The sequence below is a fragment of the Panicum virgatum genome, chromosome 6N (assembly GCF_016808335.1).
Source record: "Panicum virgatum strain AP13 chromosome 6N, P.virgatum_v5, whole genome shotgun sequence".
NCBI lineage: Eukaryota > Viridiplantae > Streptophyta > Magnoliopsida > Poales > Poaceae > Panicum > Panicum virgatum.
The window spans coordinates 47,217,436-47,288,911 of record NC_053150.1 but is presented as its reverse complement, the minus strand read 5'-3'; the positions used below and the strand labels follow the sequence as shown (position 1 = coordinate 47,288,911).

General features: G+C 49.8%; 1 protein-coding gene, 1 long non-coding RNA gene and 2 pseudogenes across 3 annotated transcripts; 3 read left to right on the top strand and 1 right to left on the bottom strand.

The window, feature by feature from the left end:
* Positions 1-31,809: 31,809 nt before the first annotated feature.
* On the bottom strand, positions 31,810-42,207 carry LOC120679875. The gene is made up of 3 exons (XR_005677370.1): positions 42,061-42,207; positions 33,732-33,733; positions 31,810-31,827 (listed from the first exon to the last, which is right to left on the bottom strand). It is a non-coding gene; the product is annotated as an uncharacterized LOC120679875 (long non-coding RNA).
* A 1,851-nt stretch (positions 42,208-44,058) lies between these two features.
* LOC120677372 lies at positions 44,059-50,773 on the top strand (annotated as a pseudogene).
* A 1,811-nt stretch (positions 50,774-52,584) lies between these two features.
* Positions 52,585-57,384, top strand: LOC120678246 (annotated as a pseudogene).
* A 9,491-nt stretch (positions 57,385-66,875) lies between these two features.
* On the top strand, positions 66,876-70,224 carry LOC120679538 (IRK-interacting protein-like). 2 transcript variants are annotated; one of them, XM_039961148.1, is made up of 2 exons: positions 66,876-67,464; positions 68,408-70,224. In XM_039961148.1, exons 1-2 carry the CDS (start codon positions 67,186-67,188, stop codon positions 69,920-69,922), a joined length of 1,794 nt encoding a protein of 597 aa, XP_039817082.1. In that variant the 5' UTR covers positions 66,876-67,185; the 3' UTR covers positions 69,923-70,224. The 2 variants fall into 2 exon arrangements, with proteins under 2 accessions (XP_039817082.1, XP_039817083.1); XM_039961149.1 differs by lacking the exon at positions 66,876-67,464 and adding an exon at positions 67,714-67,880 and having other exon boundaries at positions 68,408-70,201.
* The last annotated feature ends 1,252 nt before the right edge of the window (positions 70,225-71,476 follow it).

Here is a 71,476-nt window from a genome sequence, read left to right as displayed (position 1 = left end):
TTTATCAATCCACGAAACAAGTGTATTACTATGCTTAACTAAGCACTAATGATGTTGGTAAAAGATCTATATTGAGTGTTTGAGTGTGAAATAGATCTAATCTAACCAATCTAATCTAATCTAGACTAGTGAGCAATGATAGATGTGTGCACAAGATATGAAGAGCATTTGTCCATAGGGTCTAGGATCACTAGAGATGTAATCGCCAAGCAACGAAGAACAGATCTAATCTACCAAAGATGTGTTCCAAGATCAAAACCTTTCCCTCCCGCATACTGTCACTACACGAGGATAATCGGTAACGAATCAACAAGAACACGATAGTTGATGTAATCTAAGTAAACCATGCAAGAGCAAAGCAAACCCAAAGCCAAGCCACGAACTATTAGGCATCAAAGCATCATCAACAAGAATCGTGATAGATCAATCTCATAAAGGATTCGGCAATTACAACTCAAGATCTCCTTACAACCCCATGAACAAACAAGGACTTTACCCCATGAAGCTAAGCGAAGCGTAGTCGATCATGGTGGTGAAATCTCCGGCAAGGGATGGATCCCTTGCTGCCCTCCAACTTGCAGCGGCGCCGAGGGACGATGAGGCCTCCGGTGTCGCCTTTCTCTTGTATCTAACTCGAATGGATCTCTGAAACTCGTCTCTGGATGCCCCCTGCGATGATCCTCTCTTTGACGGCGGCTTCGGGGTATTTATAGGCAGATATGGTCGGTGGTTTTGGTAAAACATAGATTAGGGTTGACGCATACTTCGTGCTGAAGAAAACCGAGACCGATTGGACTCCGAAAAGGGCTAGGCCGGCCGGCCCAAGGACTCCAGGCCGGCCGGCCTGGGCCTTTTCTGGCCCCTTTCGGTCCCATCTTTTGTGTGTTGAATCTTCCTCTTATTCCTCATCATAGCCCAGTTGTAACCATGCGTCAAAACATCTCCGAAATTGTCCAATTTCCTGTCAAAATGCAACATGCTCCAAAATCCAGGACAAAATCGAAAACGGTCAAGTTCGGGTGCCAAGTGGCGGGTTAGTACATGAATCATCCCGAAGAATTTACCAAAACAACTCCTAATCATATAGTAAAATGGGTACTTAAGGAGTGCCAACATTCCCCCCATGCTTAGCTTTTGCTCGTCCTCAAGCAAATCAAATCATCAAATCCTTCCATGGGTTGCTCAAGAGTTCTCGAACTGCAAAATTTACTTATGCAAACAAGTCTAACAATATTTCTTCAAACAAAGGTCAGAGGAGCAGCGAGGATAATCATATCATGGGCGTTTAACAACTCATCCAATATTACTCCACAACTCTTACCTTTAACCGGCAACTCGAATGTCGACAACACTTGCTTTTCTTGCCATCCTTGCAGGTTTTTCTCTCTTTTTTTTAAGAAACAAAATACCCTGCAACAAAGGTTAGACCAAAAATTCTTGCACAAGTCCTTTCATGTCTCGATATAAGTGGCTATCCTATTTTATTTACAAACTCTCATCTCCCAAAAGTCTCTCAAGTATAAAGTGGGGCTATAGGTGAGGCTTAGCAAAGTATATACATATATTGTCAAATTAAGAAAACCTTCTAATGATTGCTTATCTTCCGAGCCAATGATCATGAGAGTTTCTCCATAGTATAAAGGGTTCAAGGGTAAGAAGATTTAGAATGGTGGACATGTGCAAAGGCATACAAAAAGATTGACTTCAAGGCACAAGCATCGTCCTCGTTGTCGGATTGCACATGGTTGGAATTGAGGATATTGTTCTCAAACAACAAGGTGATATCTCTTTGCACTTCTCTAACCATAGAATCCCTTCATTTATTTATTTTTTTTCTTCTCTTCTCATACATTTTTTTCTTTTCTCTTTCTTCTTCTCTTTTTTTTCTCTCCCGAATTTTCTCTCTCTGTTCCGACCCTTTTCATAAGACACTTTCTATAAAACATAGATAGGCAAATCTCCAAAGTGGCTCCCTGAATTTTTAGAGCCCGAACCGAGACCAGAGAGGCCTAGGCCGGCCAGCTCAAGAGGTGTAGGCCGGCCAGCCTGGGGCTTTCCCATGTCGGATTCGGTCCGTCTTTCCAGTACTCCTTCCTTTCTTCATCACAAAGTTATGTTTTATACAAATCATGCGCAGAAACAGAATGTATCCTCATAATTGGGTTGTGGTCAAGGAAGACGATAATAAACAAGAAAATCTCAGGTTCGGGTTTTGGAATCCGGTAGATCTCATGAGTTGTTCCAATGAGGAATTCTCATTACTGAATATTGACGGGGCTAGCAATTCCGAGATGAAAAATACGGACATGATCATTGCTCGAAATTAAAACTCCCAAGAGAAAGAAATCCTAACTCAACTCAATGTACATCCAATACTTATGGTGGAACGGATAAAGCTTTTGGATGATAGGATTTTTACTCTCAACTTGTCAAGAACTTGATCAACCTTATGCTAGTAGGGGTTTTATTATTTTTATGAAATTAAAGTCCTCCAAATCATGCCTTACTCGCAAGCGTAATCAAAACCAAGTGCTAGATCAAAGCTCAAGTGTGGGTATTAACATGGACGAATAATCTACTAAGCTCCACAAATACGAAATAATTTTCATGACAACGCTCGTGAACAATTGCTTTTAAAGAAAATAAAGTAAAACTGAATGCATAAATAAAATTGCACGATCCAACAAAAACAGAGACTCTTTTTATTTTGTTTTCATGACTCAACACTAATTTAAGACTCACTCTCACACATGCGAAAAATAAAGCACACAACGCTAGACTATGACTCTCACACATGCGGAATTAAAGACACGCACACGACGAACTTTCGAGTAAACAAAGACTAACAAAATTGAATCTATGAGTCGTCACACCTTCCCCCCATGCTTAGATTATGCGGCGTCCTCGTCGCAATGATATAAAAGACGGGTGTGACGCTTGTCGGTGTTCTCAACGGCACCTCGGGCAATTGCATCTGGGGCGCCCTCCTCCTTGCTTTTGTAGATCTCCGACCATCCCGAATAACTTCCTTATGTTGCGAAGAAGGAAGTTGTAATCTCTTTCGGCCAAGCTCTCGATGTCGTCCATCCTTCGATCCATTGCCACGATTCGATCGTGGCACCTATCAATGGTGGCATGGAGGTCCGTGATTTCATTGCGGCACTTGTCACAGCACCCGGAGTGATGCCCGCCGCGGTTGGGGCTGTCATCTTCGGGCTCGTCGTCGTCCTTCTTCTTCTTCTTGCTGCTATCACCTCTGGAGGGGTCGTCTTCTTCCCTTCTCTCCTCTTCGGGCCACCCCGGCCAATCATCATCGTAGTCACGACCGGTGGCGCCCCATGAACCAGGGCTCATGATGCTCTCCCAATCGCTATCTCCAGCATAGTCCTTCGGCTCCGGGGTGTGCTCGATGTAGTTCTTTCTTTTGACTCCGAGGAGGCGCAAGGAATGCCTAGGCGTGGGTGGCTTTTTGTCTTGTCGCTTCTCGCCTTCGTCTTCGTCGCTGCTGATGACGACGACCACCCTTTGGGCTTGAGCTAGCTTCTCGTTGCACCATTGAAGGCCCTTCCCTCCGACGCTCATCCGTGCTTCACATCGCTTTGCTTCAACAAGGAGGGGCTGCACACCGGTTGCCGAGATGGGGCTAGGTGTCTTTGGCGTGGGGGTGTCAGGCGTCCAACCCCTCTCCTCGATCTCCATTGCTGCAATCATGGCTCTTGCGCTCGCTGGACCGGCCATTGTCGAAGTCTCTCACGAGGTGGTGGTGTAGATTGAAAAGTATGAGAAAATAGATCTACCCCGCGCCTCTATTTATATCCCGAAAAGACTTGGACGAGAAGTCCAAAATCTCTTCGGTTTTGGCATATGAAATCTATAAGGCACAGGATTGAAATTTCCTTATCTCGCACCTACCAAAAATCGAGACCGATTCACACACGAGAAGGCTTAGGCCGGCCGGCCTAGGGTTGTTGGGCCGGCCGGCCCAGGGGGTTTTTCAGCCCCCTGGACTCCAACTTTTTTCGAGGTGCACACCAATAAATTAGAAGCCTATGTTTTACTCAAAGTTCTTCCAGAATAGAAATAAAACTATGAAAATAAAATCTAAAAGAGAATATTTACAAACTTACCTTGCTTAACGTCGTTAGGCTTGACGTTCCGGTTCCTCATCCATGGTGTATATGTCGATGTACTGAAGGGGCACGACGTCGGGCTCCAAGAATACCTTTAGTCGCCGTCCGTTCACCACATATTGGTCGCCTTTCGCATCCATGATAAACCACCAAGGGCCTCCAGTTCTCAGTTTCTTGTGGTTGAGCAAGTTAGATGTCATCAAATGGAGATATCTGTATGTTTCTCCAAGGAACAGTTTGCCTAGGCCGGTGTGATTACCATGGGCCAGGTGGTAGGCCAAAGGGAGATAGTTCTTGGTTGGAGCTAAGGAAGGGCCACTGAAGATGAAGTGCTCTAGCCAAAGATTTAAGAAGGCTGTGTGTTCCTTCTCAGTCACTGGACCTTTTGTTTTCATGTGCTGATTCATGTAAGTACCCCAATTTGTGCAGTTGACTTTGGAAGAGAGCTTGAAGGGAACTTCTGCCATTTTGTGAGCAGCAGGATTGGGGGAGTTAATGTCTAGTCCGGTGATCATGACAACATCTAGCAGAGTGGGAGTCATGGGTCCATGACCAAAAAGGAAACAATTCAGAGCATCAGACCAGAAATAGCCGATGGTTTTCAGAAGATTTTCATCTTTGTTAAGGGGTGACAGTGATAGGCTAAGTGCATCGGCTATATTCAAATCCTGCCATAAGGGCATGTGAGCTTTTGCTATTCTGTTATACCATGTTATCCAGATTTCAGGTGGATTAGGCCAGGCTCTTAAGCAGTCGGCCCAGAGGTTCAAATCGATGTCTTGACTCACAAAAGGAATCCTATTTGCTTCACAAGAGATCAAATCTGTGGGGTTTTCATGAGTTTGTGGGCCAAGACAGAAAGATTTTGGATTGGAGGGATGCGGCAAGAGGATGTCTGACACCTGAAGTTCAGAAGTTCAGAAATATGCGTATGGTGTCATGTTTCAGTTTCAGAAACTTGGTAAGCTGAAGAAAACTGAAAGATTAGGCTGTAGATTACCTTCAGGCCGTGGATTGCCGCATCGTGGACTGCAGAGCTTGACGTTTGAGCTGTAGAATCTGCCATGGTCAGATCTGTTGACTTAGGGTTTGATTGCTGGAGGTTCTGGTTCGAATTCCGGCTGCCTGGATAATTCTTGCTCGGATTTGTAGAGCTTGGTTTTCGAATTACACTCGAGTTTGAGGGTTCGTCGAGTTCGGTTCAGACTGGAAGTGTTATTCTTCTGCTTGTATCTGCTTGGATATTTCCTGGGCTTCTTGCTTGGAGTTTGCAATGGAGGTTTCCTCGGCTTGGATGAGTTCTTTGGTGGTGCGGACCTTTGCTTCGAGTTCCGCCAGTTCTTTCTTCATGAGGTCGAGTCGGTTCGTGTTGGCAGACACGTCAGCTTTGATATCTAGAGTTGCTTTCTTCTGGTTGAGGGCCTTGCACTTTTGGGTAATGTCAGCTTTCAGAGAAGTTTGGGAGCGACGTGCTTCCATCCTTTGTTGTGCTTTACTGACTTCTATCCGAAAGAATGGGAGGTTGCTGGCTGACCAGAGCTTGATTTGCAATGGCTCTGGGAGTTGGGGTTCTATTTGCTCGAAGATGTTCTTTATGTTGCTAGAATCATCAACCAGAGCGGTGATTGGAGCAGATAGAAAATCCTTGATGAGTCGAAGCTGATGTGTCAAGTTAGCCGATTGCTGCGGAGGTAATGCTTTTGCTCCAGGGACAGTCAGACCCATTGATGCTGGGTCGAAGGAAAGTAAACCTAAAATGTCAAAGCTCTGTGGACATTTCTGGAGTTAGAACAATATACATTTATGAAGTTATCGGCTGGTTCAGAATTGGTTTCATGATATTACCTGTTCTGAAGAAGTGTTGGTCGGTTCAGGAGCAATCGTCCCATCAGAGCTGGTATTAGCGTCAAGAGCATCAACCGTATCAGCTTGTTCCTTGCTTGCATCCATCAGTGCATCAGGAGTTACAGCCGTCTCGTGTTGATTCAGGCCTTCTACATTGGAGGTTTCTTCGGCTGCATCCTGGAAATAGAATTACAGTCAACCAAGTACATGTGTATGAAATAAAGAAGAGTTCTTGGGTGATGAGTTACTTGGTTGGTGTTGGACTCTGATGGACTTGGAGGGGATGGTGCTGGTTTCTTGATCACTCGCCTTGTGATCATCTTCCTTTTCTTGGTCAAGACTCGGGGGGCAACTACTGCAGAGGCTGGTCTTCGCCTGGAAGCCGACTGAAGTAAGTCTGGCTGAACAGACATTATCACTTTCTTCATTGGTGGTGATCCTTTGCAGAAAAGTACATCAGGAGCAGTTGGAAGAAAGTGAAATGGTTCCCCAGTACTGGTCGTGGGTTCTGGACCATTTTGTTGCTGCTGACAGGATGAGCAGGTTAAGCCAAGAAAAAGGAGTAAAGGATTTAAAAGAATAAAATGCATAAAATCAGTACCTCTTCCTCGAGGATTACATATTCAGGATCGATTTGCTGCAGTTGAAGACCTAGAGCTTTTCTGAAAATATGAGTTTTCCACATGTTCCACCAAGTATCAAAGCCGATTGATGAGGAGGTGAAAGACAAATCGGCTGGTATTGAAATGTGTTGATTGTCAAACATGCTGTAGCATCTTGAGCTGGTGAGACCATCAGGCAGATCGGCTCTGCTCTCCACCAAGTGGTAAATATGGAAGTGGGGAGGGACCTGTCCTAGGCCAAATTGCCGAGCTGCTATGACTGGCTGGTAAGATTCATAGCCTGGCTTGATGATTCTGTTAGAAGTGTTGATGCCAATGGGGAGGAAGCCAGGTCGAATCATCAAAGAATAAAGATATCGAGTGCTGTCGTCATCGGCAAAGTTGTCTAGTCTGAAGGCAGTTGGGTTCTCAAAGGATTCAGATTCAGTAAATGGGAAGTAGAGAGGGTTGTCCAGTCCTTTGTAGAAGACCCTGAACCAGTTTGCTGCATCTGCCGAATTCAGTTTACTGCCAGGGAGACTGAATAAAGCTTGGCCATAACTAGTACATCTGATTGGTTTGCCATTTTCATCAGGAAAGGAGTTCTTGGTTAGGCTTTGGAAGTTGGGAATATGGTGCTGGAAGTATAGTTGTGCCCACAACTGGATAAACCACCAAGGGCCTCCAGTTCTCAGTTTCTTATGGTTAAGCAAGTTAGATGTCATCAAATGGAGATATCTGTATGTTTCTCCAAGGAAGAGTTTGCCTAGGCCGGTGTGATTACCATGGGCCATGTGGTAGGCCAAAGGGAGATAGTTCTTGGTTGGAGCTAAGGAAGGGCCACTGAAGATGAAGTGCTCTAGCCAAAGATTTAAGAAGGCTGTGTGTTCCTTCTCAGTCACTGGACCTTTTGTTTTCATGTGCTGATTCATGTAAGTACCCCAATTTGTGCAGTTGACTTTGGAAGAGAGCTTGAAGGGAACTTCTGCCATTTTGTGAGCAGCAGGATTGGGGGAGTTAATGTCTAGTCCGGTGATCATGACAACATCTAGCAGAGTGGGAGTCATGGGTCCATGACCAAAAAGGAAACAATTCAGAGCATCAGACCAGAAATAGCCGATGGTTTTCAGAAGATTTTCATCTTTGTTAAGGGGTGACAGTGATAGGCTAAGTGCATCGGCTATATTCAAATCCTGCCATAAGGGCATGTGAGCTTTTGCTATTCTGTTATACCATGTTATCCAGATTTCAGGTGGATTAGGCCAGGCTCTTAAGCAGTCGGCCCAGAGGTTCAAATCGATGTCTTGACTCACAAAAGGAATCCTATTTGCTTCACAAGAGATCAAATCTGTGGGGTTTTCATGAGTTTGTGGGCCAAGACAGAAAGATTTTGGATTGGAGGGATGCGGCAAGAGGATGTCTGACACCTGAAGTTCAGAAGTTCAGAAATATGCGTATGGTGTCATGTTTCAGTTTCAGAAACTTGGTAAGCTGAAGAAAACTGAAAGATTAGGCTGTAGATTACCTTCAGGCCGTGGATTGCCGCATCGTGGACTGCAGAGCTTGACGTTTGAGCTGTAGAATCTGCCATGGTCAGATCTGTTGACTTAGGGTTTGATTGCTGGAGGTTCTGGTTCGAATTCCGGCTGCCTGGATAATTCTTGCTCGGATTTGTAGAGCTTGGTTTTCGAATTACACTCGAGTTTGAGGGTTCGTCGAGTTCGGTTCAGACTGGAAGTGTTATTCTTCTGCGGGTTGCTTCTAGTTTGAATTTCGTCGGCTCTTGGATATTTATGGAAGCCTGATGCGTTGCCATCGGCTTTTTGGAAAATAAACGAAGGCACATGGAATTAAGGGGAATTTGATTTCATTAAAAGGAAATTCATTACAGAAAAAGTTAATTTTACAAAAGGAATTAATCCTTTGGCTTTATGATCCTATTCCTACGATGCTGCCTACATCTACCAGTCGTAGGTGTCTGAACACCTACGGCGCTTCGGGCTTCGCGACGGTGCGTCTCCACCATCGTCGTCGTCGTCGCCGCTGCTGCTGCCATCGTCCTCGGTGCTGCTGCTTTCCTCTTCGCTCCCCTCCATGGGAGCCTTGAGGAACTGATGAGGGTTTCCCCCTGCCGCTGTATCGTCGCTGGAAGAAGAGCCGATCTCTTCGGAGGAGTCGGCTCCTTCCCAGGAGAAGGCGTCATCTTCACTGTTCTCCAGTTCCTCTTGGAAGAGGAACTGGAGGTCTTCCTCTCCTTCAGTCATGGGCTCGTCCTCCTCAGAGGCGATCCCGAAATCGAACTCCTCTGTATCCCAGTGCAGAGGAGCCAGCGCCTCATAGGCTGCTGTCGGGTCCCACTCGGGGGTCGGCTCTCGGCTCTCTGGGATAGAGTCGATGGAGGAGGCCGAGAGGGAAGAAGAAGAAGGGGGAGAGGAGGAGGAAGAAGAGGAGTCTCCAAAAGAGTTGGAGCCGGAAGAAGAAGAGATCGCCATTGCTGGTGGTAAAGGATTGGGGTTTCTGCGCTACTGGTTTTGGGAAGAAGATGGAGTTTTCTGTGGAGAAGAGCCGATTCGGGTGAGATTAAATAGTGAAAAGGTGGAAGATGGATCGGCAGTTTTCACATTCTACGAGGAGCCAGTTGCAGAGATGTTGCGACTTCCTTGGTGGTTGCAATGTGGTTAATGGACATTAACGGGAAGATGAAGCGATCGATTGGTTTTGGAACTATCATTGCCAAAACCAGGGGGCATGTGTTATCGCCATAAATTAACAGGGTTAATTTATGGGCCGAAATCAAGATGGGCTTAAAGCAGAAGACTAAAGAAGGCTTGTAAATCGGCTCCTGCGTGAGCATATGGGCCACATTGGCCGTGTATCCTTAGATTTAGTTTAAGATTAGAGATAGAGTCCAATCGGGACAAGATTAGTTTAGATTGTTTCCCAAGTCTCCGGACTATAAATCAGTCCAGCACGCTCGGTGCAGATGGTGTACCCAGGAGCTTCTGGAGCAGACGCAGAGAAACAAGCGTGGCTGGCAAAGTACGCTACTGGGCCGAGTGCTGAGCCATCGGCCCCAGGAGTTCTTAGTGTGGAGCAGGTCAGCGCAATACTGAGAGACCAGTTCGGCATCCTGCCCAAGAGGAAAGCGATCGGCTATTCCAAGCCGTATCCAAGCGACTATGACTTGATCCCACTGCCACCCAAGTATCGGCTTCCTGAGTTCACCAAGTTCAACGGATCGGAGGGAGCCAGCTCCATCGAGCATGTGAGCCGATACTTAACGCAACTTGGGATGATCTCAGTGTCGGATCCATTGAGGGTCCGGTTCTTCGGCCAATCCCTTACAGGCCCAGCCTTTGGATGGTACGCGTCGCTAGCTCCGGATTCGATTCGGACTTGGAGGCAGCTTGAAGATCAATTCCATACCCAGTACCACTCGGAAGCTGCAGAAGCCGGAATCGCCGACCTCGCTCAAGTCAGGCAGAAGCGAGGAGAGACCGTGTCAGAGTACATACAGCGCTTCAGGGAGGTCAAGAACCGATGCTACTCGTCACGCATCACAAAGAAAGAGGCAGTCGATCTGGCCGTCCTAGGACTTGCTAAGCCGATCAAGGATGCGGCTTTCCAGTTGGAGCTTACATCTCTGGCGCATCTGGTGCAGAAGCTTACCGCATACGAGCATTATCATCCTGAGCTGTACCAGGACAAGTTCAAGCGCCATGTAAACATGGCACAAGCTGAAGAATCTGACGACTCAGGCGAAGAGCAAGAAGTAGCCGTGGCAGAGTGGACCCGGGGGGCAAATCCTGTCCCATGCAAGTGGATCAAGCAGCAGGGGCTTGTGAAGGGCTTCGACTTCGACATAACCAAAACAGAGCAGATATTCGACCTGCTCCTCAAAGAAAAATAGCTGAAGCTCCCAGAAAATCACAAGCTACCGACGGCACAAGAGTTGCAGGGAAGGCTATACTGCAAGTGGTACAACTCGTTTACTCATGCCACTGGCGAATGCAAGCAGTTGCGCCACCAGATCCAATCGGCTATTGAGCAGGGCCGATTAATCCTGGCTCAGCATACTATGAAGGTGGACACAAAGCCCTTCCCACAAGCTAACGTAGTGGAACTGTCAGACTTCAGGTTCAAGGGCCAGGACTTGGCATTCCACATCAACATGGTGGGACCTATGCGCCGCCATGACAAGCAGAGGAGAGAGGCCGCTTCTGGCAAGCGTCCGCAGAAGGAACACGAGTTGGAACAGCAGCATGTGATCGAAGAGCAAGTGCGTCACATCCGCAATCAGCTTCCAGCTTCTAATCGGCTTCTGGAGAAATACCAGTATCAGTACAACCTGCGCCGCCGACGCGAATCGGAAGAAGACGAGTACGAGCACCGCACGGGAAGGACGTTGGGAAGGCGCCAGGCTATACGAGACCACTGGCACTGCCCGTTCTTCAGGTACTGTTGGAACTCCGGCATGAGCCGATTACCTACTATAGATGATTGCTTGGAGTGCAGGCCGCGAGGGCACCAACAGGACAAGACATCGGTGTTCCGGCGTTTGGGGCCCAGGACACGTCAGGACAATCATGTGAGGCGACCATCCAGAGGAAATTCCGAGCCAGAGGAAGAAGACAGGTACCATCGCCCACGGTGGTGTCCTGACGGGCTCAATCGTTCGCAGAAGCGCAGAATACAGCGCTTGCGCAACCTCGAAGACGCAGAAGCAAAGTATCTTGACGTGCTGAAGAAAGCGCGTCCGGATCTCGCGGAGCAAGTTAGGCGACCACAGAGGGAAGTGAGGCGCCCCCCGAGGATGGAGTGGCGCCCCAAGCAGACAAAAGCCGATGAGAAGCCATCGGCTGACGTGAACATGGTGTTCGTGCTCCCGTCGGAGTTTCGAGCACCCCAACCGGAGGAATTGGCCATCGCGCAGCTGGATCTTGGCCCACGGCCAATCATTTTCGAGAAGCCCAAGGAGAAGAGCTACAAACACCTGAAGGGGTTATATCTCAAGGGCTTCATTAACGGCAAACCTAGGAATAGGATGTTGGTCGACACTGGTGCTACAGTGAACCTGATGCCATATTCTGTGCTGCGCCGATTGGGTCGTTCTTCTGCCGACTTGATCAAGACCAATGTGATGCTCAACGACTTTAATGGACAGTCATCAGAGGCGATGGGGGTTCTTAATGTGGAACTGACAGTGGGCCGCAAGACTGTGCCGACGTCATTCTTCATTGTTAACAGCAAGAGCACATACACGGTGCTGCTTGGAAGAGACTGGATTCATGCCAACTGTTGTATCCCTTCCACAATGCACCAGTACCTCGTCCAATGGGAGGGCGATGAAGTAGAGGTGGTCCCTGCAGATGATTCAAGCGAGGTCTCGGTCGCGGATATGAACGCCTGGGATGCGGAAGGACAAGAGCCGATTTCCGGGATCACCCTGGAAGACTGTGATCGGATTGAGGCGACAAAAAACGGGCTGAGGCTGGTCTTATCCACTGGCCTCACAGAATAGATGCGCCCTGGCTAGCTATGGGGTGTAAGGAAAATAGAGAGGCTGATCCCGGCGATCGGCCCCGAAAAATAGAAAAATTCTGTTTTTGGTCGGAATTGTTACATCATGTACGCATGAAGGCCTCCTGTAGCAGTTGGCTATCTATTGACTATTGGGTTCCGAGAAATAATAGAAGCATAGAAGCGGCCAGCCCATGCGGTTGGCCATATTTTTCTTGTCATCTCCCTGTGTTTGCTGCTGACATTGTGGATAGTGAAGATTCGCTCGCATTCGCGGTCGATTTTTTAGATGACGGCAAACTCGGATACGGATTTATGTCAGCTGATGATTTGGAAGAGGTTGACATCGGTCCTGGGGATAAGCCACGGCCGACATTTATCAGCCGTAAGTTGGATCCGGTTTTGCGAGAGGAGATGATCACATTGCTAAAAGAATACCGGGATTGCTTTGCATTTGACTACACGGAAATGCCTGGATTGGATAGAAGCATAGTCGAGCATCGGCTCCCGCTCAAGAAAGGGTTTCGGCCGTTTCAGCAACGAGCACGTCAGATGAAGGCCGAAGTCCTAGAAGAAGTTAAAAAAGAGGTGGAGAAGATGCTGGATGCTGGGTTCATCAGGCCGTGCCAGTATGCAGAATGGATCTCCAGTGTGGTACCGGTACAAAAGAAAGACGGCCGATGGCGTGTCTACGTCGATTTTAGAGATCTCAATAGGGCAACTCCGAAGGATGAATACCCAATGCCTGTTGCAGAGACGTTGATCAACGCCGCTGCTGGCCACAAAATGATGAGTTTCATGGATGGCAACGCCAGTTATAACCAGATCTTCATGGCCCCAGAGGACGTGAACAAGACTGCGTTCAGAGTACCAGGTGCAGTTGGCTTGTTCGAGTACTTGGTTATGACTTTCGGACTGAAAAATGCCGGTGCAACGTACCAACGTGCTATGAATTACATTTTTCATGATCTCATCGGCAAGCTGGTAGAGATCTATATTGATGACGTTGTGGTCAAGTCCAAGTCAATTGCAGGGCATTTAAAAGATTTGCGTCAAGTTTTAGAGCGGACTCGAAGGTTTGGGCTCAAAATGAACCCAAAGAAGTGTGCCTTCGGTGTATCGGCCGGTCAATTTCTGGGATTCCTAGTGCATGAAAGGGGAATCGAGATCGGCCTAAAAAGTCAAGAAGCCGTAAAGATGATGAAGCCACCTACTACAAAGAAGGAGTTACAGAAACTCATCGGTAAAATTAACTTTGTCAGGCGATTTATTTCTAATCTGTCCGGACGTATTGAGCCGTTTATGGGTTTAGTAAAGATCAAATCCGATGATGAGTTTCGCTGGGGGGCAGAACAGCAGCAAGCTTTCGATGAAATCAAAGAATATTTGTCAAAGCCTCCAGTATTGGTTCCTCCTCAGCAAGATAGGCCGTTCTATGTGTACCTATCTGTTGGTGACACTTCCATTGCTTCGGTGCTAGTCCAGAAGCATGATGGCCAGGAGAGGGTGGTTTTCTACCTCAGCAGACGCATGTTAGACGCCGAGACCAGGTATCCTGAAATCGAGAAGCTTTGTCTTTGCTTATACTTTACATGTACAAAGCTTTGCCATATTTTTCTCTCGGCGGAAACAATTGTCATATGCAAATCAGATGTCATAAAACATATGCTGTCGGCTCCTGTCCTGAAAGGCCGACTTGGAAAATGGATGTTTGCATTGTCAGAGTTTGATATCCGATACCAGCCTGCAAAAGCAGTCAAGGGACAAGCACTGGCGGATCTTGTTGCGGACAGGATCAGCACTGATATTGCTGCAGTATTTATTCGTGCTTGGGCTATGTTCTTTGATGGATCGGCTTGTGATGATGGGTGCGGTGTGGGAATTCTGTTGGTCTCGCCTCGTGGGGCGACATATTCCTTTTCCATCAGAATGACTGCCCCATGCACCAATAATTTGGTGGAATATGAAGCCGTTCGCAAAGGGATGGAACTTCTCCTTGAAGTTGGAGCAGAGGCGGTGGAAATTTTTGGGGACTCAAAATTGGTGATTTCTCAGCTCACGGAGGAATATAGGTGTGAGAGCGAGGCTCTTTTCCCAAAATGGATGCAGTGCCATGAGTTGATGTCACGATTCAGGTACATCAATTTCCACTGGATACGCAGGACTCTGAACAATGAAGCCAATGATTTGGCACAGATGGCTTCCGGGTACAAGGAAGCAGCCGATGGGGTCGACGTGGAGGTTCAGTTTCTTGAACCCGGAGACTGGAGAGCCGATATCTTCAATTACTTGAAGGATTCGGCTCGGGGGGCACCCAGAAGGATAAGACTCAAGGCCATGAAGTACGTTCTGATAGGGGATGACATTTTCTACAGGACCTTGGAAGGACTACTGCTCAAATGCCTGGGACCTTCAGAGTCAAATCGGCTCTTGCATGATGTTCATGAAGGAGCCTGCGGTACTCACCAATCGGCTCATAAGATGAAATGGCTGATTAGGCGATCGGGTTATTACTGGCCTACTATGCTTGAAGATTGTTTCAAATATTACAAGGGATGTCAAGCATGTCAGAGGTTTGGTAAAATTCAGATAGTGCCAGCATCAATGATGAATCCTATCATCAAACCTTGGCCATTCAGAGGATGGGGCATGGACATGATTGGACAGATCAACCCGACGTCTAGCAAGGGTCACCAATGGGCCTTAGCTGCCACAGATTATTTCACAAAGTGGGTAGAGGCAGTGCCCATGAGGACAGTAGCATCGAGATATGTGATCAGCTTTGTCAAAGAACACATCATTCATAGATTTGGGATCCCTCAGACCATTACGACCAATGGAGGATCGGTCTTTATATCAGAGGAATTCAGAAAGTTTGCCGATGACATGGGGATTAAGCTGATCAGATCATCTCCGTATTATGCCCAAGCTAATGGACAAGCTGAGGCATCCAACCAGAGCCTTATCAAGCTCATAAAGAGAAAGATTGATGAATACCATAGGCGTTGGCATGAGGTGTTATCAGAAGCTTTGTGGGCATATCGTATTTCGTGTCATGGGTCCACCAAGACGTCGCCGTACCATCTAGTCTACGGCCAGGATGCTGTGCTACCATGGGAAATCACGGCTGGATCAAGGCGTGTTGAGTTTCAGAATGATCTATCTGCTGAACAGTATGCAGCCTTGATGAACGATAATGTGGAGGACCTGACAGAGCTAAGGCTTTGGTCATTGGAAAAAATCAAAGAGAACAAAGCTAAGGTTGCCCGTGCATACAACAAGAAGGTCAAGCCTAAAGATTTCCGAGTCGGAGATTTGGTTTGGGAGGCGGTATCGCCATTGGGAACTAAAGACGAAAAGTTTGGTAAATGGTCTCCAACTTGGCATGGGCCGTATAAGGTTGATCAGGTTTTGCCTGGGAATGCATACATGCTCGAGGAAATGGACGGCGTCAAGTTTCCCGTTGCTGTCAATGGTCAGCATCTCAAGAAGTATGTCCCGAGCATGTGGGAAGCCGAGTAACGAAAAGCCGATGAGATCCATCTGGCTGCAGTGTAATAGGCCAACACGTTGAGTTGGCCGCGCAAAAAAAAAAGAATCATGAAAGGCCAACACGTTGAGTTGGCCAGTAAAAAAAAATCATCATGACAGGCCAACACTTTGAGTTGGCTAGTGAAATATATGAAAAGCGAACAGCCGATGTGTGGCCATCGACTTAAGATGTTTTTAAAGAACAGTTACGAGTTTCAAGTTAACAGGCAGTACTAATTCTCTCTTGAGCCTATCTACTGGTTCAGGAATTCCTCTATGGCATGGATGGCTTTAGTACGGATGGCGTCTGCTCGTGCTACAATCGCTTCGTCATCCTTGTCATCGCCTGTAACTATCTGCCGACTCAAGGTGCTGATCTCTGCAAACTCTGTTTGTATCTGCTTGGATATTTCCTGGGCTTCTTGCTTGGAGTTTGCAATGGAGGTTTCCTCGGCTTGGATGAGTTCTTTGGTGGTGCGGACCTTTGCTTCGAGTTCCGCCAGTTCTTTCTTCAGGAGGTCGAGTCGGTTCGTGTTGGCAGACACGTCAGCTTTGATATCTAGAGTTGCTTTCTTCTGGTTGAGGGCCTTGCACTTTTGGGTAATGTCAGCTTTCAGAGAAGTTTGGGAGCGACGTGCTTCCATCCTTTGTTGTGCTTTACTGACTTCTATCCGAAAGAATGGGAGGTTGCTGGCTGACCAGAGCTTGATTTGCAATGGCTCTGGGAGTTGGGGTTCTATTTGCTCGAAGATGTTCTTTATGTTGCTAGAATCATCAACCAGAGCGGTGATTGGAGCAGATAGAAAATCCTTGATGAGTCGAAGCTGATGTGTCAAGTTAGCCGATTGCTGCGGAGGTAATGCTTTTGCTCCAGGGACAGTCAGACCCATTGATGCTGGGTCGAAGGAAAGTAAACCTAAAATGTCAAAGCTCTGTGGACATTTCTGGAGTTAGAACAATATACATTTATGAAGTTATCGGCTGGTTCAGAATTGGTTTCATGATATTACCTGTTCTGAAGAAGAAGTGTTGGTCGGTTCAGGAGCAATCGTCCCATCAGAGCTGGTATTAGCGTCAAGAGCATCAACCGTATCAGCTTGTTCCTTGCTTGCATCCATCAGTGCATCAGGAGTTACAGCCGTCTCGTGTTGATTCAGGCCTTCTACATTGGAGGTTTCTTCGGCTGCATCCTGGAAATAGAATTACAGTCAACCAAGTACATGTGTATGAAATAAAGAAGAGTTCTTGGGTGATGAGTTACTTGGTTGGTGTTGGACTCTGATGGACTTGGAGGGGATGGTGCTGGTTTCTTGATCACTCGCCTTGTGATCATCTTCCTTTTCTTGGTCAAGACTCGGGGGGCAACTACTGCAGAGGCTGGTCTTCGCCTGGAAGCCGACTGAAGTAAGTCTGGCTGAACAGACATTATCACTTTCTTCATTGGTGGTGATCCTTTGCAGAAAAGTACATCAGGAGCAGTTGGAAGAAAGTGAAATGGTTCCCCAGTACTGGTCGTGGGTTCTGGACCATTTTGTTGCTGCTGACAGGATGAGCAGGTTAAGCCAAGAAAAAGGAGTAAAGGATTTAAAAGAATAAAATGCATAAAATCAGTACCTCTTCCTCGAGGATTACATATTCAGGATCGATTTGCTGCAGTTGAAGACCTAGAGCTTTTATGAAAATATGAGTTTTCCACATGTTCCACCAAGTATCAAAGCCGATTGATGAGGAGGTGAAAGACAAATCGGCTGGTATTGAAATGTGGAGATTGTCAAACATGCTGTAGCATCTTGAGCTGGTGAGACCATCAGGTAGATCGGCTCTGCTCTCCACCAAGTGGTAAATATGGAAGTGGGGAGGGACCTGTCCTAGGCCAAATTGCCGAGCTGCTATGACTGGCTGGTAAGATTCATAGCCTGGCTTGATGATTCTGTTAGAAGTGTTGATGCCAATGGGGAGGAAGCCAGGTCGAATCATCAAAGAATAAAGATATCGAGTGCTGTCGTCATCGGCAAAGTTGTCTAGTCTGAAGGCAGTTGGGTTCTCAAAGGATTCAGATTCAGTAAATGGGAAGTAGAGAGGGTTGTCCAGTCCTTTGTAGAAGACCCTGAACCAGTTTGCTGCATCTGCCGAATTCAGTTTACTGCCAGGGAGACTGAATAAAGCTTGGCCATAACTAGTACATCTGATTGGTTTGCCATTTTCATCAGGAAAGGAGTTCTTGGTTAGGCTTTGGAAGTTGGGAATATGGTGCTGGAAGTATAGTTGTGCCCACAACTGGATAAACCACCAAGGGCCTCCAGTTCTCAGTTTCTTGTGGTTGAGCAAGTTAGATGTCATCAAATGGAGATATCTGTATGTTTCTCCAAGGAAGAGTTTGCCTAGGCCGGTGTGATTACCATGGGCCATGTGGTAGGCCAAAGGGAGATAGTTCTTGGTTGGAGCTAAGGAAGGGCCACTGAAGATGAAGTGCTCTAGCCAAAGATTTAAGAAGGCTGTGTGTTCCTTCTCAGTCACTGGACCTTTTGTTTTCATGTGCTGATTCATGTAAGTACCCCAATTTGTGCAGTTGACTTTGGAAGAGAGCTTGAAGGGAACTTCTGCCATTTTGTGAGCAGCAGGATTGGGGGAGTTAATGTCTAGTCCGGTGATCATGACAACATCTAGCAGAGTGGGAGTCATAGGTCCATAACCAAAAAGGAAACAATTCAGAGCATCAGACCAGAAATAGCCGATGGTTTTCAGAAGATTTTCATCTTTGTTAAGGGGTGACAGTGATAGGCTAAGTGCATCGGCTATGTTCAAATCCTGCCATAAGGGCATGTGAGCTTTTGCTATTCTGTTATACCATGTTATCCAGATTTCAGGTGGATTAGGCCAGGCTCTTAAGCAGTCGGCCCAGAGGTTCAAATCGATGTCTTGACTCACAAAAGGAATCCTATTTGCTTCACAAGAGATCAAATCTGTGGGGTTTTCATGAGTTTATGGGCCAAGACAGAAAGATTTTGGATTGGAGGGATGCGGCAAGAGGATGTCTGACACCTGAAGTTCAGAAGTTCAGAAATATGCGTATGGTGTCATGTTTCAGTTTCAGAAACTTGGTAAGCTGAAGAAAACTGAAAGATTAGGCTGTAGATTACCTTCAGGCCGTGGATTGCCGCATCGTGGACTGCAGAGCTTGACGTTTGAGCTGTAGAATCTGCCATGGTCAGATCTGTTGACTTAGGGTTTGATTGCTGGAGGTTCTGGTTCGAATTCCGGCTGCCTGGATAATTCTTGCTCGGATTTGTAGAGCTTGGTTTTCGAATTACACTCGAGTTTGAGGGTTCGTCGAGTTCGGTTCAGACTGGAAGTGTTATTCTTCTGCGGGTTGCTTCTAGTTTGAATTTCGTCGGCTCTTGGATATTTATGGAAGCCTGATGCGTTGCCATCGGCTTTTTGGAAAATAAACGAAGGCACATGGAATTAAGGGGAATTTGATTTCATTAAAAGGAAATTCATTACAGAAAAAGTCGATTTTACAAAAGGAATTAATCCTTTGGCTTTATGATCCTATTCCTGCGATGCTGCCTACATCTACCAGTCGTAGGTGTCTGAACACCTACGGCGCTTCGGGCTTCGCGACGGTGCGTCTCCACCATCGTCGTCGTCGTCGCCGCTGCTGCTGCCATCGTCCTCGGTGCTGCTGCTTTCCTCTTCGCTCCCCTCCATGGGAGCCTTGAGGAACTGATGAGGGTTTCCCCCTGCCGCTGTATCGTCGCTGGAAGAAGAGCCGATCTCTTCGGAGGAGTCGGCTCCTTCCCAGGAGAAGGCGTCATCTTCACTGTTCTCCAGTTCCTCTTGGAAGAGGAACTGGAGGTCTTCCTCTCCTTCAGTCATGGGCTCGTCCTCCTCAGAGGCGATCCCGAAATCGAACTCCTCTGTATCCCAGTGCAGAGGAGCCAGCGCCTCATAGGCTGCTGTCGGGTCCCACTCGGGGGTCGGCTCTCGGCTCTCTGGGATAGAGTCGATGGAGGAGGCCGAGAGGGAAGAAGAAGAAGGGGGAGAGGAGGAGGAAGAAGAGGAGTCTCCAAAAGAGTTGGAGCCGGAAGAAGAAGAGATCGCCATTGCTGGTGGTAAAGGATTGGGGTTTCTGCGCTACTGGTTTTGGGAAGAAGATGGAGTTTTATGTGGAGAAGAGCCGATTCGGGTGAGATTAAATAGTGAAAAGGTGGAAGATGGATCGGCAGTTTTCACATTCTACGAGGAGCCAGTTGCAGAGACATTGCGTCTTCCTTGGTGGTTGCAATGTGGTTAATGGACATTAACAGGAAGATGAAGCGATAGATTGGTTTTGGAACTATCATTGCCAAAACCAGGGGGGCATGTGTTATCGCCATAAATTAACAGGGTTAATTTATGGGCCGAAATCAAGATGGGCTTAAAGCAGAAGACTAAAGAAGGCTTGTAAATCGGCTCCTGCGTGAGCATATGGGCCACATTGGCCGTGTATCCTTAGATTTAGTTTAAGATTAGAGATAGAGTCCAATCGGGACAAGATTAGTTTAGATTGTTTCCCAAGTCTCCGGACTATAAATCAGTCCAGCACGCTCGGTGCAGATGGTGTACCCAGGAGCTTCTGGAGCAGACGCAGAGAAACAAGCGTGGCTGGCAAAGTACGCTACTGGGCCGAGTGCTGAGCCATCGGCCCCAGGAGTTCTTAGTGTGGAGCAGGTCAGCGCAATACTGAGAGACCAGTTCGGCATCCTGCCCAAGAGGAAAGCGATCGGCTATTCCAAGCCGTATCCAAGCGACTATGACTTGATCCCACTGCCACCCAAGTAACGGCTTCCTTAGATTTAGTTTAAGATTAGAGATAGAGTCCAATCAGGACAAGATTAGTTTAGATTGTTTCCGAAGTCTCGCTTGTTATTCGTAAGAGAGCATCATCACGACTCGCAAACAACAACTCTCGGCGCATCGCCACCCCTAACTCTAGGGTTTCATCCAAGTAAGTGCCATGCTGCCCTGATCGCTTCTTGCGATCAGGGCAGTATTGTTCTTGCTTTTACCTTGGTATTACTCGTACTGAAGCGTTTTTGATGGCGAGTAGTACTAGTTATCTTGATGTTCGTAGCGTGGCTATTAGTAGATCCATTGTGCTTTGTTGCTTATCATCTACGAATATCATGTTGTCTCTGTGCAGTCACGTTCCAATCTCATGCTAGTTCTTATCGCATAGAATTAGTCGCACAGGGACAACATCCTGCTTCTTTCATGTTTAGTAGATCCGATCTGTTGTGGTTTGCTCTTATCTTAAGAGTTGGCATAATATCTGTTAGGTTAGGCCTTGCAAACGGATTGGATGATCTGGTGGCGTAGTAGATGCTTTATCTTAGCCTTAATAGGGATTGTTCCGGGAATCGGCTCTTGCTAGTTCTTAGGCCTCTGTTTTAGGTTATGGTTCAGTTGTTTGTTACGTTCGCTAGGCCTAGTCACGTGTAGGATGTTCCGATCTAGCAGTGAAGCTGTTACCATCGTGGATTAAGGTCAATTAGATTTGGTTGAAGCAGTTTTATAGTGATTTACTCTATTTGTCATATCCGGATACAATCAGATCCCGTCTGACACCGGGACTCGATCGGCTCTTCAAAGCCGATGCAAGAGTCGTCCCGGGGAGCCGACCACGGCTCGGACTTACGTTTACACGTGTCTTTGTATGCAGGAAACTGTTCGGAGCACGTCTGCACCCTCCTGATCGGGTATAGGTCAGGTGGCACACCCGGTTTTGATACCTCCTCCGGGCGCGTGACGGAATTTGCGGGCCGTCGACGAGGGAGCAGTGCCTCTAGCGCCCTAGCGACCTCCCGGCTCTTCGTGTTGCCCGTCGTTGCTCGCCGGTGGGTTTCGGACGACAACACATTCCGGACAAGTCGAAACAAATCTTTTCGCATCTTCATGCATCTCGGGCCAATAGAATCCACTAGCCCATACCTTAGCTTGAGTTCTAAAGTGCCCATAATGTCCTCCATATCCCGACGAGTGACACTTTCTTAGAACTTCTTCACGTTCCTCCCTCGGTATGCATCTTCTTAGGACCCCATCTTCTCCATATCTATATAAGTATGGTGGATCCCAATAGTATTTTCTTCTTTCCGCGATCACTCTTTTCTTTGCATTCTTGTCCAAGTGATCCAAGGGCATCCCTTTTATTGCCCTTATTATTTCATTCATCCAACTATCTTTGTCGAGAATTCTATACAGGTGATCATCTCTCATTTGATCCTCGATAGGTTCTTTTCCATCATCTCCATGGTTCATCCTTGATAGGTGGTCAGCCACAACATTTTCTGCCCCTTTCTTGTCCCTTATCTCCACATCGAATTCTTGTAGCAATAGGATCCATCGAATCAAATGTGGTTTAGCATCTTTCTTGGACAAGAGATACTTGATTGCCGCATGGTCGGTATAAACTATCACCTTTGAATTTACTATGTATGATCTGAATTTTTCGAAGGCGAATACCACGGCAAGCAATTCTTTCTCCGTTGTTGCATAATTAAATTGGGCTTCATTGAGAGTCTTGCTTGCGTAGTAGATAGCATTTACCTTTCCCTCTTTCCTTTGTCCAAGAACGGCTCCTACGGCGTAGTCGCTTGCATCACACATGATTTCAAAGGGTAGATTCCAATCCGGAGGTTGCATGATAGGAGCACTTATGAGAGATTGCTTGAGTGTTCGAAATGCGTGAAGACAATCACTATCGAAGATGTATTCCACATCTATTTGGAGAAATTGTGTCAATGGCTTGGTGATTTTCGAAAAATCCTTTATAAACCTCCTATAGAATCCGGCATGACCGAGGAAGCTCCTCAAAGATTTGATGTCCGTAGGTGGTGGCAACTTCTCCACGGTTTCTATTTTTGTTCTGTCCACCTCTATCCCTCTCTCGGAGATAACATGACCGAGAACAATTCCTTCTTTCACCATGAAATGACACTTCTCCCAATTAAGCACAAGATCAACCTCTCCACATCTTTTAAGAACTTTCTCTAAATTTCCCAAGCAATTATCAAAGCTAGTACCATGCACCGAGAAATCATCCATGAATACCTCCATAATCTCTTCTATGAAATCTGAAAATATAGCCATCATGCACCTTTGAAAAGAAGCGGGCGCATTGCACAATCCAAAAGGCATCCTCCGATATGCAAAAGTTCCATACGGGCAAGTAAATGTGGTCTTATGTTGATCATCCGGATGAATAGGTATCTAGAAGAATCCCGAGTATCCATCAAGGTAACAAAAGTGTGAATGCTTTGCCAACCTTTCTAGCATCTCGTCAATGAATGGTAGTGGAAAATGATCCTTCCTCGTTGCCTTATTCAATTTTCTATAATCGATGCACATCCTCCATCCCATGATGGTTCTTTGCGGTATCAATTGCTCCTTCTCATTTTTCACAACCGTGAGTCCTCCTTTCTTCGGAACGCAATGCACGGGGCTTACCCATTCACTATGTGGCACGGGGTATATTATTCCGGCATTCAACAATTTGATAACCTCCTTCTTCACCACATCACGCATAGCATGGCTCAACCTTCTTTGATGCTCTACGACTGGCTTGTATTGCTCCTCGAGTTGTATACGATGTGTGCAAAAAGCGGGGCTAATACCTTTCAAGTCGTTAATCGAGTAGCCGATCACCTTTTTATGCTTCTTCAATAAATTCAGCAACTTCTCCGTCTCTTCCGGGCTCAATTCGTCGCTAATAATCACCGGAAAAGTCTTGCCATCTCCCAAAAATTCATATTTCAATCCCTTGGGGAGTGGCTTCATCTCAACATCGGGCGCACCATCCTCTTCTTGATCTAACTCTCCAATGTCTTCAAATTTTTCTTCCTCCAAATTCCCGTGTTGCGGCTTCAACTCTTCCATTGTTTCCACTAGTTCTCCGTCTTGATCATCTTGAGCGTCTTCATTCTCCAAAGTGCGTTGGAGAGGATCCCTGAAAGAATCAATGGAACGAATGCTCTCTACCTCTTCATTATCAAGAGGTAGAGGTGAAACAAAAGACGGTTTTGAATGAAATTCGAATGAGCGCTTTTCTCCATCTAGGTCAAAAGTGGCAATCCCTTTTCCAACATCTAGAACAGCATTTACTAATTTGAGAAAGGGTTTTCCAAGGATTATGCCTTCATGCTCATCATCACTAGCATTAATCACAAAAAAGTCGGTAGGAATTTTTTTACCCGCTATGGCAACATTTAGATTTCTAAGCACTCCTAGCGGTTTGATTAATCTACCATCTCCCATGATCAATTTAATGATTGTGGCATCTAGGTTTGATGTTTTGTTAAAAAGCTCAACGTAAACCTTGGAACTCAGCACACTAACATGGGCGCCAACGTCACATAAAACATTGCAACATTCTATTCCTTCTATCATGCAATCAACACGAGGTGTGGGTGATGGATTACCTTCACCTTGATCGCTTCCAATCGCATATACTTGGGCTATGTGCGCGTAGGGTGACGATTCCGAGTTCACTCCTAGGGTCCTTTTGATCTCCAGCACTTCGTCTAAGTCAATCTCTTCCTCTTTTTCTTCAAAAAGTTTCCGAATAATATCACCGGCCGATTCCTTGCCAAATGTATATCCCATGTGATTATCCAGCGGGAAATCTTCCGCTATCACCTTCGCCATTCCTCGCTGATTTGGATGCGGTCTTGCTTTGTCGAACAATCTTCCGAAGTCAATTGGTATCCAATCCATTTGCTTGAATTCCCTTAGCGATTTGGCGGTGCCCATGGTTCTTCCTTTCTTTTCCGGGTCGTCTTTCGTTGCACTCCGGATTGATGCTTCTTCATCGTGGTTTGTCTCTATGACTTTCCCATGCTTCGGTTGTTCTTCCCTCACTTCCGATGTCTCTTTTCTGAAAATTCCAGCAAGCACCCGCACTTGAGATTCTTCCTCGGAGCTTGCTGAACATCGTTTTCCCCAATCTCTTCGCATGGCCGCACCCTTGCTGATTTTTTTGTAGGAGTTGGGTGGCTTCCATGAGTGTTTTCTCCACGAGATCTCCTCCTGCACACATTTGAACAAATTGTATGCACTCGGGGGTTAGGGAAAAATAAAAAGTATGCAAGAGTACTTCACCGGAAAATCCGAGCTTCGGTCCTTGTTCAATCAATCCATTGAATCTATCCCATGCTTGATCTATCCCTTCTTCTTCTCCTTGCGCGAAGTTGATCACTTGCTTCCGAATATGTTGAACCTTGCTTAACGGAAAGAACCGCTCGCAAAATTTCTTCGTCAAGTCATCCCAATTTCCTTTTACCTCGAAGGATGCAAGTGCAAACCATCTTCTCGCTTCTTCCGCAAGTGAGTATGGGAAAAGATTCCATCTAAACCAAGCTAGCGGAACTCCGTCTTGTTGTACCGTATTGCATAGCATTGTGAATCACTTGATATGTCTATATGGGTTGTCCGTCTCTTCTCCTCTAAAGGGGTTTGCCGCCGCCATCTTGATGATTTGAGGCTTGATTTCGTACTCGGTGGCTCGCAACACCGAATCTGATTTTTGCATGTCGAAGTCCTCCGATCGCGGGTTTGCATAATCCCTTAGTGATTTTTCTCCTTCCTCCACGTGTTGAATGAGATGGCCCATCTAGACAATCAAAATAAAAAAACAAAAACAAAATTTTTCTAGAGAAAAAGGTTGGGTGTTAGTAACCAACAAAATTAATACAAAGTTAAACGTAGCACAATCGCTTGTTCCCCGGCAACGGCGCTAGAAAAGCTTGTTGACACTTCTTAAAGCGCCAATTTACGTTCCGCAAGCGCACGGATCATGTAGCTTTTCCCTTAGATTATTCCCCCAAGGTTTATCAATCCACGGAACAAGTGTATTACTATGCTTAACTAAGCACTAATGATGTTGGTAAAAGATCTATATTGAGTGTTTGAGTGTGAAATAGATCTAATCTAACCAATCTAATCTAATCTAGACTAGTGAGCAATGATAGATCTGTGCACAAGATATGAAGAGCATTTGTCCATAGGGTCTAGGATCACTAGAGATGTAATCGCCAAGCAACGAAGAACAGATCTAATCTACCAAAGATGTGTTCCAAGATCAAAACCTTTCCCTCCCGCATACTGTCACTACACGAGGATAATCGGTAACGAATCAACAAGAACACGATAGTTGATGTAATCTAAGTAAACCATGCAAGAGCAAAGCAAACCCAAAGCCAAGCCACGAACTATTAGGCATCAAAGCATCATCAACAAGAATCGTGATAGATCAATCTCATAAAGGATTCGGCAATTACAACTCAAGATCTCCTTACAACCCCATGAACAAACAAGGACTTTACCCCATGAAGCTAAGCGAAGCGTAGTCGATCATGGTGGTGAAATCTCCGGCAAGGGATGGATCCCTTGCTGTCCTCCAACTTGCAGCGGCGCCAAGGGACGATGAGGCCTCCGGTGTCGCCTTTCTCTTTTGTCTAACTCGAATGGATCTCTGAAACTCGTCTCTGGATGCCCCCTGCGATGATCCTCTCTTTGATGGCGGCTTCAGGGTATTTATAGGCAGATATGGTCGGTGGTTTTGGTAAAACGTAGATTAGGGTTGACGCATACTTCGTGCTGAAGAAAACCGAGACCGATTGGACTCCGAAAAGGGCTAGGCCGGCCGGCCCAAGGACTCCAGGCCGGCCGGCCTGGGCCTTTTCTGGCCCCTTTCGATCCCATCTTTTGCGTGTTGAATCTTCGTCTTATTCCTCATCTTAGCCCAGTTGTAACCATGCGTCAAAACATCTCCGAAATTGTCCAATTTCCTGTCAAAATGCAACATACTCCAAAATCCAGGACAAAATCGAAAACGGTCAAGTTCGGGTGCCAAGTGGCGGGTTAGTATATGAATCATCCCGAAGAATTTACCAAAACAACTCCTAATCATATAGTAAAATGGGTACTTAAGGAACGCCAACAGGGATCTCCTTCCCCAACTATACCCTGCGATCCCCGGCGCTCGCCCTTTAATTGGCCCCCCTTTGACCCTCATCAATCACAAGGCGCCGCGTAACCCTAGCCGCCGCCTCCCCATCGTTCCGCCGGCGCAGAAGCTCTGCTCCACCCCGGCCATGCCACACCGCCACGCCCCTACGCCTGCAAACCACCGCAACAGTTCCGCCGCGCACCCAGGATCCTCGCCAGGCCCTTCTTCCCCGACCTCGGCCTGTGCAGCGCCGGAATTGCCCCGGCGTACCACCGCGGGTGAGTCTCGCCGCCGCCGAATTTCCTCGCCGCTATTGACGTTCCTGCCCTCCCTGACCGCGTTCCACTTCTGCAGTACCTAGGCGCTTTGATTCGAGGGGATCCAAGCCCGGAGGAGCCCAGCGCCGCTCGGACCGCGAAGCTCCAGCCGCGAACCGCCGAATCGACCTCGCCGCCGACGTCCCTCTGCGCCACGCCCCCGCCTGATCCTAGTACTCGGTGAGCATCATGTCGGCCCCTCCTTTCTTTTGCGCTGTATAATTAAGCCCGTAGCCCACGTCCATGCCTAGAACACCACCCACCGGCAAACCACGGCCACCAGCGCCACCCTGCATAGCCGCACGCCACGATAGTGCCCCTACGTGCCTCCTAGTGCCCCTGGACGAGTTCGCCTTGCCACGCACTCGCTCCTCGACCAAACCCCAGCCGGATCCGAGCCCCAGAACCACGCGAACACGTGCGCCGGTGATGCGCCACTGTGCAGAGCTGCCGCCACCTTCGCTAGCACCGCCACGAACCTCCCCGAGGCCCGCAATGGTCCCAGGTGGACTACACGTGCCGCGTAGGTCACCCCAGAACCAAATACGGGTCGATTTGACCCCCGGACGGCCAAGTTTGGCCAAGTCCGGCGAGCTCCCGCGCAGCACCGCCGCGGAACTTCTGTTCCGGCGACCCAGCGCCGCCGCCCACGCCCACATCCTCCCTGAGCCGCCCGATCTCGAGCGAACGTCCCAGATTAGATCGTTCCCCCGATTAGATCCAAACCGCTAGGACAAGATCCAATGGCTGAGATCCACCCGTACCCCTTCGGCCTGGACTTTTTGCTAAAGAGTCCCTGCACTTTTGGGAATCAACCCGCGGTCCTTACCTGTACAAAAGAATTTCCAGTTATACCCAGGTTTTAACGTTTAGGCCCCTAAATTTATTTAATATAGAACCCGCCGTCCTGATGAGGTCTTTTTGCACGTCAGCCCTCGGACCTTTCCAGATTTTACATTTTAGTCCTCGGTTTTGCCCAAAAAACCCCTGGAACTCCAGTCTTCTTGCAAATAGGTCCCTGGAACTTGTTTTAGGCCTAGAATTTGCGTTTTAACTACGTTTTAGGCGTTCTTTATGTCCACGCGATCGTTGTAACATGTAGAATAGTTATAGACTAGTTTAGTGTGCTATTTTTATGTACTAATGTACTGTTTCTTAGCTTTTGTTAGTGTTTGCTTGTATGCTTATTGTTGTGCATTGTTTTGGCCATGTGTTCGTGAGTAGACGTTGATCCATCTGAGGAGCCCCAGTACCAGTACCAAGATCCATCTTCCTACCAGATTGAGCAGCAGCAAGAGCAGTACGAGGAAGGCAAGTATAACATGAACAACTCCTATCGCTTTAATTACAATTTCATACTGCATTTTAATATTGTATGCCTATAAGGACTTTCCTAGCCACTTTATATCCTTTATATAATTACCTTGGGTTGCATTTTGGTTAGTTGTGCTAGGTGCCGCGCTATAACACACTTGGTCCTTTTTAATTAATTTGATTAATGGTTTATGCAACTTAATTCTGGGAGTGGCCCTCTGTGCTTCGTGCTTGGGTGGCTCACGTCTCATTAAAATATGTTTTGTTAGAAATATGGTTTAGGGGGCCAGCACGGTGCTTAGTGCTTGGTTGGCCACTCTCCACAAGACTGGAATGGGACGGTCTTGGCGTAATAATTAGGTCTTTTTGGTTTGGAGTAACTTACCTGCGGGGCAGGGGTGGTAAGCTTCTATGCCCCTCGTGCTGAGTGGCCTCGTCTATGCTTCGTGTCTTGACGCCCACTAGACCTGCTTCATAGTCGCCGATCCACCCTCGCGGTTACTCCTTACCAACGAGATTCTTTGTAAAGGCCTCGTAGTGAGTCGCTAGTCATCTCACCTAAGTAAGTGTGATGAACAACTAGCGTAGCTCACGACTTGTGGGTAAAGATGTGCAACCTCTGCAGAGTGTAAAACTGGTATACTAGCCGTGCTTACGGTCATGACGGCCTAGATCCTCCTTTTGATTAGTGGGGTTATCTTCCTTTGACGAGGCAGGTTTCCCCGGGTGGTTTGGTTTGGTTTGGTTCTCAGTAGTAACATGATTAATTTTGATTAATTACTATGTAACTGGGTTTATGGTAATTCATCAACTTGTAGTAATTAGCTTTAATAAAATTTTGCCAAGATTTAAAAGCTAATGCAGTTGAGTCAGCCAACCTTAGAGCCTCATAGTTTGTGTTATACTTGTTGAGTACAAGTTGTGTACTCACTCTTGCCTACTCTACTCTTTTTCCTCTTGGGGACACTCTACTGCTGCCCAGTTCCTGCCGACGCGAGGGAGTTCGCTCAGCGCTACCAGGACTACGAGGACTTCTAGCCAATGAAGAGGGCCTAATATAATCCTCTCGTAGCTCACCAATAGCATGAAGTACTTTGTTAAAATAACGACTGACCGTTTCTCCGGATATACAAAATTGGTTGCAATTACTCTATTCCTAACATTATGTCCAATAGTATGTAGAAATATTGCCACTTGCTGCTCAATACACATATGAACGGTATCTTCAAGTAAAGCATGATCTCTAAACAACTGACAAAACCGAAAGAAACGTGCTTTGTTCATTCTCAGCATGTTTACACAAGTTGTGTCATTCCTCCAAATTTTTTCATTCAGGTACGCAATCCTCTTCCTATCCCTCTCAAACATTGGGGCATAAGTAATCCCTTCCCTTCTTGCCACTCGTTTTCTTTTCCTAGACCGGCCAATAATTGCCATGGCCGACAAGAACCAATATGAAGCAGCAGCACAAATGAATACCTTGGTCCTCTTATCCATCAACATACCACAAATTCAAAGTGTGACTACAAATGACCTAGCAAAAAAACCATCTAGGGTTTCCATGTACTAACACAAATCCACCATGGATCTACATCAAACATCTTTGACACATGAACAAGAATGAACAATCCAGCATGGATCTAGAAGAAATAGCAGTGGATTTTCCTTAGCAATGGAAGGGACCTGTGGAGGGAGGGGACTGGTGTAACGCCCTGCCTCGCGGAGAGTCCACTTGGTACAGCGGACGGTCCGCGACGCGCTCTGCTTCATCTACTTCATGATCGAGGATCATCGGTTGTCGCCACGTGCCGGCCATCGAGCTTTTCCCCGACCACCCTGTACGCCACATTGAAGGCGAGCCCATCCTCCTCACCCACCCGTTCCCACTCCCTCGCTCTCTCTCTCTCTCTCTCTCTCTCTCTCTCTCTCTCTCTCTCTCTCTCTCTCTCTCTCTCGGTTCACTCTCCCTCTCCCTCCCGACACCATGGGCGACGCTTGAGCGCCTCCCCTTCGCCGGCCAAATCCGCGAACTTCCCTACATGGATTTCAAATCCACCGCACACAGAGCTCAACCACCTCTCTAGCTTCCTCCTCAACCCCTCAAACCCTAACCATGACCTCCACCTCACCGGGAATCCCGGATTCCCCGGCCGCCAGTTCGAGTTTCGCCCAAACTCGACCTCGCCGTGGAACTCCATCGTCCGGCCACCGTTTCTTCCATTCAAGGGCTCGAATCGACTGTAAGTAAGCCGCTAATGCTTGTGCTCCCCTCGTTCCTCCACGTTCTAGTGGTTTCCACGCACGTTCTCAACAAAGTCGTTGTTGACTGCCATGGGCTGCATGTTGCCGACTAGGTTAGGCTTGATTTCTTTGCGTGCGTCACCCATGCCCGTGTGCGCCTCGTCCAGTAGATGGTGTAGTGCTAGGCTCGCCGTCGGTCGGGCCACCATCAGCGGGAACGGCATGCCGCGTTGCCGCACCAGCCTCACTGGCGGCGGCGCGCAGTGTCTAAAGATATGAATCGCGGACGGTTCGCCTAGGAGGGTCGGACAGTCTGCAGGTCAAGGTAGAAGTTGTCCAGAGACGATGTTGTCTCTGGTGGGGTTCGTAGGGTTGAACTGCGGACGGTCCGCTATTGGAGAGCGGACAGTCCGCCGTAGAGTCTAGAATTTTGTCCGGAGACGTTATCGTCTCTGGTGGAATTGGCAGAGTGAACGGCGGACGGTCCGCCAAGGAGGGCCGGACAGTCCGCCGTAGAAATTAAAAAATTTGTCCAGAGGCGTCGTTGCCTTTGGTGGTTTTGCGGAGTTAAACTACGGACAGTCCGCTATTTTGGAGCGGACAGTCCGCCTTATAGTTTTGAAGTTTGTCCAGAGACGTAGTTGGTTCTGGCTGGTCTGCCGAGTTGAACCGCAGACGGTCCACCACTTGGGAGCGGACAGTCCGTAGTACATTTCATTTCGAAGTATAGTAATTATATGGTTGGGTTGCACTCAATTATTTCATATGCATTCGTGTAGCATCCGCAGTTGAGGAAGTTGTGTATGAGGTGATTGCGGCGCCACAGGAGCAGCCGGATCAAGCCCAGGAGGAGAGGCGTGAGAACCCGGCCCAAGGCCCGTCTGACCCCAGCTCTGAGCAGCAGCCCGAAGGTAAGCCCCGGTGCATAACCCCTATTTCAAATTATGCAACATTAATTATATATATATATATATCTATTTTTTTTGTGCATTAAAGTATAGGAGTTGAATGGAACCTTAGATGCATAACCCATAGGTACCATGAGTTTCTATACTAGTATTTGTCAGACGATAGACATGCTATGCTAAGTTGGGTTCGGTAGAAGTCGAGTAATTTTTGGTTACTCGCAAGATATAGGATATTTTTATGTTTTCATATATGAGTTACTCATCTTGGAATGAAAGTCTTGGAATGAAAGAAAGAATAGAATATGAGACCGCGCGGGAGAGGTGTAATTCCGCCTGTGTCGGTTAAGGTCCGAGACATTGATGGCCCTGCTGATCATGTTTGAACTGTACTAACCACATGCCGGGAGTAGGAGGTAGTCAAAACCGGTAAGCCTAGTACTTGTGACATCCCAGAGTTTTAAAATGCTAAGCAAAAGAAACTAAACATAGAATCATGCTTAATAAACCAGAGCAATTAAAATTATGCATTTCTTTCGGGAAATAATATATGTGTGTGTTTGATTATGCATGTGTATATGTGTCTATGTGTATATGAAAACAAATGAAAAAATGACGTTTTGCACATTGTCGGGTACCACGATTAGGGACACCCTAATCGGGGTACTAAGATCACTCTAAAACGCAAACACATGATTAAGGCAATTGGGCCCACGAAGGCCCACGGCCTCCTTCCGATCTGAAAGAAAGGAAAGAACACAAAGAAGCCCAGCATACGGCCCATTCGCCCCCTTCTCGGGCCCGCGGGACGATCTCCGCCTCGCTCGAGGGCTCCCATCGAGACCCCTCGACTGCGCCCCGCATCTCCGCCTCGCTCGAGGGTAGCGAACCTACCCTCGAGCGGGCAAACCATCTCCGCCTCGCTCGAGGCCACCCCTCGGCATAAGGGACAAAGGGCCCTGCCGCTCACCCGCCCGTTGTACGGAGGCTTTAAGTGCCAACCACTCCTCCACAGTGCTCAGGACAGACGGCGTCAGACCGCCATTCCCCATAGTGGTTGTGACCGGAGTCCCATCCGTCAACTCCGGTCACTGTTCCGCCATCCCGGGCGCTGCGGCGATACTGTGGAACCTGCGACGCGGGACGCAGCGTGCTCGGCACTGCTCCCCGCACTGTTCTACCAACTCCGGCCATCCGGACTGCACCTCATCACATGTATGGCCCCGGACTCGCCTCCTGCTTGGGAAGGGGTCTGGCGACGCCACACGCCCCTCCAAGAGGGACGCACAGCACGCGCAGTCGGAGTCCCGGACCTGCCCCCTCGAGAGGTTCGGGACCTCCACGCAACCCTCGGACCTTCTTAGTGCGCACGTCGGCACTCTATCCAGGGGGGTCCGGGACCGCCGCGTGCCCTGCCACCGCTGGAGCACGCAGGACCCTGACCCGCAGGGCCCACGGAATGCCACATCAGGAGGATTGAACATTCTACAGTGACGACCACGCCACCTGCTGGGGTTGGCAGGACGCCGGCGAGATCTCCGCGAGGAAAAGCACGATGCCCAGGACGACCGCCACGCCCGATGCCATGCCCCACAGTGTACTTCCTACAGTGTTCGACCACTGCACCCCGCGATTCGGGGGAAGACGACGACTTCCACATTCCCCTACTCATGTACACCACCCCTCCTTGTGACTATAAAAGGAGGAGGTGGGCTTGGACATTCTGGACATCAGCTACCACGGTCACCCACACTCGCGATCATCATCACACTCTCAGCACCACTGAGCACTCACCTCAACCGACTCCTCTTCTAGTAGAGACTTGGGAGCTTCCCTCCCTCTCTCGCCTCACTTGTACCTCCTACTACAAGCACTCTGGGTACAAGATAATACAGTGCCCTCGCACACCCCTTTGCTGGACGTACGGCCCCGTGGCCGGAACCAGGATAAACCCATGCGTTACTGTGTTGCCTCTTGCATCAACATCTGGGACGAGGAAACACGCGGCATGACATTTTCTCTCTTGTTCCCATTTGATTTCCAGGGATGGCGAGCAGATCCAGCCCATACCCCATGGGTGTTTCGGATCCACTCCCAGCAGGATTTGTGATCTGGTTCGGGAGTCTCGAGTTCAGAGCAACCGGCAACGGTTACCTCATGCAGCTCCTCTCGAACAGACGCAACCCCGTCACACCGACTTCACCAGCCCAGCGCAACAGGTGCTCGGGCCAGCATTCGCGACAAGCACGCGCGGAGCGGCGCCGTGTGTCACGCCCCAGCTCCCCCGTGTGGGTCGAGGCTGGCATGTCGCAGCTCAGCATCATGGCCAACGGGGCCACCGCTTCGTCATCACGTGCCTCGGCGCCATCTGCGCCAGCACCATCAGCTGCTGCAGCACCAGTGCCTCCCAGGGGGGCTCGACCTCGCCATCGCCTTTTCCCTTCGGGATGCGCAATGCTACGACTTACGCCTCTTCAATCAGCACTAGCTTTACCGAGTATGAGGATCTGTCGGGTCATCACCTTTTGTCGATCCGCAGCCTCATCGCGTCATCTCTTGACGAATCCTACCCCGAAACGGCGAGCTCAATCGCCGACGACATCAATTTCTTCATGAACAACTTCACGGCCGAGGAGGCCGAGGACTACTCTGGGGTCCGCGACCCCGACGCATTCCGCTCGTTCCAGCTTGCGACGGCTTATTGCCTCACCTGCTCTGAGGACTCCAGTGAGGGGGAGTACAATCCCACTCGGGAGTTCTTCATGGCAGATCTTATGGACGAGCAAAACGACAACGGCCTGGGCGATGACGGGGACGGCGGGGTGGACGCGCAGGCGAACCAACCGGTGGTGCTGCCTGCGGCCCCTTCTTCTTCGTCAAGCTCGGCGACACGGCAAGTACAGCTGGCACAGCTCAAAGAGCTCCAAGCCAAGCTCGACGAGCAGCGTCGGTAGACCCAGGAGCTGCGCACCGCGCTCGAGCAGCAGCGCTCCGCACATGGTGCACATGCCCAGGCGGCGAGGCGCGTTGCCCGGGAGCGCATCCTGGCCAACGACAACGTCGACAAACCTCCGGAACTGAAGACGGCCGGCGAGAAACTCGTCGCTGCGGCCTACCTACTCCAAGCCATGCCCGAGCCATCGACGCCTTCGGGATGCAACCTGCGCCGCGAGGCACAGGCACTCGTCGAGCAAGCTGCCATGCAGCAAGCCGAGAGCTTTGCGTCTCGTATGCGCTCGAAAGACCCAGAGCAGCCCAGTGGGACTGCGCACCAGGACCACGAGGCTTCGGTGCACACTCCACCAGCTGCGAAGGGCAAGGCAGTCGTGGCGCCCGGTGCGAAGGCACCCTCAGTGCACGACCGCATCGGAAGGCCTCCCGCGAGGGAACGGCTCCGCGACACACGCGGGCACGCCGAAGACGGCGATGCCCGCTACATTGTCGGCGGCAGAAAGTACACCCCTCGGCGGGGTGGATGCCTCGACCCCGAGCACGACAGGGGTGAGTCACTGGAGCCTCCGGGCACCCGGGTGTTCAGCCGGGAGATTCGAACTACTTCTTTTCCCCCGCGCTTTCGTCAAACTACCACCCTCGTCAAGTACTCGGGCGAGACCGATCCTGCAGACTGGCTCAATGATTACCGCCTAGTGTGCCAGCTAGGCGGCACGACGGAAGATGCGGTCATCATCCGCAACCTTCCTCTTCACCTTGCCGATGCCACACGAACGTGGCTCGAGCACTTGCCCGTGGACCAGATCCACAACTGGGCCGACTTAGTCAAGATCTTTGTGGGTAACTTACAGGGCACATACGTGCGCCCTCGGAACTCCTGGGACCTCAAAGGGTGTCGCCAGAAGCCCAACGAGTCCCTGCGCGACTACGTGCGGCGCTTCTCCAAGCAATGCACCGAGCTCCCCAGCGTCACCCACGTCGAGGTCATCAACGCCTTCCTCGAGGGTACGACGTGCAAGAACCTGGTGCACGAGCTTGCGAGGAGCCGACCAGCCAACACCAACAAGTTGTTCGATGCCGCCACCAACTACGCCGCCGGCGAGGAGGCTGTTGGTGCCATCTTCGACGACAAGCCGAGCAAGCGCAAGGACGATAGGCCCGCGGAGGGCAGCAACGTCAAGCCCAACGCCCCCGCCAAGAAACAGAAGCAGGGGAGGAAGGAAAAGAAGCCAGTCCCACCGAACCAGCGCGCATCGGGGCGGGCAGAGGACTCCGAGGAGGCCTTCGCTGCCGCCCCGGACCGCAAAGGACCTCGAGGCAGTGGTGGCCTATTCGACGACATGCTTAAGAAGCCGTGTCCTTACCACACGGGCTCAGTCAACCACACCCTCGAGCAATGCGAGATGCTCAAGAAGTACTACAACTGCATCGCGCATCGCAACGAGGACAGGAAAAAGGATGCTGGCAACAAAGGTGGAGATGACGAGTTCCCCCCAGTGGAGAACACTTTCTTCATCTTTGGAGGACCAACGACGAACATGACCTCCCGGCAGCGCAAGCGCGAGCGTCGGGAAGTTTTCTCCGTCACCAAGGCCACGCCATCCAACCTCGATTGGTCAAAGTATACCATTTCCTTTAGCCGCGAGGACCACCCCGACTACGTCCAGCACCCGGGACGGTACCCGCTTGTTGTCGACCCCATCATCGGCAACACTCGCTTCTCCAAGGTGTTCATGGACGGAGGTAGCAGCCTAAACATCATGTACGCCCACACCTTGGAGCTCATGGGGATCGGATTGAACAAGCTTTGCCCCAGCAAGTCGCCATTTCATGGTGTTGTGCCGGGGAAGCGCATCCAACCCCTCGGCCAGATCAATCTGCCTGTCTGCTTCGGCACGGCGGCCAACTTCCGCAAGGAAGTACTCACCTTTGAGGTGGTGGGGTTTCGGGGATCCTATCATGCCATTCTTGGCCGTCCTTGTTACGCCAAGTTCATGGCCATCCCCAACTACACCTACCTCAAGCTGAAGATGTCGGGTCCGAAGGGCGTCATCACCGTCGGCTCTTCGTTCGAGCATGCCTATGAGTGTGACGTCGAGTGCGTTGAGCACGCGGAGGCTCAGGTGGAGGACTAGGCCCTCGCAGCCACCCTCGACAAAATGGCAAGCGGGGCCTTGGACTCCACGCACCGACACGCGGGCAGCTTCAAGCCCGCCGAGGGTATCAAAAAGGTGCCCCTTGATCCGGATCGTTCCGACGACAAGACGTTGCAGATCAGCGCCACCCTCGACAGCAAATAGGAAGTGGTGCTCATCGACTTTCTCCGTGCCAACGCAGACATCTTTGCGTGGAGCCCCTCGGACATGCCTGGCATACCGAGGGAGGTCGCCGAGCACTCCCTTGATATCCGATCCAACTCCAAGCCGATGAAGCAGCGCCTGCGACGCTTTGACGAGCTCAAGCGCCGGGCGATTGGCGAGGAGTTGCAGAAACTTCTGGCGGCCGGGTTCATCAAGGAGGTATTCCATCCCGAGTGGCTAGCTAATCCTATATTAGTGAAGAAAAAGAACGGAAACCGGAGGATGTGTGTAGATTACACTAGTTTAAATAAAGCATGTCCGAAGGTTCCCTTTCCTTTGCCACGTATTGATCAGATTGTAGATTCTACTGCGGGGTGTGAACTTTTATCCTTTCTTGATGCTTACTCCAGTTACCACCAAATCAAGATGAAAGAGTCCGACCAGCTCGCGACTTCTTTTATCACACCTTTTGGCATGTACTGCAACGTTACGATGCCCTTTGGCCTCAGAAACGCCGGAGCTACATATCAGCGATGTATGCTCCACATTTTCGGGGACCATCTCGGACGCAAAGTAGAGGCATATGTCGACGATATCGTTGTAAAATCCAGGAAGGCAGACGACCTGGTTGCCGATCTCAGGATCGCGTTCGATTGCCTATGGGCCAAAGGGGTAAACCTCAACCCCGAGAAGTGCGTGTTCGGGGTGCCTCGAGGCATGCTCTTGGGCTTCATTGTCTCCCAACGGGGCATCGAACCCAACCCTGACAAAGTCTCGGCCATCACACAAATAGGACCGATCCGAGACCTAAAGGGGGTACAAAGGGTCATGGGATGGCTAGCGTCCCTCAGCCGGTTCATCTCGCGTCTCGGCGAGAAAGGTTTACCCCTGTATCGACTCTTGAGGAAAACCGAGCGCTTCACGTGGACCCCCGAAGCCCAAGAAGCCCTCGACAGGCTGAAGGCATCGCTCACTCAAGCCCCCATTCTCACACCACCCACGGACGGCGAGCCCCTCTTTCTGTATGTAGCAGTGACGACCCAAGTGGTCAGCACGGTGGTCGTTGTCGAAAGACAAGAGGAGGGCCATGCTCTGCCTGTCCAGCGGCCGGTGTACTACATCAGCGAGGTGTTGTCTGAAACTAAGACGCGCTATCCGCAGATTCAGAAGCTGCTCTACGCAGTGGTTTTGGCTCGACGCAAGCTGCGCCACTACTCCGAGGCCCATCCCATCACCGTGGTCTCGTCTTTCCCTTTGGGAGAGATAGTCCGCAACCGGGAAGCCGAGGGTAGAATTGCCAAATGGTCTGTGGAGCTGATGGGAGAAACTCTCACCTACGCCCCCCGCAAAGCGATCAAGTCTCAAATCTTGGCTGACTTCGTGGCTGAATGGACGGACACTCAGCTACCCCCACCGCAAATCCAGGCCGAATGCTGGACCATGTACTTCGACGGGTCGGTGATGAAAACCGGTGCCGGCCCGGCCTCCTTTTCTTCTCACCCCTCGGGGAACACATGCGGTATGTGATACGCTTGCATTTCCCTGCGTCTAATAATATGGCGAAGTACGAGGCCCTCCTCAGTGGCCTCCGCATCGCCATCGAGCTCGGCGTCAAATGCCTCGACGTGCGCGGTGACTCTCAACTCGTCATCGACCAAGTAATGAAAGAGTCTAGCTGCCACAACCCAAAGATGGAGGCATACTGCAATGCAGTGCGCCGCCTCGAAGACAAGTTCGATGGCCTAGAACTCAATCATGTCCCGCGCAAGTATAACGAGGACGCCGACGAACTAGCCAAGATTGCATCGGGGCGGACCACCGTCCCCCCGAACATCTTCGCTCGCGATATCACCAAGCCCTCCGTCGAATTCAAGCACCCAACGGAACTGGGCCCCTCGTCCGCCGGGCCCCCCGGCGGGAATCCCCCGGCGGACGAGGCCGAGCCCATGGACATTGACTTCGGGACCACCTCCGCGGACGAGGCCGAAGCAATGGAAGTCGACGAGGCCCCCACCTCGCAAGATTGGCGCATCCAGTACCTTGACTAGATGATTCGAGGGGTCCTACCCTCGAACCGCGCTCAGGCGCGGCATGAGCGCGGCACCTCGCTAGCTGGGCCAAGTCCTTCGTTCTAATCGACAATGAGCTATACAAGCGCAGTCCCTCGGGTGTCTTGCAGCGATGCATCCCCATCCCCGAGGGCAAGGAGCTGATCCGCGACATCCACGCTAGTGCCTGCGGCCACCATGCCGCACCACGTACCCTCGTGGGTAACGCGTTTCGGCAAGGTTTTTACTGGCCCACCGCGGTCGCCGACGCCACCAACGTCGTGCGGACCTGCGAGGGTTGCCAGTTCTATGCTCGAAAAACACACCTCCCCACGCACGTTCTACAGACCATCCACATTACATGGCCTTTCGCTGTGTGGGGGCTGGACCTCGTTGGTTCGCTACAGAAGGCGCCCGGGGGCTTCACCCACTTGCTGGTGGCGATCGACAAATTCTCCAAATGGATCCGAACTCGATTATCATCGACAACGGCACCCAGTTCACAGGCAAGAAGTTCCTGGCGTTCTGCGATGACTACCACATACGTGTGGATTGGTCGGCTGTGGCACACCCACAGATGAACGGGCAAGTGGAGCGTGCCAACGGCATGATCCTCCAGGGACTGAAGCCAAGAATCTTCAACAAGTTGAACAGATTTGGACGAAGGTGGCTCACGGAGCTACCCTCGGTCATTTGGAGCCTGAGGACGACACCGAGCAGAGCCACGGGCTTCACCCCGTTCTTTCTCGTCTATGGAACCGAGGACATACTCCCCACGGACTTGGAGTACGGGTCGCCGAGGCTCAAGGCATACCAAGAGCAGCAGAACCAGCGAGCCCGAGAGGACTCGCTGGACCAAGTGGATGTGGCTCGAGACGTGGCGCTCCTACACTCTGCGCGCTACCAACAGTCTCTACGAAGGTATCAGGCGCAGAGAGTCCGGCGCCGAGACCTCAACAAGGGGGACTTGGTGTTGAGGCTTCGACAGGACAACAGGGGCCACCACAAGCTCTCACCGCCATGGGAAGGACCGTACATAATTGCCGAGGTGCTCAAACCCGGCACGTACAAGCTGGCAAACAAAAAAGGTGAGGTCCTTTCCAACGCTTGGAACATACAACAGCTACGTCGCTTCTACCCTTAGAATTCCGAGCTATTTGTACATCGTTTGTACTCGCATTTTCGATTTCCCAAAATAATAAAGAAGCACGCTTTACTTGTTTATTTTTGGGAACCTTCCGGACCCTCGAGGGCTCGGACGCGCACAGACACTGAGGTACGCTCGGCTTTACCCTCGGCAAAGCCAAGCCTCCCTCGGGGGCTACCACGGGGGGAACCCACCACGGGGGGGAACCCCCGAACGTCCCCAAAAATCGCCAATATTTTTTTGAAATATTTTCGTCTCGTCCTTAAGCTTCACGTATACTTGGAAAAAACGGACGCGAGGCATAAGCAACTATGGTATGGGTCCGGCCGAGTCGTGGGGCCGCCTACGCCTCCGGGATACGGCACCCCCCTCACCACCCCACGCCTACGTTGTTTATGAACGCGAAATTCCTCGCAGAAGTTTATCTAAGTCGCATACGAGAACACGGAAATAAAGTAAAGAAAACAAAGGCTCGAACGCACAAGGCATCGATGGGCCACACAGTCGATTTAACGAAAATAATTTTCTTATATTCATAAGATACGATTACAAAGTGTGATTACGATAATCACTAATCTATTACATGGGCTTCGAGGCCCAGATTTCCTACAGGCTACCATCCCCCTTGCGGGTCTTCAGTGGTGTCAAATTCAGCAATGGGAGGGATGTCGGCTTCGAGCTTCTCGGCGAGAATTGTGGCAAACTCCTCCGCGGCTGCGTCGGCTTCGTCCATGATGGCCGACGCGGCGTCCGCATCAGCGTCATCAGGAATGACGTACCCCGACGACACCCTCTGGAGATCCATGAGGTAGTGTGTTGAGGCCACGGTGAGGGCCCACAGGACACCGAGGCGGAAGGTGCTCTTGGCGTGTTTGGCAATCCGACCGCCTAGTGCGCGCAGGCGGCTGATCACAGAACTGCCCGAGACGGCACCCTCTCCCTCGAGCCCTTGGCACACGCTCACGGCGGTTTGCTCCAGCTCAGCAAATTCCGCCTGTGCCACCGTGAGCGCGGTGTGAACTGCTTCCTTCGCCGCGGACTCGTCCGTCACCTTCTGCCTCAGCTCTGAGCAAAGGAAATCAATGTAAGCTACGAAAAGAAACAAACCAACGAAAATTCAAAGGTACTTACCCATGATGCTCCTCTGCGCCTCCTCCCTCTGGACTCGGGCGGCCTCTTCGAGCGAGGACAAGGAGTCTTCCTTCTCCTTGAGGGCGGTCCCCACGTTCTGGAGAGCCACCTCCTTCTCCTCGAGGGCCTCGCCCTTTTCCCGAAGGGTTCCGGTGAGCGCGACAATGGCCACCTCCTTGTGGAGGAGCTCGGTCTCCTGTTGCTCGAGCGATGTCCTGAGGCGCCGTAGCTCGGCGCTCTGCACCTTGGCTTCCCGAGCCTTCTCCTCGAGCGCTGTTCGGAGGCGTTGCAGCTCAGCAGCCTGCGCTTCGGCCTCCCGAGCCTTCTGCTCCGCTGCGGCCCTCTGGACATATGTGTGTGTTAGGTCTGCCTGGCCAGGTTAATAAATTCAATTCGAATCGTCCGCTTCTCACGGTTTGGGACAGCTTAACCCTTTTGCCACATAGAGTAAGAAGTGAAAGATGATGATGATGATGATGATGAATATGGTTGGTTGGATGATAAAAGATAATTTTTCCCACCATGTATGCTATTGGATAGATGCTCACCTAAAATGGCTAATTGAACTAGAACCTGAAAGCTAAAACCTGCAATTAAGGATCTACTCTTACTGCTTTTCGGCAAACCAAACCCCTCAAGCCAAAAGCCTTACATGTCTAGATAAAGGGCTAAGTATACCCTTAGTCGGGCAAGCCTTGCTGAGTATTAGTATACTCAACCTTGCTTGTGGCTTTGTTTTTCAGGTGGTGCATCTGAGATTATGGTGGATGACGTCATGTACGGGCTTTATCATGACGTTTGGTTTCGTCGCTAGACTATCGTTCTTTTTTCGTCAAACTTGAACTCTGTTATACTTTTATGAATTCAAACTCGGTTTGTAATAATAATTCAGTTTTATACTCTGTACAGAAAAATTTGCGGAATGTTGTATTCTCTGAACTGCTTTGACGATCCTATTTCAAGTGGTTTAATCGGGATTTTACCCGACAGCACTGCCGGATTACTCCGTTTTAAGTGTGTGTTAACCCTGGTTGCCGTTTCGGTGATGGTTAGCGCACTTAAGCCGGATTAATTTAGGCGGGACTGCCACAGTACTGCCTTACTTCGAATGTACATGACTCCTTCCCACCCCTTAGGGCGAGTCGAGTAGTCGCGGAGAATTGGGATGCATGTATTTACTTTTGGTGGTCTCTCGTTGAGCTCGGCTGACTATACGCTGGTGGGGCGGTCCTGTAGTTCGAGGCGGAGAGGAGAATGGTTGGTGCGTGTGGTCCGACGGGGCCTGTGCGTGCCGTGTTGGTTAGGTCCACCTTGCAAGGTTAAATCGAATCGATTCACCGCCAGTCGCTCTTGGACATGGGCACCTTGATCACTGCGTCACATCGTAGTAATGAGATGAAATATGAATGATATATGGTTATGATTACTTGGAATGTTATTATATGCCTTACCATGATTGCTCTAGATATGCCAACATTAGATGATGTTTAAGATATATAGAACCATGAGCTAAAATATGGAAAATAAGGATTCACTTTAGTCGCTTTTTTCCGCAAAACTAACTACCAGCCAAAAAGCTTTGCATGTCTAGATATGTGGGCTATGTATACCCATAGTCGGATAAGTCTTGCTGAGTATTAGTTGCTCAGGGTTTTTGTTGAAACATTATTTCAGGACACACAGACGTAGACTTCTGTTCCTGCTGCGTTAAGTTTATCCGTCGGGACGCAGAGGGATGGGAGGTGGTGGATCCAGATACTTAGTTAGGGATCTCCTCGGGGTACTCTTGTGGTTGTGTAGGCCTTTTACCTCTGCTCGAACCTTAGTTTCGGTATTGTAAAGTTTGTAAATTATGTATATATATTCAAACTTGGTTTGTAAAACTTATGGCAGAGTCTTGTGTATGTCGTTGTATTTTCAAGTACTTGTTGTGCTTGTACCATCTGCACTCACCTTCGCGTGAGACTATCGGTGTTGTTTCGATCGGGACGTGGGCTGAGAAAGGATCACCAAATTAAGCCATTAAGCTAATGCGCCCGATGTGTTCAAATGACGGCCATTACGCTTAATTGAGAGTTTTAATTTGGCGGTTCCGCCACAACTAGTGGGGCGGGCGCGACCGGCAACCAGGAGCGCGGCGTCCAGGAGGGGCAGGCGCGCGGAAGGCGTGGCCTGGAAAGGAGCCGGCGGCGAGTGGTCCTGGCCGGTCCCTTGCCCCCCGCGCGGGCCGGCGGCGTGCGGTCCGAGGCGGTCCCCTGCCCCCGCGCAGCCGGCGGCGTGCGCTCCGAGGCCTGCGGTCGCGGGCAGGGCCGGCGGCGTGCGGTCGGCGGGTGCCGGTGTGGGCCGCCCCGCGAGCGGGTATCTGGTGAGATGCGAGCGAGTGGAGGCTGAGAGAGAGGGGTAGCATGAAGGGATAAGGCTGAGGGTTATTTTACTCGCGTGTGACGTTTCCAACCCGGGCAGAGCGGCTCCGTCCGCAAGATTTTGACGGACCTATCCAACCCGTATTTTGGAGGTATATTCTCCTGGGGTTGGCTCCATCCCTCCCCCAACCCCTATCCAAACAAAAAAAATGGGTCGAACCCATACGGGTTGGTCCCAGCACTCCAACCAAACAGACGGTTAAGGAGCCATTTCGTTTAGGGGTTGTTTGGTTCTAGGGGCTAAACTTTAGACTATGTCACATTCAAGAGAATCTTGATATTTATTAATATTAAATAAAATCTGATTACAAAACTAACTGCAGAACCCTTGGGCTAAATTGCGAGACAAATGTAATGAGGTATATTAATCCGTAATTAGGGGATGGTTACTGTAATATCACTGTAGCAAATTATGGATTAATTAGGCTCATTAGATTCGTCTCACAAATTAGCACTCATCTGTCTAAAAGATTTTATAAATAAATTTTATTTGATATTTCTAAATAGTAAGATTTTTTTATGTGACAGGAGCTAAAAAAAAGCTGATGGAAACAGGGCCTTAGTGTCGCCGAGGCCCACAAAAGCAGAGCATGCGGTTCCTCCAGACCCTATACAGCATCCTCAACATCTCGCTTTGCCCATCCCCTCCCTCCCCTCTCCCTCTCCCTCTTCTCTTCTGCCCGCCGCCATTCTGCTCTGGCGCTATGGGGCGCCGCGGAGGCCTTTCCCTTCCCAACCTCGCCCTCAGGTCTCGCCATTCTGTCCTGGCGCTGTGGAGCGCCGCTGAGCCCTTTCCCTTCCCGACCTCATGCCTCAGGTCCGGCGCTTGAAGATCGGCGAGTACGTCTGAAGGTTAGCAGCCTTGAAGTTTGGAGTTTGCGATCGAGCGACGATGGGCCTCTCGCGGCGGTTTCTGAATCTGATCGTGGAAAACCCGGTCCCCGGCATCAGATCGCTGCTCTGCATGGACCTGACGCGCCACCAATTCTTTAACCCGACACCACCACCAACAATCGGGGCCAGATCAGAATCAGCAGTAGCGCAAGACTCTGGTTCTCCAAAACAGCCTGCTTGTTCCTTCAATCTGAAGATTAAACAGCCTGATGGGGCAGCCTTCATGTTGGAGAGATTTCAGCTTCCTGTCCCGACCTTCACCTTCAGAGCTCAAGCTCAACCCCACGCGTGGAAGATCGACTGCTTCCCGCTTGCAGATCGCAAGGTCATCTGCGTGGACCAGGCTGGGCGCACCTTCCTCTTCGACGCAGACACCCGCCAGTTGGTGACCATGCCTAGCCTCCACAAACCCAAGTGGAACCCCTTCTCCATGTTTATCCCCAGCACTGACGATGGTGGGAGGCTCTATGTCATGGAGAGAGATCCCAGATCAGAGGCAAGTCGCTGCGTGCAGCACAACGATCATTTTGAGGCCTTTGTCTACCACAAGCCCACAGAGACATCCTTCGAGTCTTGGCACTGCCAATTGCTCCCGCCACCGCCATTCGTTCGTGATTATGCGTACAGCCAGGAACGCCGAGAGATCACATCCTACTCTCTGGTTGGGGACAACAACTCACACATTCTCATATCTGCTGGGAACGCTGGCACCTACTGTTTGGACACGGTGAGCAACATCTGGAGCCGAGTTGGTGAGTGGACGCTGCCTTTCCGCGGGAAGGTCGAGTATGTCCCATAGCACAAGATTGTTGGCACTCCCTCACATACACACAACACTCTCTTGCTTGCAGGTGGAGAAAGAAGATGAGAGAAAGAATGACTCAGGAAGAGCACACGAAGTGGAGTTGCTTAAGACTCTGAGCTGCAGCTGCTCTCCTCTTTATAGACACACCGGTCAAAGTGAGAATTTACAAGGCATGATTCTATAGTACAATACAGCCATGACTATTATATGTACAGCCATCTACTGCTATCATGCTGCAACTTGCTGCGGCTACTATGCACAACAGTCATTTGCCGCCCAAGAGTAAATGGCAGGCTTAACGGAGTACAAGCTAGTGCTATACTACTACTAGGCATGGAAAAAACAAGCATGAGCATGGGTAATTATCTATCAATTCTTCCCCTAATTGCACTGCTCTTGCTTGATCTCCTCAACTCCAATCTTGGTCCTCAACTCTGTGAGTCGAATGCGCCCAAGTAGTTTGGTGAGGATGTCCCCGAGATGTCGAGCTGTCTCGACATACTCGAGCCTGATCTGTCCACCATCCACGCAATCACGGATGAAGTGATACTTGGTGTCGATGTGCTTGCTCCGGTCGTGGTGGACGGGGTTCTTTGCTAAGGCGATGGTGGACTGGTTGTCCACCATCAGGACGGGTGCCCGAGCTTCTTCTCCGGTGAGCTCTGCCAGCAGCCGCCCTAGCCAAACTCCCTGGCAACATGCCGCCGCCGCCGCAATGTACTCTGCCTCGTAAGTGCTCAGCGCGACGACCTTCTATTTAATCGATTGCCAGGAGATCGGGCACGCTCCAAGGAAGAAGAGCACACCAGTCATGCTCCTTCGTTCATCAACATCGCTGAACCCAATCAGCTCCAGCTCTCCTCTGCTCCTCCTTGGGTAGACGAGCCCGTAGTCGCGCGTTCCTGCCACATAGCGGAGCAGATGCTTGACCGCGGCGAGGTGATCGTCCCGCGGCTCCGCCATGAACCGGCTCACGTACCCCACGGCGAACCCAATGTCCGGCCGCGTGTGCGTGAGGTAACGCAGTGCGTCGACGATGATCCAGTAGCTCGTGGCGTCCACCAAGGGGGCAGTGCTGTCCTTTGACAGCTTCACCTTCTCCTCCATGGGCGTCTGGCGCGCCCTGCACTCACCCAATCCGCTCCGCTCCAGCAGCTTCCTCGCGTAGGCGCTCTGGCGGAGCGTGATGGCATTCCCGGTCTGCTCCACCTCAATGCCGAGGTAGTAGGTGAGCAGACCGAGGTCTGGCATGCAGAACATCGACTTCATCTTCTCCTTGAATGCGTTGATATCCCGCTGCTCAGCTCCGGTGACGATGAGGTCGTCGACGTACACGCCGACGATCACCAGGCCTCCCTTCGACTGCCGTGTGTAGAGGGCGTGCTCGGTGGCGCACTTGGTGAAGCCGAGCGACGCGAGGCTGGCGTCGAGCTTGATGTTCCATGCACGCGGTGCCTGACGCAGCCCATACAGGGCCTTGCGCAGGTGGAGCACCCTGTGCTCCTCGCCGGCGATGACAAATCTCAGCGGCTGCTGCACGTACACCTCCTCGGCGAGCTCTCCGTTGAGGAATGCCGATTTCACGTCCAGGTGATGGACCTCCCAGCACCTCACCACCGCCAGCGCACAGACTCCATGCGCGCCACCGGCGCAAAGACTTCCTCGAAGTCGATGCCCTCGCGCTGCACGAATCCCTTGGCGACGAGCCGCGCCTTGTGTCGCACCACCTCGCCGCGCTCGTTCTGCTTCACCTTGAACACCCACTTGAGCCCAATTGGCCGGCAACCGGCCGGCGGATCCACCAGCTCTCACGTGCGGTTCTCCTCCATCGCCGCCATCTCCTCCAGTATCGCCACCCGCCAGCGTGCTCCTGTTTTGCTGCGGCGAAGTTTGGTGGCTCCTCTGCGCTGCCCAGATGCAGCTCGAGGTCGTCCAGCACATGGGCCGCCTGCCCGGGCGGACTCCCCATGCCAACAATGTCATCCACCAGATGGAATCGGAGTGGCTCGCCGGAGTAATCGGCGTCGATGTTCGGGGAGGTGCTCGGCGGAGGCATGACGAAGCGAATCGATGAAATGGTGCTCGTTGCGGCGGAGATCGGAGTCCCCTGCCCCGCTCTCGAGGATGTCACCTGCGCCTCGCTCGAGGGTGTCACCTGTGCTGCTCTCGAGGGTGCCCCCTGTGTCGCACTCGAGGGTATCCCCTGTGACTCGATCGAGGGTGCCCCCTGTGCTGTTCTCGAGGGTGTCCCCTGTGACTCGCTCGAGGGTGCTCCCTGTGTCGCACTCGAGGGTGTCCCCTGCGACTCGCTAGATTGTGCCCCCTGTGCCGCTCTCGAGGGTGTCCCCTGCAACTCGCTCGAGGGTGCCCCCTGTGTCGCACTCGAGGGTGTCCCTTGCGACTCGCTCGAGGGTGTTGCTTCCCCTTCGTCGTGAGCCAGCTCCCCCGAACCGAAGTACACCATGTACTCGATGGTGAAAGAGCTGCTCAGGCCGCCTGGCATCACTTCCCCATCGCCGGACTCCCAGCCCAAGCATGCCGCCTCGTCGAAGACGACGTCGCGGGACACGACCACGTTGCTGCTGGCCGGAGCCGATAAGCCTTGCTCCCGCGCTCGTACCCTAGGAACACCATGGGAGTGCTCCTGTCTTCCAGCTTGGCGAGGTTGGGCTTCGTCTTCTTCACGTGCCCGACGCAGCCGAATGTCCTGAGGAAGGACACGTCCGGCTTTCTCCCGTGCCAAGCCTCGAATGGCGTCGTGCCCTTCAGGCTCTTGGTGGGTGCGCGGTTCAAGATGAACACCGCCATGCTCACCGCCTCTTCCCAGAACGCCGCCGGCATCTTCTTGGCCTTCAGCATGCTCCTAGCCATGCTGACCACCGTCTGATTCCTCCTCTCCACGACGCTGCTCTGTTGCGGCAAGTACGGCGCCGTGAGGTGGCGTTCAACGGCCTGTCCCGCGCAGTAGAGGCCGAACTCGACCGAGGTGAACTCGCCGCTGCGATCTGTCCGCAGCACGCGTAGCTTCTTCCCCGTCTTCGTCTCCACCTGCGCCTGGAACTCCTTGATCACCGCTGGCGCCTCGTCCTTGCTCGACAGCAGGTGCAGCCACATGTAGCGGCTGCAGTCGTCCACCAGGAGCAGGAAATAGCGTCGTCCGCCATGCGTTGCCAGCGTGATTGGCCCGTAGAGGTCGTCGTGGAGGAGCTCGAGGTGTCGCCAGCGTGGTAGCTCGCCTTCTTGGGGAACGACAGCCTTCTCTGCTTTCCGGCAAGGCAGCTATCGCACAGCTCGCCGGCATGCTCGATCAGTGGCAGCCCTCGCACCATGCCTTGTCGCGCCATCCTGGCCAGAGCATCAAAGCTAAAATGGCTAAAGCGCTCATGCCAGCACCACGCCGCATCATCGCACCTTGCCGCAAAGCACACTGGGCGCGCAATGCGCAGCGCCAAGGTGTAGAGGCGATTCCTGCCGCGCTCGACCTTGGCGAGCAGCTTCCGCTCGCGGTCCCTGATCCGGAGCACGCCGCCGTCGATCAGCACCTGGCAGCCTCGCTCGTCGAGCTGGCCAATGCTGACGATGTTGCTACGGAGCTTGGGGATGTAGTACACATCTGTCAGCGCCTTGTGCTCGCCATTCTTGCACTGGAACACGACCGTGCCATGCCCCTGGATGTCGACGCCGGAGTTGTCCCCGAACTTCACGGTGCCGACGACTCCGGAGTCGAGCTCGGAGAAGGTCGCGCAGTTCCCGGTCATGTGGTTGCTCGCGCCGGTGTCGAGGTACCATAGCTCCTCTGCCTCCTCCTCTGCTCGCCCGAGGTTGACCCACGCGCGCGGCTCGTCCAGCTCGACGCGCCCGCCGCGGTCCTCTGCCTCGGTGTTGATGGCGTAGACCTACGCCATGAGCAGCGCAGGCTCTTCCTCGTCATCCTGGGCGAGGTGCGCCTGCTCCTGGCGCCACGGCTCCTTGCAGTCGCGGGCCCAGTGCCCGATCTTGCCGCAATTTTGGCCACGATCCTTGTCGGCGGCACGATCTCCGCCGTCCTTGCCGGCGCCCTCCGCCTTCCGCTGTGGCTTGCCGCGCTGCCTGCCGCGCGCCGCCGTTGCGAGAAACAGAGGAGCCCTCCCCCTGCTTCCTCTCGCACAGGCGCGCTGCCTACTGCTCCTCCGTGAGCAGTAGCTGGCCGCCGGCAGTTGTGCGGGCGGGGGTCTCCGCGCGGTCCTCGACCGCCTTGGGTGCCCGGTGACGTCCTCGATCGAGAGCGTGCTCATGTCGAGCAGCATCTCGATTGAGAGCGCAATCTATGCGAACCGGGGCGGCACGACCCGCAGGTACTTGGCCACCGCTTCCTCCTCTCCGATGTCGATGCCAACCTGCGCTAGCTGGCTTATCAGTGAGGTGAGCCGCAGCGCGAAGTCCTTGATGGCCTCTCCATCGCAGAACGCGATCACCCTGTACTCCCGCCTGAGCTGCTGTGCCTTCGCCTTGCGCACGTGGTTGCCACCCAGCCGCATCGTCTCCAGGCTTTCCCACGCCTCCTTGGCGGAGTCCTTGGCGCCGAGCGGGACGACGTACTCTGCCGGCACGGACTTGAGGATGGCCTCCATGGCCGACTGGTCGTCTTCTTCGTTAGCGGTGCCCACGGTCACCGCCGCCCACAGGCGCCTCGCCTTGAGCATCACCTTCATCAGCACCACCCACCCGACGTCCCGCACCATCTTCTTCATGACGTACGTCGTCTGGCACCCACGGCCACGCTCCTGAGAACGCCCGCGCCCATGCTCACGATTCAGGGAAGCCATGGCCACCAAGCTCGAACACTCAAGCTCTGATACCACTTGTTGGCACTCCCTCACACACACAACACCCTCTTGCTTGCAGGTGGAGGAAGAAGATGAGAGGAAGAAGAAGTACTCAGTAAGTGCACACGAAGTAGAGCTGCTTAAGACTCTGAGCTGCAGCTGCTCTCCTCTTTATAGACACACCGGTCAAAATGAAAATTTACAAGGCATTGCTCTACAGTACAATGCAGCCATGACTATTACATGTACAGCCATCTACTGCTACCATACTGCAACTTGCAGCGGCTACTATGCACAACAGTCATTTGCCGCCCAAGAGTAAATGACAGGCTTGACTGAGTACAAGCTAGTGCTGCTACTACTACTAGACATGAAAAAAGCAAGCATGAGCATGAGTAATTATCTATCAAAGCTCTGGTTTGGCCTCTCTGCCGAGGGCCATCACTTGGCTGCTGCTGACCTGTCAGCCATGGATTCCAAGCCACAGCTAGTTGGCAGTTGGAAGGAGCTTGAACCACACTGGAAATGGGAGGAATCCGAGGATTCTCAGTTTGTTCACCTGGGCTCAGGCAGGTTCTGCATTGCGAGGTTCTTTGAAGCTATGGAGGTGGGTGGTGAGTTTGGCATCGAATTAGTTCAGCAGAATTTTGTAATCTTGACTGGTGTGGAGGTAAAGCTGGCTGTGAACGATGTCGATTGCAGCAACAGTGGAAATGGTAAAACGAAACTTGAAGTGACTACGCACAAGTCGCTATTTCACGGGTCAAATGGGACTTTTATTGATACTGTGTTCTGAATAATATTGGTCCCATAATATTGAGGCCTTATTTTCAAGACTCCCTGTTTTATCCATTGTGATCTGAATAGATTTGGGAATTGGATGGTCAGAAACAACTCGCATCTTGTAGTTTCTGGGACTTGTATGAATGTCTCCCTTGTCAGAAACAACTCTTTTGTATCTGGCATAACATTTTAAGTTATCTTACGTATTATGTCTTTCGTATCCTCTGTCACTGGCCTAGCATAACATTTGATTGTTTTTGGTCCAAGACCAAGAGGCGTGCGCTGACAGTAAGAGCTACGCCTCATCCATCTCTTTGCCTCGTCGATCCGTGCAAGAGCGGCAATGTGCATGTTCTTTTCCTATAAGAATATATAATTCTGAGATTAAAAAATCTGTAAAAAAGTGCAATTCTATATCTGAATTAGTGAGATTGAAACAATTATTAAAGACAGTATGGTCATTTCTCAACAATACTAATCGTTTAAGAAAAATCTAGAATTACACTCTTCATAGAAGGGAAGAAGTATTTGGCAATGACGGGCGGACGTGGACTTGTGTTGCCTGTGTTATACTCCCTCCTTCCCCGTTTATAAGGTATGGTGGAATATGACACGGTCTTCTAAACAGCATTTTGACCATTTATTTATCATATATTATATCACTTTTGATTATAAACTTATAATCATTGTAAACTATATTTGATTATGAATCCAATCATATAAAATTTGCATTATAAAAATAAAAATTTAATAGTCAAATTATTGGTCAAAGATGAGAAGGTTTGAATCTTGATATACGTGTATGCTTTATAAACGGGGAAGGAGGGAGTAGATCGAAAAGCTTAATTCACCTGAACATTGATATCAGTCAACCTTAATGCTGCTGCCCCATTATTTTCCGGAAGTTATACCTTGCAATTTCGCAATTTACTTCAATTGGTCAGTGCTTTCTGTTTCCCAAGAAGGTGAGGCAGACTTTAATCAACCAAATAAACCTTTCTGGTTTGCTTTGTTTGACCCTGTTGTCGTACTATGGGTTGTTCTCCATATATTGACATCAAAAGTATGCCACCGAATGCAACATAACATAGTAGTTATAGTAGTATAAAAATAAGAGGAACATGCTATCTATTTGTTGTCTATATATATCATGTGTTAAGTATTTATAAATAACAGTTGTCTACATTGTTTTACATAACCTGAGGCGTTCTCGATAGATGACCGATGTGATTGTGGCCAGCATCTCGATTGTGCATTGTAAGAATATCTCCAAGAGCCTTTCTAAAATTTACTCTCTAAATCATCATTTAGAAAGTCATTTGACTAAAAATTATTTTCTATATTCTTGTAGTTTCCAACAGCTTTTCTATATCTTGTATTTAGTCTAGAGAGTCATTTTCGCTCTCCATCTTTAAATAGTGAGAAATCCAGAATAGAGAATGTCTATATTTAGAAATCCAATTGAAGAGGCTGTTGGAGGGTATTTTCTCACCAAAATCTCTATTTCTACATACTAGGAAAGATATAAAGAGTCTCTTGGAAATGCTCTATGTGTATGTAACTATGTACTGCTCTTTCAAAAAAAAAGAATGGGCACCTGCTGATGAAGCTTGCACCCCTGAATGGGCCTAGACCACATTTCATCAACGTACCCTTTGCACCCAGCTGCAGCCCATTAGGGTTTAGGGTTTTGAACAAAAAAAAACTACGCAGGTTGAGTACTCCTATATTGATCGATCGCAGGACAGGACGGCTTTGGGGGTACTCGTTTCCCCTTCCTCACAATTTCTGGGTCGATCTTGGTATCTGTGGCATAAATCGAGGGGTTTGCCTCCAACAAATTCCCCCTTTTCCCTTCTCTGCTAACGATTCCCCATTTCCCCCAGCTTTGAAGATCAGCCAGTATGTATATGCCTCCATCCATCGAGTCGACGATTGGCTTCTCGCGTCGGTTTCTTAATCTGATTGTGGGCAACCGCCGCAATCCTGGTGCCAAATCGCTATGCTGCTTTGACCTGACGGGCGAGCAGTTGTTCTATCCAGAAAGATCGGCGGTTGACGCAGAGAAGCAGATGCGGATGCAGATGGCGTTTCCGGGCTTCATAATGGAGAGTATCGGCCTTCCCCACTCGAGCTTCAACTTCCGTGCTTCAGCTCTCGACGACCAATGGAAGATCGACTGCTTCCCGCTCGCGGGGCGCGAGGTGATCTGTGCGGATCAGTCTGGGCGCGCCTTCCTCTTCGACGCCGAGACGCAGCAGGCAGCGACCATGCCTAGCCTCCACAAGCCCAAGTCGCTGCCCTTCTCTCTCTTTGTTCCCAATGCCCGTTTGGACAATGATTACGACCACGATGGCTACGGCAGCAGCCTTTTTGTTATGGAGAGGATTCCCAAACCGGAGCTGGGCAGCATGGCACAGCACAGCGAACAGTTTGAGGCCTTCGTCTACCGCAAGCCCACACAGTCAGCCGGCTTCAAGTCCTGGCACTGTCATCTCCTCCCGCCGCCGCCTTACATCCGTGAACACAAGAACTACTGCCCTGGCTGCCCGGAGATCTGCTCCTAGCCTCCTATGCAGTGCTCCGTGTCATTGGTGGCTACCACATTTGCATATCCGTCAAGGGCGTTGGCACCTACTGCCTGGACTAGGGATGAAAACGGTCGAAAACGGTAATTATTCGGTAATCAATTTTTTGATCGTTTTTCTTTGATTGCGAATAAATAGGACATAGAATCTTGTATACAAATTTGTATTCTTGTTTTGAGCATTGAGCTTATAAAGATTCATAAAAGGTAAACCTTAAATTCATCCTATATTTTTTCAAATGATAGATATAAAATTCGGTATGAATTCGAAAACAAATTCGGTATTTTTTTCACTATTTTTTTGTTGTAGGGAGCAAATAATGCATAAAATAATTTATGCAAAATTTTATTTTTATTTGTAATAATATGCTTGATAATATAAGAAATTATCACCATCAAATTTTATACATATCTATTTTAAAATATTAAATTTATTCTAACAGTTCAGATTACCACTTTCATCCCTAGCCTGGACACAGCAAGCCACACATGGAGTGAGGTCGAGTATGTGTGACGGAACTACCAAATTAAAACTTTAATTAAGTTTAATGGTCGTCATTTGAACACATTGGGCGCATTAGCTTAACAGCTTAATTTGGCGATCCTTTCTCAACCCACGGCCTGATCGAAACATCACCGGTAGTCCCACGCGAAGGTGGGCGCAGATGGTACAAGCACGGCATATTACTTGAAAATATAAACTCAATGAAAACGAAACAATAAGTTTTACAAACCGAGTTCAAATATATGAGATTAATTTACAAAACTTTACAATATATGGTCTGAAGTTCGAATCCAAAAGACCATACATCTATTTTAACTATCACCAGTTCTGATACTTCTCGACCGGTCGGACCGGTTCACCCAACCGGTCGAACCGGTCGGCACCCCGCTGCCAACTCTACCGGCCAGACCGGTCCCACGGACCGGTCAGACCGGTCTACGCAAAACAGAAAGGCTGCACACTCAGCCCACAAGTGTACAACTCGACAGCGCCCTAACCTAAGGGTCCCTCTCCTCGACCTGCCACCCCTCTGCATCCCGGCGGATGAACTTGACACAAAAGGGGCAGAAGTCGACGTCCGGGTGTCCTATAATAATAAATGTGGCAACAAACCCTGAGTATTCTAATGCTCAGCAAGACTTACCCGACCAGTGGGTATAACTTAGCCCACATAACTAAACATGCAAGACTTTTGGCTGGTGGTTATTTTGCAGAAATAGCAACTATATGTGTATCCTTACTTTCAATGTTTTAGCCGCATATTTTATATAGATAGACTCTCACTAATATTTGCCTATCTACACACGCATGTTGGAGCATCCAATTTAAGATTCAGAATAGTATCCATTTTTATATCTCTAATACCCTAACACATTTGCTACGAGGTGACAAAGAGATCAAGACGCTCATATCCGCGAGACACGGCGAATTGATCCGATTTAACCTTGCAAGGTGGACCTAACCAACACAGCACGCAGAAGCCCCGTCGGACCCCACGCACCAACCTTTCCCATCCCCGCCTCGAACTACAGGAACCAGCCCAACGACATATGGTCAGCCGAGCTCAACGTGAGACCACCAAAAATAAACATATGCATCCCAATTCCCCGCGACTACTCGACTCGCCCCAGGAGTTGGGTGCGGGTTCCTATACTTTCGAAGCAAAGCAGTACTCGGCTTACCGGTTTCGACTACCTCCTACTTCCGGCATGCGGTTAGTACAATTCAATCTCCGATTAGCACTACCACAACGATCGGTCCTTAACCGACACGGACGGGGCTAAGACACCCAGGAACCCTGTCTTGCTGTCAAACCTAATACCATCATCTTCGCCCGGTCTCACATCTCCCTATCCATTTCAATCCATTTCTCAAATACTGAAGTATAAAGATAATAATGTATCTCGCGAGTAACCGGCAATTACTCGGCTTCTACAGTTTCCGGTGTCTCGCGAGTGACACGAAGTCACCCGACTTCTACCGGACTTATTTAGCCTGGCACCGCTATTGATCTAGACATACTAGTAAAAACTCAAGAAAACCTAGGGATCATGCAGCTAGGGTTCCAATCAATTCCTAACACGTAATGCACAAGTAATAGATAAAACATATACATAGTGAATCATAATTTAAAATAATAGAACATGCACCGGGGCTTGTCTTGCGTCTGCTGCTCAACACTAGGGTGAGATGAGCCTTGGACCTGCTCCCCGCGATCCTCCTGCTACGGGGCTTGCCCCTGCGGCTCCTGTGGCTCCGCAACCACCTTGTACACGATTCCTTCAGCGGCGGCGTCTATACGTATGCATATGATATGAAAATGTATGCAATATAATTTGAAACTTTGAAATAAACCTTAACCGATCACAAATACTGCTAACCGAACAACTCGACGTTCATAACCCTGCAAAAACCGGAATATTCGGATTTCAATCCGAAATTTCCGGAGTATCCGGATTAATACCTAGAGTTTCCGGGTTTCACACAGTTTTCGCCCCCAAAACTGAAACTCTGATTTCTAGCAAAACCAACCTACAAAAATCAAAACCCTTCTAGACCCTAGTAGAGGGATTCATAAGAAGACGATTGACCGGAGGAAATCGATTTAAACCCCCTAGAACAAGGGACTTGCCAAACCCTAGCTTATTTACCTTGGGGTGAGCTCTTCCTTGCACCAAGAGCTTGAACCCAAGCCGCCCAGGGAAGGAGTACGCGGGAGAGAGGATCCACCACCCAATTGAAGCTCCCTTGGGCCTTGGATCAAGAGTAGAGGGAGTGTTTTTGGTCTCTAGGGTTTGGGGTGAGAGAGAGCACGGGAGAGAGTGAGAGAGGAGACTGAGGAGAGTGAATAACGGTTTATAACGTTTCGAAACAGTCATCAGACTCAAAACTCGTGATATAGCATTTCAGGTCCGGACTATCCGGAAGAATATCTGGAGTATCCAGGTAAATCCGGAGTTTCCGGATGAAATACCAGAGTATCCGGATATTTCCGGAAGTTCCGGTTTTCTCTGGCTCCAGAATTTGAAAACTAAGCTTGGATCCATTTCCGACTCGATTTGTAACGGAATGTCTTAAGTCACTAATTAGCTAATTAAATCTCAAGTTTAACACTCGGGTGTTACAGTATGTGCCTGAGCTCAAACTCTGGTTTGGCCTCTCTGGTGAGGCCCGGCACTTGGCTGCGGCTGACCTATCTTCCATGGACGCTGAGCCGCAGCTAGTGGGCTCTTGGAAGGAGCACTGCCTGCCAGAGGAATGGAAGGAGTGCAAAGATGCTCAACTTGTCACCCTGGGCTCAGGGAGGTTCTGCATCACAAGGTTCTTCCACACTGGGATTCACAACGGCGGCTTTGGGGATGAATCAATTGCGGTGTTTACCGGTGTGGAGGTGCGAACAAAGGTGGCAATGTGCCACATGTGCGGCTTCTGTAGCAATGGGAAAGTTGAACTCCAAATGATCCCTCACAAATCCAAATGTCACACGTATAATAATAATGGCAGTAGCATCGATGCTTTGTTCTAAATAATATTGTCCCTTTGCATCCTTTTTTATCCATTATGTACCTTCTGAATAGTTTTGGGAACGTACTGTAATAGATAACTCTGGAATATCGATCTCTGTTTACTATTACTAGTCCTTGTTGTATGGTAGTCTTGATTTGTTTTTGAGAAAAAATGAACTTGTCCATGAAAATGGATGGTTGTCTAACTCGCATAGCCAGTAGGTTTGTGAGCGGTTCACAGTGAGCACCTTCAAATTCATCATGGTTTGCGGCATTGGTCCGCCCTACAAAGCTGACCAAAAATACAGCAGCACCATTTAGTAACAGGCAGAGTATATCATGTTACTGAACATTGTCTTCTTGGTGCCTGAACAAAAATATATAGGAATAAGACCCCTGAGATCAATCGTAGTCCTGCACAGCACATGCTCAGTTAAGGAATCAAACACATAAGCTGAATCACCCCCTTTCTTGTGAACTTGATCGTTAGGACAACAAGAAATGGTACAGGCAGAAAAGGAAATACTAGAAGGTCAACTTGTGCTCCATCACAAAATTGATTCAAATTGCTGCTGATTTCCTACCTGCATCTTTTTGACAGGCATAAATGGCTATCATACAATGGAGGTGGCACCCTGGTTCCCTCTTCATTCGAACTCTCTTTTTGTACTCTCTAATTCTCTATATCATCACCATGTCTTTGCATCTGGGCATGGCCATGAATCTTTCGTTTCGATCGGTACCCAACGTGTTTTGCTCTGTCTCTCCCTTTTTTACAATTATTACCATGTTCTCTTGCTTGGCGAGCGGTCCAGTAGACCAGTACACTGAATGGATGATGCGCATTGTTCTCGGTTTCTCGTTCTGTAGCCCAAGGTGAAAAATAAAAGGCCGACGAGCGGCCGCCCACGCCACGCCGCGGCCCGGCCCAGTTATCCTCAGCGGCCCAATGAGCTTTGACGTCCAGGCTGCGCAGGAGCCGAACGGAAACACCCCGCCGCCGGCGTCGCCCGGCAGAGCCGCAGTCCCGCCGAGTCGCGGACGGCAGCGGCGGCGGGAAGTGTCACAGCCCTGAAAAAAAAAGGAAAAAGAAAATAAAAATCCCGCGCGGGCCCCACCTGTCAGCCCCTCCTTTCCTCCTCTGTTTCGCTCGGCGCCGCGCCGCACGCGTCGTCGCCGCCGTTCATCCTCGCGAGACGCGCCACGTGCCGGCCATCTTCGCGTTCCGTGCCACGCTCGTCCTCCCTCACGCCCTTATCCGCGCCCGGCCGACCCCCGTTCCCCTTCAACCCAAACCCTAACCCTAGCCGCCATTGCCGCCGCCGCAAGCTCTGCTCGCCGCTGCCGCCGCCGATTCGCCGTCATCTCCCTCCCCGTGACCCATTCCCCTCCTCACTCGGCCCTCTCTTCCTTCCTACAGAGCCCCCGACGAGCGCCGTCGCCCGCCGCCGCTTCCCTCCGCCGGGACGCCGCCTTGTCGCCGCTCCTCGCCTGCATCACCGCCGGTGAGGCTCACCGCCTCCTCCTCTTCCCCGTGCGCGCCGCCCTTGGTCCGCTCCGGCCCTGTTTCGCCGCGCCGCCGCGCACCGCCGTCGCCGCGCGCGACGCGTGCGCGCGCACCGCGTGACGCGCGCGACGCCGTGGCGCGCCCACGCCGCGGTCACGGCTGCGGCCTGCCTTGACCCGGCCTGGGTGGGGTGCCTGCCCGTGGGCCCCACCTGTCGGCCTCTGGCCTGGCGGGTGTGGCTGCCCCGGGTAGACCTAGCAATTGTTGCTAGGGTATCTTTAGGTTTAATTGTGCTGCAAACTTCCAAAATTCATAGAAATTCATGTATAGCTCCAAAAATTATGAAACTTGTTTTGTTGGATTTCTCTAGCTGAGATCTACTTAGGAAAAATATTGTTTTGCATGTTACTTTGCTGTATATTGATCTATAGTTTTATCTTGCAAAAGTGAGTTTATTGCTTAGTTATTTGTGTACTGCTTGAAAAATGTCAAACTAAATTTTGTTAGACTCCTTGTGAGGTGTAGTTTTCAGTGGTGCATCTTACTCATGTGTTTCCTTGCTGTTGGTTAGGGTTTCATTTCGATTTTGTGCTTGCTGTCCAAAAGGTGGTTTAGTATAGAACTTTTTACTGGAAAGTGATAAAATGGCAAAACCAATTTTGTTAGCCTTGTATTGCTGCCTAGTTTCAAATATAATTTTCTTGGATTTGTCTAGTTTAGTTCGCATTCCTTTTCTGTTTTATCTTGCTTAGAGTAGCTGAAAACGGTTTTATTTATGGTTAATTCTGGGAAAATGCTTTTGCTGCAAAACCAATTTTCATGAGTTCTTTGCTTTGTTCTCTGCATGCTCAAATTGTTTCATGATTTATGCATGTTGTTAAGATCATTTCTTAATTCTTGCATCGCATTCATGCATTTTAGTGACCGGACCGTCGGAGAACGAACCCGTGGAACCCGCCGAGTCCGTGGAGCCCGAACCCGGAGTCCCGTTCGTGGTCGAGTCTGAAGTTAACCCAGGCAAGCAGCTAAGCATATTCCTTGCACCTATTTAATCTGATTTAGTTTAGTTATATCACCGGGTAATGTTGGGTAATATATATTATGTATGTATTGCATTCTTGTACCTGCTTCCATGCATTACCTTTCCTTGATTTGTTATCCATATCCTTGGCACTAGTTAGATAGTTAATCACTTAACTTGACTAGATGCTTAGCCATGCTTAGAATACTTCTTTTGCTCACTAGATAGGAGTGGTTTGGAGTATCACACTTACCTGAGTATCCTTGTTCGCACTTGAGCATCTAGAGTTAGTAGAGTGCAGTATCGAGATTCGAGCGGAATGGTAGAGCCTAGTGAATGGAGTCATATGGGCATAGTCTGCTTGGATCGTTTAAGGACCGTTCGTGGATGACGTCGGCTTTGAGCACCTTTCCGTGCTACCACATATCCAATATAATGGAACGGATAAGCCAATTATCTTCCTTGACTTGATCATTGATGTACAGTCCTAGATACGTGGCCAAGGGCTATGCAGAGAGGCTTAGAGGTGTCCCCGGGTGGACCTGTGAGTAGGAAAGTTTAGAGATGTCCCCGGTGGAAACTAAGTCTCTACGCGTAAGCTAGGTGTGAAGATTTCAATGATTGAGCCATGTTGGGAACGGTTGATGCGAGTACCCTCTTATCCAACTTTAGCGGGTTGGGTGAGTCGCATGGTCCTTGCGTCGTGTGGGTAAAGTAGTACACCCTTGCAAGGTTATAATCAATTCGAATTGCCGCGCTCTCGGTTATGAGCAAGCTCTTTGTCCGTTGAACTCTTCGTAGAAAGTTTCGGTTATGTTGGAAATGGTTGATGGCACCTCTGTGCCTCATTAGTTTGTATGCTTTTAATTTACTAAAATGGTTTAAGGGTTTGGGCAACATTAATTAATTCTGATAGGTGATAGTGTAGAAGCTAATGCTGATGCAATAATTACTTAACCTTAAAGCTTTTACTTGAGCCAATGCATGATTCTTGCTTATTTAATCGCGTAAGTCTTGCGGAGTACCTTTTGTACTCAGGGTGCTTTCTAAACATAGTTGCAGGTGAGCCAGAGGTGGTGTTTGGCCACTTCTACCCCGCTGATCCGAATGCGGGGGACGAGTAGGTCGTGGTGGTTGTAATGATGTCCTTGAGCAAGGCGTCATTACTTTAGTAAGTCTTATCGTATCTGAGCTTCGTGAGAGTATGTAAATGCAATAAACTTTATGTTTCTGTTTAATATGACTCGCGTGAGCCCAAGGCTTGTAAAGTGAAGTTTGAAACCCACCTATGTTGAACTTGTAATTAAGCTGTGAACTCTGGTTTGTATAAAACTGCTCTTTGTGGTATTATTTTGGATGAATGACGTGTCGGTTATTCGTGTCTCTAGATGTGGGATAACACGTGGTACGCACTCTGGCAAGCACGTGTTAACTCTCATCTGGATGATAATGACCGGCGGTTCGTTTAAAATAGTATCAAATTGGGCGGTTCTCACAGGAAGTGGAGGCGGGAGCGAGCGAGCGAGCAAGGTAGGTTCGGGGCCTTCGGGCACGGGCAGGGAGCGAGATCTGAATTGGAAAGTGGAACTCCAAATGATCCCTCACAAATCCAAATGTCACACGTATAGTGGCAGTACCGTCGATGCTGTGTTCTAAATAATATTGGCCATTTGCATCCTTTTTTATCCATTATGTACCTTCTGAATAGTTTTGGGAATATACTGTAATACATAACTCTGGAATATCGATCTCTATTTACTATTACTAGGTATGGTATTGTGCCATTGTATATCCTGAATTGGTAGATTCTAGATGATCTGAATTTAGTCCTTGTTATATGCTAGTCTTGATTTGTTCGAGAAAAATGAGTCATGAAAATGAATGCTTGTCTAACTTGCATAGCCAGTAGGTTTGTGAGCGGTTCACAGTGAGCACCTTCAGATTTATCATGGTTTGCGGCATTGGTCCAAATCACAATTGGCCTAAATGGAATGATGTTTGGTGCTGAGGGGGCATCAAACCCCGGGTTTTACTCAGTTAAGCTCGACAAAATTGATTCAAATTACTGCTCTCACCAGGTCGACACTTGATTTCCTACTTGCATCTTTTTGACAGGCGTAAATGGCTAGTATTATACAATGGAGGTGGCACCCTGGTTCCTTCTTCATTTGTACTCTCTTTTTGTACTCTCTAATTCTCTATATCATCACCATGTCGTTGCATCTGATCGTAACCATGAATCTGTCCGGTACACTGAATGAATGTATTGTGCTCGGCTTCTCGTTCTGTAGCCCAAGGTGATGTGATAAAAAGCAGACGAGCGGCCGGTCCACGCCACGCCGCGGGCCGGCCCAGTTATCCTCAGTGGCCCAATAAGCTTGGACGTCCAGGCTGCGCAGAAGTGAACGCGGACGGCAGCGGCGGCGGGAAGTGGAGGCGGGAGCGAGCGAGCGAGCGAGGTAGGCTCGGGCAGGGAGTGAGATCTGGCATTCTGTAGTGGACAAAAGGCTGGCCACCGCAGCGGAAAGCGGCGATGGCACCCGCGCTGGCTGCTTTGGCATCTTCCCCTCGGCTCGACGTGTCCGCCCTCCGTCGCGGCGCTGCCGCCGCTGGGCTGGGCCAGGCCCGGTCGCCGTCGGAACCAGCCTCGCGCGGGCACGGGGAGAAGAAGCCTAGCCGCGCCGCACCACGCACCTTTACGCGGCCGCGGTTGCGGTCGCGGTCGCGCCCGGCGCCCACGCCACGCCACGCCACGCCTCTTGCCTGCCCAGGCCACCCCGCCCACCCCCACCGCGCACCGCCACCACGCGGTCCCCCCTCTTCTTCACTCCCAGCCACGCGAGCGACCACGCACCCCGTGCGTTTCGGCCGTGGCGGAAGGCTGCCGCCTTGTCGCGGCGCGGGCCCTGAAGCCGAGGCCGACCGACGACGGCAGGAGCACGACGCGCCCCAAGGCGGAGATTTCTCGCGGCGCCCGCCCGTATCCCGCTCCGGCGCTCCGTTCCCGGCAGCAGGCCGATATCCCTCTCGGCACTGCCGCGCTGATGATGACGGTCGCCCCCACATGCTCGGCCACGGCGCTTTCCTTTGCTTTCCCAACTCCAGAGCACGCAGGCACGCAACGCCGGCGACCCAGCGGGTTCTTTCTACTGGAGTACCAATATGTATGCTCACTCTTAAGCCCGAAGGAATCCAAGCCACGGGAGTCCATCTGCGTTTTAATCCAACCGGCATCTGACGCGTGTACAGTACTGTATTGTTTTACCGTGCTCGGCCCTCAGCCCATCTGAAAAAAAGAATGAGAAAAAACGGTACCTGGCGTGGCATATGCAAGGGGCACCGTCGGTGACTCAGCAAGGAATCACTGCCCACGCGTCCAATCTTTGCCTCAGTACCATCATGTGTTACTTGCAGTATATAAGCATCAAATTGTGGTAGCAAACCCAAAAAATAATAGTTCAAAGCAATTCATGTGTAGCAGTCTTCTGACTTCTCAGCTGTCTATGTATACAGCGTGTATTTGTATTTCATCCTAATCAAACTACTTTATTAAGGTTGTACCTCCTTTGAATACTGAATTGACTATTGACCGGCCCACATTTATGTTAGCAAGTGTTTGATCACCATATATTTGGCATCTGCGAATGTTTTATCCATGTCATTAGGAGTATGGACTGCCGTATCATATTAGACCAAAATTGTATGCTGCTCATTTATTTGCATCAGACTTGATTGATTACTTCAGTTTTTACATTTAAACCAAAATTCACTGTGATTATTGTAGTATCCATTTATATCTCATCAGCCAGATATAGCTCTTAGGCATAATACTGTGATTATTGTAGTATCTATTTACAAATTTGATCTTTGTTTATGCATATCTAGATCAATTTTTCATGCATGTTAACTTCAAGCTTTCCAGCAGCAATATAAATGCTACGCCAAAACCAATGTGGTTTGGCATATATCATATGCCATCATTTCATCCTTGCAACTCAATAATCAGTGTGTTCAGAGAGTGGAATATTTCAGCACGAGTTTTTCTATGAGGCCATTAGTGGATTTAAGGTAGGTCTCATAGGGTGTGCCTTCGTGTAATTCTTAGTTTTCTGACAAAAAAATCTGCCATATGCAAATTGCAGTGATGATCCAATTTCTCCAGAAATAAACGTATCAAGCTTTTAAATGAAGATGTAAGATGTATTTTAGTTTTTAGCATATGAACCATCCTTTTTACGCTCCAGTTTTATTTTATATAATGATGAATTTATAGTCTTAATTGTTGATCGGACGGTTCAGGTTTTAAAAAAAACTAAATATAAATAATACCAATGGGTGTCAGTTAAAATTTTGTTATCTAATTGCAACATGCTGACTGCAAACTCAAATGAAAATACTACAGATATGGTGCATTATTAGTTTATTACTCTTTTTTAACTATTTTCAAATACAAGTATTATGGCACACATATTAAGCCGTTCTTAAAACGGGCGTGGCGTAGCGCGTAGGGATGAAAACGGTCGGGAACGGTCGGAAAAACCCCTTAACCGTTCCCGCAACTGTATTTTTTGGTTGGGAGCGGAAACGGGAACGGAAAAATCGGACGGGAAAACGAAATCGGTATTACGGGATATCGGGAACGGAATTAATCGGTCGGGAGCATGCCGATTACGATCGGGAATCGATAACTCAAAACGGGAAAATACATACAACCACTTCAAACATTTAACTCGATAAAATAATTACAACTATGTATAAATAACATGGAAACAAGACTCGTATAACTAAGAAACACAGGTAAAGTGAATCACGAATTCACAATTCAAATTGTAACACATGCAAACAATAATTCACGTTTCCAACACAGGTAACACAGCCGACTACGACAAATACGGGAATTTCTGCGGGAATTTTCCCGGCTGAAAACGGGAACCGTGAAAACGGTCGGTAAAACACCCCAACCGTTCCCGTTCTCGTTCCCGCTTCCCGTTTTGTTTTCCTATTTTTTTTATTTTTTCCGCGAAAACGGTTTACAGTTGGTTTAAACGGTAAACGGAACTGGTCGGGACGGGATCCCGTCCCATTTTCAACCCTAGTAGCGCGCCAGCCATGTTTTTCTTCAGAGACAGCCAGAGAAAGCCCAGACAGGGGCCCAGGGCGCTCACATGCGCGCCCGTGGATGGCACACCTCCGCGACGCTCCGGCAGGGCGCCCGTGCCGCTTTCTCGTTGGAGTAACCCAGAAGCCGGAACCAGACCTGCTCCCACGCCCGTGCTCTGGCCTGCTCGCTCGCTCGTTTTTTTTTTCGAAAACAAAGCGAAAGCGTTGCACAGTCCCCTAGGTGTAGGATGCTAATGCTACTGTTAGTGGAAGGTATCATTGGATTGGACGGTGTTTTAGAGTTTAGAACACCGATTAAACTAGCTTTACGGGATCATCATCATCAGGCAGACGACATCCTCGGCACGCTCTGCAGGTCGGTCCAGAGAAGAACGGAAGAACCAGTTCAGCGCGTAGCGGGCCACGTGTGTATTGTAGTGGTACGACTGTACGAGAAGACAAGGTACAGGTCGGGTGTATGCCTTTTATATTCAGATGAAAACGAGCCCCAAATGGCCAAATCTGAAATCTCGCCATCTGCGTACGTACAACGCTCGTGAGCGTAGCCGAGCACAAACCCTACAGGCTGCCAGGTACGGGCCTGAGAACAACGCCGTCGTCGTGTACCCGTGAGCAGGGAAGACGAAGACCGCCCGGCAGCTTGTTTGTACACACGCCAACCTTTCAAAAAAAAAACTTGGCCCGTGTTTGGTTGTGTAATTCCAAATTCCAAATTTTTTTTCCGGCACCTGCATGGAGACTTAAATCTAGACGAAATAAAAAACGCATTGCGACTGCTATCTGTAAATGCCGAGACGAATCTAACGAACCTAATTAGGCTATAATTAGATGCTAAATTGCTACAGTAATGCTACAGTAAATAACCTCTAACGACAGATTAATTAGTCTCATTAGATTTGTCTCGCGATTTACAGACCAGTTCTGTAATTATTTTTATGATTAGTCAATATTTAGTACTTCAAATGTAGAAAGATGACTTTTCAAAATTTTTATAGACTGCAACCAAACGGGGCCGTGTACACACGCCATGCATGATTGCTCACGGCTAGTTCTGCGTCGTGCTGCCACCGAGGCACCGAACAGGCGCACAGTTGCAGCCTCCGTGTGGATGATAAGCTTTAGCTAATACTGGTCCGTTTGGTTTGTGCTGTGCTAGTGAATATTGACAGTTTGACCGCTAATTACAGTGTCAAATAAAGTCATTTTACAAAACCAACTTCAGAATCCCCGTGCTAGTGACTCTAAAGAATCTAATGAGGTTTTTGATCGCGTCAATTTGAGGATGATTACTATAGCATCACTGTAGCAAATCATCGATTAATTACCGTCATTAGATCCGTCGCGAAAAATTACACATATTCTTAAAAAAAATTACAAATAAACTTCATTTGGTTTTTTACGTGGAGACCAGAAGAAGCGCGCTATAATACTAGCGCGCAAACCAAACGAGGCCACTGGACGCTTTCTTTCTTTTCACAACGTTGATTGTGTCCCAAATTCCCAATGGCCAAAGCTGCCGGGCTCGCCGCACCACCTGCCGGCCAGTGCTCCCTCACCGTCACGAAACGGCCGCCCGGCGTGGGAAGAGGAGCCAATGATCCCCCGAGGGCCGAGGCACGCGTGCCCGCGAGTCGAGGGACACGCACACTCGCACAGCGCCATCCACCGGGGCCGTCCGCCGAGTGGGCACTGGGCAGTGGGCACGGCTTGCTGGCGCTGTCGATGGCAAGCGGCAGCTGCCACTGCCCACCAGGCCGCGGACGCGCTCCGTTGAGAAAGCTTCAGCGGCCTCATCATAGCTCACTGCGCAAGATGCCGCCATGTCTGCCATCGCCGCGTTCTGCAGCGTTCATTTTACACACGTGGGGGTGTTTAGTTGGTGAAAAAGTTTGGATTTAACTACTGTAGTATATTTGTTATTATTTAATAATTAATATTTAATTATAAATTAATTAGTATCATTATATTCATATCGTAGGAATCAGTTAGACTATGTAATTAGTTATTTTTCAACTGCATTTAATACTCCATGTATGTGTTCGAAAATTCGATGTGACAGATACTGCGCAAACTTTTTTGAAAACTAAATGCAGCTATTTATGTTAAAAAAAATACACACTTACCTACCGGGGAGATCTAGGAACAGCGTCGTCACACATCGGAGTGGAACTGCAGGCTGGAATGATGCATCAGTTACTTTTTTAAAAAAAACAGATCAAAACCTGCTTTTATAGAAAGCAAGATGCATCAGTTACTGCTACAGTGCTACAGGAACAAGAGGATTAGCAGAGTATGGTGCATTGGATTGGATGGCACTGCCTTTAGGCGCACTCTTCCATTTCTTGCACAAACAGGTCACACATCTCCAAATCCAGAGCTGGTCCCTTCATTGGCAGCCTGAATCACAGAGAAAAACAAATCAGAGGATGGGGTCGGTCTCCCAGACAGCCAGATTAAAAAAAAAAGAAATCCCACACAACCTACAGCTGGTGTGTGATGAGCCTTATTCTTTTCTGTTCTTTTTTCTCCAAACAAAGCAGCCAACCAACCCGGAGGAACAAGGCGCAAGAGGCCATTATTCCTTTCTTCCCTCGGTAACAGCAGCAGTAGTAATTTCCAGGCCCCAATGACGAGAGGCCGCACCCTCCTCCGGACCTCCGGCCGCCAGCAGCAGTAATTGCAGCGCGCCTCTGCGCGGAGCTACCAGCCGAAGGGCGCGGCGCGCGGCCTTTGACCCGCTCTCCCCCCGCGCCGTCGCCATGGCCGCGGACGCCACCACCTCCGCCGCCGCCTACCTCCCGCCGGCGCTCCTGGCCTCGCGCCAGGATATCCAGGCCGCCGTCGCCAAGGCGGCCGAGCTGCGCGCGCTCCACGCCGCGCTCCTTCAGGGCGGCGCCAATGCCGGCGCCTACGCCAGCGCCAGCCGGAGCCCGTCCGTCATCCGCCTCCCGCCGGCTGCGTCGCCGGCGCTCGCCAGGACAAGCCTCGCCCTCGCGGCGGCCTCCGCCGGTGCGGAGGACTACCCCGTGTTCGCCCCGGTAAGCGGACCCACCAGCAACTGGCGCTGTGTACTGTTGTGTACTGTTTCTTGGTATAGTACCGTAGCAGGAGCAAGGGCGTGTGTGAAAGGTGGCTCCTTTGGTGCTGGATTCGCATGTTCTGCCTTTCCATGCTAATGTTTTGGCAAATTTTGTGGCTGCTTGATGCTAAGTTAGTGCTGGAATCGATTGCTATTCTTGTTTTGAGAATGTTCTTTTTTTTCCCAGAGGTTATCTTGATTTCTAGGTAGATTCCAGTTTATTGGATGGAGCTTGGTTGGAGTGAAGCTAGAAGCATAGAAGAGTAGCCAAGTGGGTCGTATTTCATTCTACTTGAGGAAGGTTGTAGGTTGATCAACCAGCTGGTGGATTGGATCTACTGTCTGCTTGGTGTTTTTAATTAGTCCCTACTTAAGGTAGAAAAGTCAAGAATTTTTTAAGATAAACCTGTTCTCCTTTCTTTGTGCTTACACTTGCAGAGGGCTGATTTTTGCTACCTAATGTTTTTCTGTCAACATCCAAGAGCATCCTACTCATGCGGTTTGGTAGGATTGGCCATTCCCTCAGCATTAAACCGAGCTTTATTTATGCTGTTAGGTTGGTTGAAAATGTTGTTTCGCTACAATGTGGGTGTAAATAATAACTTGGGACATCAAAATAAGGTTTTTCCCATGGAAATTGCAAAATGCTAGATTTTTATTTATTTATTTAGGGTTCTCCTGTACTACAAACCAATGTGCAGAATCAACTGATCAGCATGGTACTAGGCTAATAGCATGTGTCCACTGAAAGTCTGAAACTTTAAATGGTTGTGTTAAATGTGTTGCCTGCTGGTACAACGATTTTCCGTGGTCCATGCTCGTTTTGCTTCATGCTTCTGTACTTCCATTCCAGTTCAACTTCTAACCGTAAGCCTTGCTGCTTGCTTGATGAATTCCCTCAGACTTATGATGAAGAACCCTTGGGTGGCATGAACTACATTCGCCAAGATAACAGGAGTCTATCTGAGAACTGGAGCGGCATGGGATTGGACCATGATGGCCTAGAAGATGAAGTGGCCTTCTCGGACTTCGACAATCACAACACGTTCTCGTCATCAAACAGCGAACTTCATTTTTCTTCATCAAATGAGCATCTGCGGAACAGAATGGCATGCAGAAACCATCCATCCTTCCTTCAGCCTGCCCTCTCTGCTGACAGTTTGCTCAGGTCAGCCAGCCAGATGACAGACTTAACTGAGTTTAAGGCTGTTACGACATGCAATACCTGCAAACCTGCAACTATCAGTAGGGACACTGATGCAGATGCCAAGCCCCTGAAGAACCTCGATAGCACAGCGCCGCTGTCAAACTACCACCCTGCTGCCTTCTCCCGGACAAGGCACAAGGGGCCACATATTCTTTCGTGGCTCTTACCAAAGTCAAAGAGGAAGCCGAAATCAGACATGTCACCAAACACCATCGAATGTGAGAACATGTCGCAGCTTCTAAAGGAGTGGGGTGTGTTCTCACTAGAGTCCCTGAAGAAAGAGGTCATTGAGGCCAATGAACACAGGGACGCTGCCCTGCAAGAAGTGTCAGAGATCAAATCATCATTAGGGGAACTCACTACCAAGCTAGTGAGCCTGGAAGCATACTGTTCGGAACTGAAGAAGGCTCTAAAGCAAGCGACAAGCGCGAAGAACATGCAATCTCACTCAAAGAGATCGACTAGATCAGTTAGTGGCAACAGAGACAATTCCTTGCCCGTCAGTCATGAAGTCATGGTAGAAGGGTTTTTGCAGATAGTATCTGAGGCCCGTCTCTCCATAAAACAGTTTTGCAAGGTACTAATCCAACAAGTCGGGGATGCTGACAATGGATTATCAGATAAGCTAAATTTACTCCTACAACCTTATCAAATTACACTCAATGACAAGCACCCGAAACTAGTGTTGTACCACCTTGAAGCTCTGATGAACCAAGCAATGTACCAAGACTTCGAGAACTGCACGTTCCAGAAGAACGGGTCACCCAAATGCCTCGACCCCAAGCAGGACCGGCAGGAGAACTTTGCCTCATTTGTGGCCCTGCGCAACTTGAGTTGGAACGAGGTCCTGAAGAAGGGCACCAAGTACCACTGCGAGGACTTCAGCCGCTTCTGCGACCAGAAGATGAGCTGCATCGTGTCCACCCTGAACTGGTCATGGCCGTGGGCCGAGCAGCTGCTGCAGTGCTTCTTCGTGGCGTCCAAGTGCATCTGGCTGCTCCACCTTCTGGCGTTCTCCTTCAGCCCGCCGCTGACGGTACTGCGGGTCGAGGAGAACAGGGCGTTCGACCAGATATACATGGAGGACGTGCTGTTCGACAAGCAGCGGGCACAGAACCATCCGTCGGCGCAGGTGAAGCTCATGGTGATGCCTGGGTTCTATGTACAGGACCGGGTCCTCAAATGCAGGGTGCTATGCAGGTACAGCTAGATGCAAACTTCCAAACGATACGAGTTCGTCGCTGACTGGAGGTGCCTCTAGTTTTCTTTTGACTTATTGCTAGTGTGATGTAGTAGCATTTGTTCTGCTAAGTTGCAAAGTGCTATACAATACAGGAATGCCAGAATGTCGTTTTGACCGTTGACGTGCCTGTCAGTATATCTGTAACATACTTCAGTTGCAAGAGTGAAGAGTGCCATGTGTAAGAAAGATTTGTGGGAATTTTTAACTTAACACATCTGTTATTACAATGAAGTCTGTTAACCTCAATTGTTAAACTAGTATACTTATGCAAAATATTCGAAATGTTTTGTAGTCTGTGAATGTAGAACCCTTGAGGATACTGCATGTTTTACTTTTGGCTGACCTCTCTGTAATGTCAGTACTTCGTGTGTCAGTGTGTCACTAGTGCCATCTGAATATCTGATTGTGAACAGAGGCATCAAAGAAAAATCGGAGATACAGGAGAAGTGTTCGCGGGAGTTGAGAGAAACGCAGCTCAAAGCAGTCTTAGCGCCTGCAGAACAAACAGAACGAAAGCATAGACTGGCTGGCACAGATAGCAGAGGTAGTACAAGAAAAAAAAAAACTGAACAGCTCAGATCTCCGCCGAGAAAGACGCCGGCATCAGCCATCTGGCTGTAAGGTAGACTGATCATATCGAGGACTTGGCTGATGGTACACAACCTTGTGTCGCCAATGGCTGATGGCTCTTGATCCTTCCTAAGCAGAGAGCAATCTCTGGCGAGGTGCTCCTCGAGGACGCTCGCATCAGACGCAAATGGCGCGTTGCTTGCTTGCCATCACCTGGACCGAGCGCGGAGCCGCTTGGGTTCGAGGCGTTAGTTTTGTGTGCTATACGGCCCACTAAGTCTCCCATTGCGGCCTGCGGAGCCCGTTCGGCTCCGAGACGCGCGGGCCGTGGGCCGTGGGCCTTGACCCGCCCACGCGCGCTTTTCCCAGAGGCTGTCACAAGTATGGCAAGACCAAACCACATCCGTTTTTGCCAAAAAGAAAAAAGAACAAGCTGACTCGTTTGGGTCCCCTTTTGCAATTTTCCAAAAATATAAAAGGAACTGGTAGCCGGGCCCTGGCCAGGTCATATTGATCGGTTATTGAAGATTGATTTCTATAAATCCGTAAGAAAAAAGATCTTCCATCAAGAAATTAAGAATATTTCCTCCTTAATCTGTTCCCATGAGTAGTAGTAGATTGGATCAAGAGCGTCTTACTCCATGGCATTGACGATGAGCATGGGCGCCAGACGGCGCCGCCCGGGCGTCGTCTTGGGCGGCACGGGCCACGGCCAGATCATCCTCGCCGCCGGCTCCCACACGGCGTCGGTGACGCCACCCCTTGGCTCCGCCTACAACAAGGACGAGGAGGAGGAGCCGCCTCCGGCGGCGGGGAACGGGGTGCTTGTCCTCACGACGCACTGCGAGTACCCGTCGATCGCTGCTAACTTTGAGAGCGAGAGAGCTCCTTGGGAGCGTACTCTAGCTGGACGCCCCTTCCCCGCCGCCGCCCACCACCACCACCTCCTCC

Bases quoted from the DNA above. Each gene is read 5' to 3' on its own strand.
- LOC120679538 (XM_039961148.1), top strand. From the start codon at position 67,186: ATGGCCGCGGACGCCACCACCTCCGCCGCCGCCTACCTCCCGCCGGCG. The intron at 67,465-68,407 runs GTAAGCGGACCC...GAATTCCCTCAG, and splicing joins ACTACCCCGTGTTCGCCCCG to ACTTATGATGAAGAACCCTT.